Raw genomic sequence first — 72,089 nt, 5'->3', positions numbered from 1 at the left:
CTCGTTGCTAGGCTAATCTTGGTCGCGCGCGAACCCCACACGGCAACGGTTCCAAAACACAAACGTCATTCGGACGAGAAGTAGATTATCCTTTTTCCTTTCTGTTATGTCTACAAAATATGTGCCTCCTTATGAGATTGCATTTCCGTGGTTTTGTTAACTCTAGCCCTGGCGTTGGAAATTTTAAGTAAACTAACTGTAGGCCTATAGATGGTAGCGAATCTACACACAGTCCGACCAGTCGTTAAACAGAGGCTTCCTAGGAAAGGAAGTCCTACAAATTTAAAAAACAAAATATAAACATTTTGTAGTCAGTATATCCGTCATGACTTACTGACTACATCAAATCAATAGTCATGCATAAGCAGTAAGTAACTATCAGGCTGAACCATACACAATGGTTACAACACTGTGTAGGTGCGTGGGTCTCTCTCTCTCCCTATTTTTTCTTTTACCTGAAATCTGTAGCCGCTGTATTCATGATCTTCCGACTGACAATCCCTTTCACTTTTTTGGCTTTCGGTCGTTCTTCTTCTCCTACGCGAAGAAGGCGAGCGCTCTGCTGGTGGTTGCAAGTAAACTATGTTATTTTCCAGAGTACAGTCTAACCTTCCATTTCCCTCTCTCATTCCAAAATAATCCATTAAACAAACATCGAAATCGGCTGGTCGGAAGAGTTCGTTGTGATTCCGTCGGACGTACACAACGGTGCGATTGTATCCTTGCGCCTCGGCGCCCATGATCTGAATGAGCATGTTAGAGCCGCTGCTAAGCTGATTAGGTGGACTCTTAAGCATTGCTCTCTCTCTCTCTCTCTCTCTCTCTCTCTCTCTCTCTCTCTCTCTCTTCTTTAATCGATTTGTCGTGCAAACCCCACCTTTCATATACTGTAAATGTACGAGTTGCCGGAGAAGGTTAAATATGACAATATCAGTTAATCTGGACTGCCGATGTGCGGTCTTTCAAGTACGCCCGGCAGCATTTTATGAAGCCCTAGGTAGACTAAACATGTCAAAACAGTATTGTTGCATTTACGTTTTCACATAAACAAAATAGAAATAAGATAAGTAGTAGAGTACTAAGTAAAGTACTAAAGTTTGATTCTTTACTAAAGCCTGATCCTAACTTAGGCAAACGGGGTACGTTGATGTCATGACAAAGTGCTAAGCAGTACTATAATGTACATATCTTTGTTATTACCTGCCGAAGTTATTTTGAACTGGAAAATTTTTAGATTCCAATGTGTAATGCTATGGATATATAGAAAATATATATAACAAATTCCAGGTGCAAAATAAATCTTACTATTCAGGTTCTCTCATTTTGCATTTTGAAATAATCCTCATCTTTTCCTTATTATTAATGAAAAAGCCTATGAAAACACGTATTTCTAAATTCAAAGTGAATCCGAGCAGTAACAGCAAACGCACAAAATAAGACTGATCAAAACATGATAATGGTGTGCCATTTCAGTATTCAGGTTGCATTCTTACAATATTTATAAACACGAAATCAGCTCTAAAACATTACTAAATTTGAAGCCAATCAGCGCATCATAACAAAATGCATTATTCTCAAATACCCATTTTATAGTCCAGTTCGGAAGAAAACAGGAAAAGGGAGGTAAAATGCGTATTAACCACGAAGAAAGCGACAGATACGCCTCTCAAAGGAAGGAAGGTTATAGTTTTCGGACACTGTAGAGGCAGGGGAGAATTTCAAAGCTTGGCAGTGGAAGGAAAGAAGCAGTCACTGAACCATGTAATCCAAAGAGGACTACTGATTTCCATAGGCTAATTAGACATTCATGAATGCAGACACGGAATACACAGTGTTTAATTTTGTATGTATTTTTTGTCAAGATTGAGTCGTCTCCTCTACCGGGGGTGGCCCCAGAGGAAAACCAACACAGCATGTACGTGTACAGAGAATGCTCATCAGCAGTACATCAACTCCCCTACACACGCTGCACTTCTTGGATATCAAGATTCTTCTTTTCCCTTATCTCCTTTAAAACATCTACCCAACGCTTTCTGGGTCTGTCTCCCCTCCTTCCCCCTAATACTTACAAACTATACTATTCTTTCACAGGCCTACCATCTCCCAGTCTTTCCTCATGACCAAACCATCTCAAAGTGCTGAGATCCATTCTTTCACCTTCATTAACCTTTTTACCTCTTCTTATTTACACATTTCTCACACATATGCAATGCACATAGTTCATCCTAACAGCATCAACTTTTTTCTTTTAATTGTATTCAGCACCAACACTTCACTTCCATAAAGGAGAGTTAGCTCAACAATCATTTTATTCTTTACAACCCTGGCTTCCATCAACAATTAAAATCTCCTAATTTTTTTTCACACACCCTTCTACGTTTCTTACGTCGGTAATTCCTTGTCTCGCCTCATCTCTCATCCTGTCATTCGCCCCCATTTTCTGTCTTTAATGTCGTGATACTCTCAAACACACCGCCTTTCTCTTGCCGACTACTAGTAGTGGGGATTTATCACGTAAATAGAACTTTTTTGTGTGAGGAATATTCCAGCACTCCTTCAGGCGCCAAATTTAATCTCAAGGTTAAATTTATTACCTGAATGAGCACTCCATTCCCCACAGAAAAAAGTAAAATTAAAATCGTCTCTGAACTTTTTGTTACATTTTTGGTGGAAGGGCTTTGTTATAGATCTTTTAACGCTTGCTAACCATAATTGTTTTGAAAGAATATTTTTGATAATGTTATTATACTTATCATTATCAAGCAATAACAGTTTTCTATGCAATTTAACTGACTTTCAAAAAATAAATTGTTTGTCCTGTCTCAGAACGAATCAGCTGCACTTACAACCTCTTAGACTAAGTACTCGGTAGTTCAGCCCAGATTAGAATTATTTATCAGCACTTGTTTTCTACGTTCGCTTTGTTTGTTTGTTTGTTTGTTTTACTTACGAAGTCACTTAGAAATATTATCCTCTGGTATGCTCGTTCCTTCAATGGTAAGTAAACCTGCAAGCTTTCAGAGAGAAAAGTACACATTATCAGTATTGATTCTGTCAAGGGAATGTCAACCCAGGCAAGCGAAGGTAAGGAAAATTCACGACTATTGATGCTTGAGCAGTTCTGTTTTTTTGGTCTATGAAACTTGAGCTCTAGAGCCAAGCACATGGGCACTTTCAGCCACTCAGCCCTTAAGACAGTGAAAAGAGGTCGTTGGAGTAGTTGGACAGCAAGACGGAAGGAAGGAAGCAAGAATGGAGGTAAAGTAAAAGGCTAAAAGTGGGTGCAGCCGGGGGCCGAAGGAACGCTGCAAACAACCTTCAGTAATACCTACAACGCACCACGTGAGGTGCACCGACGGCACTAACCCACTAAGGGGTTAGTCCCATTTGCTGACTCATTTTTTCCCTTAGCAAATTATATATCAGAGGACTGGATGCCATTTGAAAAGGAAGAAGAAATGGAATTCTTGCTTTGTTATTTTTTTTATTTTTATTATATTTCGGGACTGATATCTTACTACGAATTATTCTAACTGATCAATAAAAAATTATTAATGAAATATTCGTAACTTATTCTCCAAAATTGCCAACTACTTAAAACTCGCCAGGAGCAGGTGCATGCACCGAAGAAACATTTGTTAAATAATGAGTAATTATTATTATTATTATTATTATTATTATTATTATTATTATTATTATTATTATTATTATTCAAAGGCGCAGACCCTCTTAAACAGGTCCTGTTGTCAAGGATAGTAGCATCAGTTGAACTGATTTTATTCTGAGTCTTTTCAGTTCTTCTTATTTCTCTCCTTTCTTTCATGTTAATATTTGCTAAAAGCTGACCAATAAACATATTATGGTTAAGAGGAAAGGCAAAAGTTCTAGATTCTGTAAAGTTTTTATTCGTATGCACCCGGGTGGAAGTTAAACACGGCGATGTGATTCCGTAGAGTTTGCGGTGAGAGGCACTCGGTGGGTAGAATCTCTGAGCAGTTTTCGTAGGACATCGGTGTCTCAGTGATGACCTATTTGTCTGGTTGAGGGTCACTGCGTCCCCGCGCCTGTGGTGGTTGGTTGAACCAGCGTCCATCAGGACTAATACAAAGGACAAGGGCCAGAAACTCCACCCACAAAGGCTCTCTGAGAATCCGGAAGTCCGGAAGCTTCCAGCACCACACCATCCGGAGAAGAAAATGGTGTATGTTGAAAGGTTTTCCTCTCTAGAAAGGCTGTTGGAAGAATGGTTGGGCCCCGCCTCCCAGCAAGTCTCCAAGGGAGAATCCCCAGGTGCACGCCCGTCCCTCATCTGACCACCCAGCAGATGCCGTCACCCACACCCACCCATAACTGTGAAAAACTATCGTTCTCCTCTTATGGTTTTAAGCTGTTTTCTGCTTGTGATCTCTCAGTATCATTTACCCATTGTGATTTTAGTTTTTTCCCGTTTCGGATTTTTTGTATCATTTTCGTTTACAGATTACTTGCTTTCTTCTGTCCAAGGTTTTTCAGTATTGCTTCCGTCTCCTTACATTTTTCTGTTTGTGATTTTTCAGCATAATTTTCCATCTGCGATTCTTCAGGTTTTTGTGTTTATTTTTCACTGACATTTCGTTCTTCTGATTATTCAGTTTTCTGTTCCTAACTTTGAATCTTTTTTATTTTTTAGTTTTTTTTATGTTTCTGATTTTACGGCATTGTTTCCCCCTATTCTTTATCTCAGATTAATCCCTGATCGGGCTCGCTGTTTTCAATGAGCCTTTTCCAACAAATCATTTCAATGTTGTTTTAGCACGTATTTTATGGAAGAAGCTGGGTTGGCTTTCGTTAGTGGCAGCCTTGTGCAGGTATACCTGAACGTTAGTGGCGGCCTTGACGATGTAGTTTTTGTAAGCAGCTATCTGTAGCAGCCATGGCGTCAACAGACGATGCTCTGTCAATGAATGGCCTGCTGAGAGCAACGAAAAATAAGAAACGCCTAAAAAAAGACGTTCAGTGAAGGAATGGCTGCTATTCATTGTTAAAATATGACGTTAACAATAGGGTCTACTATTGTTTTATTTGGTTCCATTAGTATGTTGAATATCATTTTGTTCTCATTTTAAAACTGAATCACATACATGATGCATCATCATGAACAGACGCAAATAGGCCTATTCTTGTTTTACATTACTTCGCTGTACTGAATATTTGTTCTCATTTAAAAGTGACTTGCATATGATGTTTACTCATGAATAAATATACTTGGGCACACAAAGATACTGTCTTTGTCAGTTTAAGAATCAATCTCCTTTAGTTTTTCGACTAATTTAAAATATGCAGCTATTTTTTTAATCTGTTATGATAGTCTTTGGATTTTACTCGCTCAGGACAAGGCTCATTCTTATGGATTTCAATGAGATCTTCAAGACATTCAGGAATGATGCTGCCACTTGCAACCTTCGTTATGCATAATTATTTTTTCTGTGGAAAAATTGCAAATTTATATATAATATTCTGACATCTGCATCAGTTATTAAAAAATCAATACATCCCATATATCATTAATTTAGGTATAAATTAAATTCAAACGATCTCAGCACTTTTTTTTTTTTTTGGTTCCTGACTGGAACGTATTCTCCACCCGAGGACGGGAAGAGAACTGAACAAAAAAAAAAGTGGCCTCCCCACACTAATGTTCAGGTGTGCCTGCACAGGTCGAGCTTGAGGGAAGACCTGGGCAGGTATACCTGAACGTTCGTGGCGGCTTTTAGAGCTGACAGCCCGTCCAAAACTCTCGTAATAAAGTATTATCGATACATCCTGTCGGCTTAGTTTTTGGATTATAAATGGAAACGAGTTCCTCTAAAACCCAGTCGGCCAACTCATTGGCCAAAAGTCCAACAACTGCGAACGAAAACGTAATTGCTTCATGTGCAAACGTCTTGGCACAGTACAATTCAAGGTTGCTTGAACGAGTTTTGTTTTTGAAATCTGGAAGAGATAACATGAACAATAGATCTGAAGGAATATGGATCCTTTCAAAAGGCTCCAAGAGCTGCAATAAGCCTCTGAAGAACAGGTTCTAGATAAGCTTCAAATGGGTCCTAGTCTCATTAAATAGTAAAACTACAAAGTTCTAATACTGAAATTATTTGAAGACTTTTTCTTGACTAAAAGATGTTTCCAGGACTTGCAACAAAGTTGGTTACTGTTGTCGCCAGTTTGATTAGTCTTGTGTTTTGTGTTGTCAGAGAGAGAGAGACCTTTAAATGAAAAGGCTCATTGCTCTGAAGAACAGGTCAAAAGAACAGGTCAGCTCAACTCTTTCCTAAAAGGTACAGTTAAAATGAAGCAGCCTACACTCGAGTATGAGAAAGCGTAAATAAAATTTCAACTCACTTATGTTGAACAGCAATGCTTTACTTTGAAGAGTTCGCCTGCGCGGAAGAAGCAAGTTTTTTTTTTTAATGTTTTATGGAGGACGAAGTAAGTAAGGGAAGTTTAAGATGGGCAGGAAAAAGAAGTGAGAGATAAGGGAAGTGAGAATGAGATAGAAAGATAAAAAGGGTTTCCGGCAGTCTTTAAATCTACCGAACTCAGTTCAGGCACAGATAGCTAAAGATGAAACTAAGATACGCCTTTTTCATAGACCGTATCAACGATAGCAAATAAGGTAAAAACAGAGTAAGATTTACTAACGTAAATGATAAACCAGCAGACTAACTCGAGTAAATAGATAACTCCTTCGATCTTCGTTGTACCAATACGAAGATTGGGAATGAAAACAGCAGCTGTGTGCGTAGTTAAATGTTAATATCTACTATTGTGCCATTATATACATGATTACGTATGTAGGTTAAGTAAGAAAGCCTATTATTTTACCATATTTATGTCAATAAGCATGCAGAATAAACAATATTCGTTACATGTGTATGTTTATGTACGTTTCTGAAAGTTTCCGTATTTTATCTGCCTAGTCATTTCTGTCCTGGTGTTTGCGGGAAGGCTAGCTCTCAACTCCATGGAAACGATGATTCATGGCTAGCTAACACCTGCCTTGTATCAAACGTACGATCAGGATTGAGCATAAAAGTATGTATGGATCTTCGCGGTTCAGCTGGCTGCTAATTGATCGAGTGTGACACTGAAAAATAAAGAGCTGAATTCCCAATTTTCGTGGAAGTCATGTTCAAGCTTTTATTAGATGTAGGCACGCTATACACTTGCGTGCAAATCAACATGGAATAGGGAAGAAATCGAGCAAGAAAAAAAAGAGAAAAGTAAACACGCATAAAAGTTCAATACAGTTTTTATGGAAACTAGCACTAGCACAAAAATCGAAAAGTAGATTATAATGAGAGCATTTAGCATTTTTTAATAACAATCACATGATACCCAATGTCACATAATTCCTCACAGAAATTCGTGTTTTATCCACAATACAAGAGAATTCACAACAGCAAGGATTCGGACAAAGAAGTTAAAATGTTTGACAATAGCCTCCGGTTGTAAACAATTACGATGTGGGAAATAAAGTTGCCACTCTGAAAGTTGGTGTTCTTCAGTTCCCAACGTTTTGAAAACGAAAATAGAGAAACAATATTGAAATGAATTCTGTTCCTTTGACCTGCGTTGCATACATTTTATTTACAATACACTGTTTACTTTGTGTGCCATATAATTTAGAATGCCAGCAAATAAAAATCAGTCGTACCAATTTTGACCATTACCATGTATAGAGACAAATTATAAAAAAAAAAACCATTTTATTAATTGTCTCCTCCCAAGGAGCCTTTTATCTAGGCCTAATTTTGGTATTTATTAGAAAATAAAATACAGGAAAAATTAAGCGACTCTCGTTAACTAGGACAATTGTACTTGAAAATGTTCACTAATAACAAACTTATGCCTCATGGAAATGCTATAACTGAAGGAAAACGTCAGCAACCTTAGATACTATGAATAATGATTATTCACCGCTGAGCCTAGCAAGAGTTAACTCAAGACAAAAGACTTTCCTAAAGTTGAATGATAATTAAAAGAATTAAATCTTAATTTTTCTCTGTATTTTGCAGATTTCAAGTTTTTGACAAAGAGAAGAAATGCAATACTCAGAAATATAGCTAATCAGGGAGAGGAAGAACACAATATACGCTAGAAGTCGACAAAAATCAAGTAAGCAAATTATATGTGCTACACGGAAATCTCGCGAAAGCACTCTCACAAAATATTTTGGTGGAAAGGAATCAAATTATTATGAATAAGCTATACTGTGCAAGATAAGTTCACTAAGAGGAAAAAATGCATCCAAAAAATTATCTGAACAAGAATGATAAATTAGGGTGTTCACTTGGTTATATAATCGTTATTACCTTCCGTTCTTGTTTTTTTTTTTAAGCCTCCTTTCGGACGTCAGCGATCCCATCTGGTGGGCCTTATTTTATTCATTAGTTACAGTTTATAGATTTTTCAATAAGTTGCTCTTTCGTGCATATTATTTTCAATGTTGTCGCAAAACCAGGTAAAATTGTGCATTATCAGGGGAAACTTACACGTAATTAATTCAAATTATCACCATCGTGGTAATTCGATGGGTGATATTGTGAAAAATACTGGTCCTTCGGCAAAGCCTTTTGATGCAGATATATAGTTTTCATTTTATTTTCGTTCCGCAAGAGATGTAGTTCACAACTAATCCAGTGTATCATCGTCATCGCTTATCCATTTAAAGTCTTTTATCAAGCGACCCTTTGCTACTGAATTTAACAGCGTACTTCGGTCTATTCAAAATTGTTAATACTGCATTTTCATCATCATCTATATTCTGACACGTCTTTGTCATACAGCACAACACTCTTACAGTGGAGAGATTTTTTTTAAACATAGTCTTTTTAAGATAATCAGACAGCAAGTTTGAGAGCAGACTATTCGATTTTAGAGATTGTTTATCTCCGTTGTTCTTGAAAGAAAAATAAATGGTTTTCAACCATAAAACTTCCTAGTTTACGGTATTTGGAGCAAGATATCTATGTCAGTCTAAATTCATTTAAAACTATTGCATATTTTTCTACTTTTCAATAATGAAATGTGCAAACTTATTTTCAAGGTGTTCATTTTCACATTCGTCGAGTTTTTTTTTTTTTTTTTTAACCATTCTCAAAAAGACAGGTTACTGGCCTTAAGGAAAAGGCTGAACTGCTTCACCGAGCTTTTGAAGCTAAGCTTTCAGCTGAGGATGTCCCTCTCCTGACACTTGTCATCCTGAACTTATTCTTACAAAATTTGCATTTCTCTCCAGGGATGTTAAGAAAATTCTGGATAATCTTGATAGCTGAGGTGGAAAGGATCTTGATGGTTTCTTCTCTTTGTTTTTTACAAAGGGCTCTAATGTGTTGTCTCCCAAGATTAGTGGATTCTATAGATCTTTAGGCCGACGTAGTGTCTTAGCAGATGTGCAAGCTTAGTAATACAGTGTCTGTTCTTAAGAGTGGCGTATCTGCAGACTGGAGTAAATACAGGACAATTTCTATTCTCCCTGTGCTCTCTAAAGTTGCAGAAAAATTTATTTTAAGCCTCTATACAAATATTTGGAATCTAAAGGATTGTTAGCTAATAATCAATATGCATATAGAAATCAGCTAGCTATCTGCGATGCTTTTCAGATTTGACATGCCACTTGCAAAAGAACTTTGACAAGGGTTTTGAGTGTAGAGTAATTCAAATAGATTTTAGTGCTGCTTTCGATTTGGTACATCACAAGGCACTTATTCATAAACTTCAGAATCTTAGGGTGGGTGGATATGTTTAAAGATTACTTCAAGATATCCTTAAAGGTAGGCAGCAGCGAGTTGCTGCTGGTGGGATCTTTAGCGAACCAAAGTCTATTGTGTTTGGTTGCACATGGTAGTGTTCTTGGTCCAATGTCATTTTTAGTGTATACAAGTGATATGGTTGTTGACCTGTAAAACGAGATTGTTCAGTATGCTAATGGGTGTTTAGCAGAGTCTCCACTTATGAGAAGAAGCTGCCCTTAGTCTCAGTCGTGACAATGACCGAATTAGTGAATTGTGTAGTCGATGGGGGTATGAGGCTGTACTCCAATAAAACAAAAACACTGTTGATTAGCAGATCTCGTACAGATTTTCCATCGCCATCCTCACCTTCAGGTGGATGATACTCTGCTGAATGAGTCTGAAACTTTAACTATACTTGGTATACTTTTCACTCACATCTTACTTTTAAGAAACATCTAATGAAAGTGTCAGCAAATGCCGCACGAAAGTTAGGCATTGTACGTAAGACCTCTTATCTATAACAGTGATAAAATCAATGCAACCTGTTTTAGGGTCATTTGTACTTCCTTTGCTAGAATACTATTCCACTGTATGAATGTCTGCTTCTGTCAGTTATCTCTTTTGGGTGAGGTGGTTCGTGGTGGTAGGTTTCTGTTTCCTAACAATAGCAGTTATGACTTGGACCATCAACGGATGGTCTCTTGTTTGTTAGTGTTTCATAAGTTGTATTTTCATTTTCACAAGTGATCCCTGATCCTATATTCCAGCCGAGAGCAACCAGATTTGCTAAACAGCAGCACCAATATGCAGTAAATATGCCTCGCTGTTGAACTTCTCTATTCCAGAGGACCTTTATTCCACACACCGTTGGAGGGTGGAACAGCCTCCCAGAGGATGTGCAATTAGAACTCAGAAGTTCAAGCGAAGGTGCAATGCATTACTGCCCTAATACTATTCTCCTTGCACTTTAATACATTTTTATCTGTGTTAATTTATTTTTTCTTTTTTAAAAAAATAAGTGGGATCTCGTCTTTCTGTGTGTCCCTTTACCTCCTCTTACTTCTTCCTAATGAACCTCATATTCTTTAGAAGCTTGGGTTTCAAGTCAATGCCCCTGTGGGCTTGTTCTGTATGGATAGGTTTCATCTTCTGAATAATAATAATAATAATAATAATAATAATAATAATAATAATAATAATAATAATAATAATACACAAAGCACTACACCTAAGAGCAAATAGCCTACAGACAGACTATACATAACACGAAAGGAAGGAGGGAGAGGTCTACTAAGCATAGAGGGCTGCATCAACATCGAGAGCCGGTCTCCGGGGCAATATCTGAAAACCAGTGAAGACGAGTGGTTGAGGAGTGCATGGGAACAAGGACTGATAAAAGTAGATGAAGACCCAGAAATATAAGACAGGAGAATGAAAAACAGAACAGAGGAATGTCACAACAAACCAGTGCACGGACAGTACATGAGACAGACAAAAGAACTGACCAGCGATGAAACATGGCAATGGCTACAGAAGGGAGAACTCGAGAAGGAAACAGAAGGAATGCTAACAACGGCACAAGATCAGGCACTATGAACCAGATATACCCAAAGAACAACAGATGGAAATAACATCTCACCCATATGCAGGAAGTGCAATATGAAAGACGAGACCATAAACCACATAGCAAACGAGTGTCCGGCGCTTGCACATAACCAGTACAAAAAGAGGCATGAATCAGTAGCAAAAGCCCTCCACTGGAGCCTGTGCAAGAAACACCAGCTAGCTTGCAGTAATAAATGGTACGAACACCAACCTGAGGGAGTGATAGAAAACGATCAGGCAAAGATCCTCTGGGACTATGGTATCAGAACAGAGTAGATGAGAAAGAAAGAGTAAAACTGATAAGTATCAAGACCTGAAAATTTAAATAAGAAGGGTATGGAATATGCCAATGGAAACCGTACCAATAATCATAGGAACACTAGGCACGATCCTAAGAGCCTTGAAAATGAATCTGGAAAAACTAGATGCAGAAGCAGTTCAATGACTCATGCAGAAGTATGCTACTGGAAACACCGCACATAGCGAGGAAAACGATGGACTCCTAAGGAGGCAGAATGCAACCTGGAACCCCACACAATAAAAACCACCCAGTCGAATAGAATGACTGTGATAGACCAAAATAATAATAATAATAATAATAATAATAATAATAATAATAATAATAATAATAATAATAATAATAATAATGTGTTGAGAGTAATCAGTTTATGATCACGCGGAAGGTCACAATCACCATCTAAATTTTTCACCAGATCACTATCCTTGTCCCTGATGAAATGTAATATATGACCTGATCTTGGCGTTGGTTTATCTAAATGGGTTATTATAATCGTTTAAGACGCTTACAATGTCTGTTACTCTTCTGGTTTGTATCACCACTCCTCGAGTGAGTCACAGTAGTGAAGAGGTGGTCTAATTGCATTATTAGATTTGTTTAGACAGTGCTCTATTGTGTTATCAGTTCCTAGTTAATTTCCATCTAGTGATCTTTCAGAAAAGAAGCGCCCTATAAAGAAAAAGTTTCTAATTATTTGCAATCGCAGACGAAAAGTAAACCCCAAGACGAAAAACATGAGCCGTTACATCGCCTAAATATTCACCATGGAAGCTCTGTATGGATGCATCCCATTCCTGGTTCCTGGTTTCTAAGCGCTCACTCCGCGAGTTCGCAAACACAGTTGCGGGCACATTATACGATTCTCATGAAGTGCGAAGCTTTATTCCCTTGAATACAGTTTCACACAATTTTATTTTGACTTTACATTATATATAGCATTTAACCGTTTTTCATTTAATTCAGCACCCTACCACGAAACCTTCCAGATGTTACTTAGTATTTCGAATTTACTTTTATTGCTCCTCCCTTTACGTTACTATTTCTTTTTAACTGGTGCCGTCACTTTCTAGATTGGTGACGTCCTTTATTTTCATGGCTATTCTTATATATTTCGCTAGTTTTCTGTTCGGGGCTTTCAGGGTCTCTATTCCCTACTACTAATAATAATGACTTTTCCTCTTCTAAGTATAGTTTCTGCGACATCAGGCCGCGCTGTGATCGTTTGAGACTTGAGTATCGAGCGTGTATCCAGGCGGGAAATTGCCTTCGAACCTTCCTTCGGCGTTATTCCTTCCAGGTGCTGATGATGTTGCTTCCCAATTTACCACCCGCTACCGAAGGCATTCGTCTACGTCAGGAAAATACGAAAGCGTTCATGAACCAGAGGCCGTTGGGGGACGGAACTCTTTTCATCGCTGAAAGGTACACTGCCTTGGCTTCAGTTTCCTGCTTTTGGTAAACTTGTTGTGATATAACTACCCTGTGCTTGGAAATGCTTTGTGGGTTCCATATAAGAAACATGTTACGCTGCATTGAGCCGAGGTTTGCAAATTCTTCGGATAATTTGGCAAAACAGAAGACAACCAGGGCTAGGGGCCTAGAGCCTACTTCTGCCCTCTGGCTCGGTAGGACTGACTACCAGTCTCCAAGCAAAATTGGGGTCGTGTATAGGCCTAGCAACAGCCCTCAGGGAATGTGCGTAAAAACTTTTAAAAAGGTGACAAATGTCGTAAACATAAGCAAAAGACAAACAGAAACAAAAGTCATAAACAAACAGCAGTAAAAGCCAAGGCTCAGGCCATACAGGTCGGCGACAGGTGGCAACCAGGCTGCTGTACCTAGCCTAGTCTACAGTTTTAGGCTACTTGTGTGTAGCCTAGCCTATGCTAGCTTGGTGTCAGAGTGGTAGTCATTGGTAGTTTGCAGAACAACGAGAGTACCTCTGAATGGAAAATAGGCTAAGTTCATTGTCTCCTTTGTTTAATGCTACTTTGGGGTGGGAGCAAAGTGCCCCCACAGCCAGGGCAGGGCACAGTGCTTTAAATGAGGTCGGGATGGTAAGCTCAGGGCATGGCATTCTAAGCAGTGTTAAGTCTGTTTATGTCTGCAGATCCTGTTCCCATCCTTCTACAATCACCCAGTAGTCATTGCCATAGGATCAACTCTGGTAAAAGTCTAGTCTAGCCTATTCATTGTGTCAAGCTGGCAAATAATGTTGCTAAATAGCCCCGTCTAGTTGTGCGCGTGTTTTTTATGCAGTGGTCACCAAGCTGTGTCTTGTTGAGGGGGTCCAAGAGGGGCAAAGCCTCATTGGCTAGGGTAGGGCTTGGTACCCTAGGTTAAGGATAGGTTATGGGATACATCCTAACCAAACTTACAGTGCTTAATCCTTACCTGACGTAGAGCGCCATAGGTCATGAAAGTGAAATACAGAATCTCGTTTTGGTCTAACCTTGTGCACCAGGTCATAATGGGAAAGGTGTCACCCGTGTCCTTGTTAGCATTGCACAGAGCATATTGCTTACCTTGAGGTTGGAAGGTGCACAGCTAAAAGGCACCCATTGTTTCTGTCCTATTTCGAATCCTGGTTGGTAACTTTCAGCTAAGGCATGTTTATTGGATGAGTGACATTTATTGTGAAGGGATTAACTTGCTTTTAGTTGGATAAAGAGTACATTTTACATCCGTAATAGAAAATGTAGCCTAGGCTATCACTGAGATCCCCATCAAACTTTCTTAATCCAGGGCAGCAATTGTCAAACTGGAGAAACTTTTGTGATAACTGGGAGGAGTCATAAAATATCTGGCCACTGGAGTTTAAGGGTTTATGAAGTTTTAATTGGTTGAAAGCATTAGGTAATTATTACATAAAAGAAAAACAAAAAAAAAGCTCCCAAAATGACCTAGAATAGCTGATGTGCTAAAAGTGCCTGTCATCTCTGAGTTTTGGCCAATGTCCAAGAACACTATAAAGATGATTTGTTCCAACATGATATACAAACCGTCAGTCCTTTATATTAAGAATTACTGTCAGTGTAGGCTGGAAACTACCTCCAGGTAGGTGGGATTACCCGCCTGCCTGGATGTAAACATTCCAGTTTGCTTTCGGCCGTCATGCGTTGCAGACGTGGCTTCGGATCTCATTGCCTGACTGTCGATAAGCTCTTATTATCCCAGTGGGATCTTATTATATTTTGTGTATATATTATGTATGTTTGATATTTATTAATACAAACCCACGATTTGTGATAACCTTGCATAGCCGTTGTTTCCTTGTGCTGTCTTGGGTTGACGGCCAAGGGTGTATGTAAAGGAGCTTAACCGAGTGGTAATGCTTGTTTCTAGTAGCCCTTTATTCAGATAATGAAGGCATTCCCCTGTACAATCAGAAATATTAGATTGGGACGTAATATCTTCGCTCCCCTACATTGATCAGGACGTAAGAGTTTGCTTCCCTTCTTAGGCTCCCGCCCTCCGTGCAGAGGGCATGATTACTTCCGTCCTACTTGTGCTGAGTGTTGTTTTCACCGCTTGCGCTTAGAGAGTTGCGAGGCCGGTGGGAGGTTGCAGGCGTCGTCCGTAAGTTACACTTCCACAGCGCCATTGGTGGCCTCCCCTCCGTCCTTTTCTCTCCCCGTAGGTTCTTCCTTATCTCTCCTTCGGCATAGATCTCTCTCCTTCGCCCTCTTTGCTTGCTCGTCGGACGAAGACCGCGAGGGGGTGGGGGCCAGTAGGATGACCTCTTCTTGGGTACTTCCTCTCTCCAGTTCTTCATTGGAGGGGTGGGTAGAGCTCTTGGCTAGCACGCTATTGGCCCAGCGTTCGATTCTCCAACTGGTCAATGAAGAATTAGAGGAATTTATTTCTGGTGATAGAAACTCATTTCTCGTCATAATGTGGTTCAGATTCCACAATAAGCTGTAGGTCCCGTTGCTAGGTAACCAGTTGGTTCTTAGCCACGTAAAATAAATCTAATCCTTCGGGCCAGCCCTAGGAGAGCTGTTAATCAGCTCAGTGGTCTGGTTAAACTAAGATATACTTAACTTTTAACCTCCTCTCTCTGCGTAGGTTAGTTCCCTTCGTACTGAGAGGAGTTTCCCTCTCTAATCATCAGGTTGACAGTGAGCATCGCAGACACAGCAGTCGTTGGCTGGATATCTCGATGTTCATTAGTGTTGCTTCGGGATCGACCACAATAACTGGCTGGATGACATAGTTCCACGTCGGGATTGTTCCGACTCTGTTCCCACTGATGTGGATCAATCACTGTCATTGCTGACCTTCATGTATGCTGTGGCAATGCCTCTGGCATATCTGTGGTCCATCTGCTCCTGCTGTTCCCTGTGTTACGCTCCTGTTAACTCGATGACAGTCTCTGGGCGGCTCTTCCTGGTCTCCTGTCGCAGCCATCCTGATCGTTCCTGTCGCTGCTGGTGACTTTCATGTGACGTTCCTGGCCGTTGCAGTAGCTCCTGCATCAGCTGTCCTGATCATGCCTGCTGCTTCGCCTGGTGGTCGTGCCCAGGGCCGCTTCCGTTAGTGTTCCTGCCAGCTGCCCTGGAGGTTACGAAGTCCACCATCCTGTAGAAGATGTCGGCATGGAGGTGAAGGAAGTCGCCTTGTGGAAGTGACGTTCCTGGCCGTTGCAGTAGCTCCTGCCTTCCAAACTGCTGCCGTAGCTCCTGCATCAGCTGTCCTGATCATGCCTGCCGCTTCTCCAGGTGGTCAGCCTGGGGCCACTTCCGTTGTGTTCCTGCCAGCTGCCCCGGAGGTTACGATGTCCACCATCCTGATGTCCACCATCCTGGCCATTGCAAGCTCCTGCAAGTCGGCATGAACACTCACCCTGATCTTCGTGAAGATGGAAGCCACGCCACTGTGGAACCAACAACGTAACGTTCCTGGCCATTGCAGTGCCCAAGACTTCCCCAAAAACCGCTCAGACCGACAGACAGAGAGACAGCATCAGCTGTCCTGATCATGCCTGCTGCTTCTCCTGGTGGGAAATGCAAATTAAAACAAATGATCCTGGGCTGCTTCCTGTTGCGTTCCTGCCTGACTGCCCTGGAGGTTACCATGTTTTGTGTCCACCATCCTGTAGAAGATGTCGGAGTGGAGGTGAAGGAAGTCGCCCTGTGGAAGCATCCGCCGTCGTCTTCATCTTAGTTTCGATTTCATCTTCTGCTGCATCTTCCCTTCCTCTCCCGAGGTCCAAGGGGGTCCCTGGAATTGGACAGACCTCCGTCGGTGGAAGGAGAGGAAGGCTGCTTCTTCCCCTCGATGCTCTTGGACATATAAGGACTGCCTCCTCAGAAAGGAGGCAGTGGGTCTCTCGTTGACTCTTCCCGACCTTTGGGCTTGGTCGGATTCCCAGCCTGGTTTCTCGATGCTGGCAGTTCAAACACCAGAAGAAGCAGAGAAGAAATTCCCTTGGAGAGTCCTGCTTGACTTCTAAGGGACTGACTCTCTTCCAGGAGACAAGTTTCTCTCGTTGGTTCTTCCCACCCTCAGGCGGAAGCCAATTCGCATTCTCCTGTAGGGTCTGGCTTTTTGGGGGCCGCAAGAGGCTGCACCCTCATTGCCAGTCTTGGAAGTCTGCGTCTAAGACTGGTTCTGTGCCTGGCTCTTTCGATCTCTTAGGAAACTGAAAGCAGCTGCTCCCTATTTTTAGGAGTTTCGTGGGTAGCTCGAATTCTTGAATCACGAGCGCTGTCCTGATGTTTGGGTGCCGAGATGCCAAGTGTCTCAATACTGCCCGCCAGCTTCTTCGGTTGCTCGGCCAGGTTTCATACTTGTCTTGAACCTTAGAGTTCGAGCATGCAGGATAGCAGACACAGAATTCCCCTTTGAACCTTCTCCAGGGGCCTCAGCCTTGGAGTTTAGAGTTCGGGAAAGTAGCAATAGTTCACAGCAGACGAGTTCCGCCCTGTCCGGTTCAGATTGTGTTCGCACAATCGGCTCGGCTCGGCCCATGGTCGCGTATACAAGACTGGCTCGGCCTGGCTTGCTCACCCGCCCAGCCCTTGGTCACGCTTGTGAGACTGGCTCAGCTCGCCCTGCCTGCCTCCGTCCACCACATACCTCCCAGTCTGGATCACGTTAGCGTGATTGGCTCGGCTTGGCCTAACTCGATTTTTTCCGAATCGGGTTCTCGGCTCTGTTTGAATGAACTTTTTTTGCTCTTTCCAGGAAAACGCCTTGCCACGGCACAAGCGCTCTTCTTCCCTCGTGTAGTAGTAATCTCCTTCGGTTGATTATCGCTCACGGTCCGCCTCTCCTGCTGGTCTTACTGGCAGGACAGGTAGGGGTACTCTTTTTCCTCACCTGTTCTCTTTTCCTCTCGGTTGTTCCGAGAGGCGCAAGACGGACAGAGAGAGAGCACTTCGGAGTTCGGCTTCTTGGCGTGCTTTGGGTGTCGGTCCCCCAATTGTCTCGTTGTACAACCAGGTAGCCAAGGAGGGTTTCATGGGATCTGTCAAAGCTCCCTCCAAGGGCAGAGGTACAGGAGTTTCACACTTTGGAAGCAGCAAGGGTCTTCCTCTTCAAGTTGCGATCGCCCTCATTTTTCGGAGAACTTCGCACCGATTCGTCAGCGCAAGGATCCTTGGGCCATCAAAAGCAGGTCCTTCCCATTGAATGGACCCTGCACCCCCTAGTTTGTCTAGATCTGTGGACATTATGGGGCAAGCCAGTGATAGACTTGTTTGCCACCTCCAGGAACTGTTGTCTTCCTTCGTTTTGGCCGCCAGCTCCAGACCCTCTTGCATGGGCCACGGACGCCATGCTACAGGATTGGTCAAATCTAGACCTGTATGCCTTCCCTCCCTTCAGCATGAACAGGGAGGTGTAGAACAAGTTTCAGATGCACCACAATGCAACCATGATCCTTATAGCTCCGTTTTGGCCTCTGAGAGAGTGGTTTCCCAACCTTCTTCATGTGTTGGTGGACTTCCCAAGACTGCTTCCCCTAAAACTGTCTCTACTCAGACAACCCCACTTCAGAAGACATCAAGGGTTGTCTGCTCCTGCTCTGACAGGCTTCAGACTGTCTGGAAGCTGTTCAGAGTGAAGGGGTTTTCAAGGGAAGCTGCAGAAGTTATTGCAGTGCAGAAGATCTTCTAGCCTCGCCTATCAGGCTAAGTGGTCAGTCTTTCGACAGTAGTGCCACAGAAGAAATATTTCATCTTTTGAGACCACTGTAACTCAGAGTGTGGATTTTCTCCTTTTTCTGAGCTATAGCAGGCACTTGTCTTCCTCTAGCATTAAAGGATATCAGGATATGCTTAGCTCAGTCTTTAAACGTAGAGGGCTGTATGTCTTTGAACTCCGATATCAAGGACATGTTAAAGTCCTTTGATAGGGCAAAACAGAAAAAGGACAATTCTTTGGTCTCCTGGAATCTGGATGTGGTCCTGAAATGGCTGACAGGCCCATCTTTTGTGCCCCTTAAATCTGCTTCTCTTACGAATCTAAGACTCTCTTCCTCTTTGCGTCAGCTACAGCTAAACGCATCAGTGAACTTCAAGCCATTGACAAGAAAGTGGTTTCTCTCAAGGAGATGCAGTTTGCTCTTTCACTCTAGGCTTTCTGGCAAAGAATGAGGACCCATCCAATCCCTGGCCTCATTCTTTTATGCTTAAGAACTTAGCAGATATTTTAGGTCAAGAGGAAGAAGAGAGAGTCCTTTGTCCAGTCAGAGCTTTGAGATTCTACCTGAAAAGGACAGAAAAGATCAGGGATACATATTGTTACCTTTGGTGTTTGGTAAGGAACCCATTTCGTCCTCTGTCAAAGAACACCTTGTCGTTCTTTCTGAGAGATTTAATTAAAGAAGCACATGCCCAGATCCAGGATGACTTTTTACCAAACTTTAATGGAAGAGCGCATGACATCAGAGTGGTGTCTACTTCATTGGCGTTCAGACATAACATGTCCTTGTCTTCTATTACCCAGTGGACTTACTGGAAGTGCAAGTTCATTTTTGCCTCACTATTTAAAGGAGGTAGAAACTGTTCGATGGTTGCAGTACCCTGGGGCCATTATCGGTGGCTGGCATGGTATTAGGTGAAGAATTGTAGGAAGCACTTTTTTTTTTCTCCTACTATCTTTTTGTCGTGGTGTAGGGTTTTTGAGTTTTAGGGAGCCTGGGGGTACAAGGTACCTGGAGTATCCACCAGTTTTAGTGGACAGGTTGTGGTTTTTATCAAGTGTTTTCAGAGTAGTTGACAGCATTGTCTGGTTTTTAATTTCTGTACTGTGCCCAGTGCAAGGGCACTTTGTTGTATGCTTTGTTAGCCATCAGTCATATCTTCCGCTAGAGAGCTCCCACTGAAGTAGAGGCGCCCCACGGCTCAACAGCCACGCCACTACAGGTTAAGATGAGCACCAACCAGAGGCAGTATTCACCTGCAGTAGCTCTCTTACCAGGTAAGGAAGCAACAAGCATTGCATTCAGTGCTGGCAGATTGTTCTATTTCGAAGTCATTATCATGTTGTAATGTTTTGGGGTAGAATATGTCCATGTGTCCCACCTCCATTCACTGTGGGATTCTGCTATGTAATTACTTGGTAAGTTACTCAAATGAAAGTGATATTTTCATAATAAAATTAAGTTTCATATATACTTGCCAATTACTGTAATTACATGCAGTCCAGTCCCCGGTTATCAGCAGGGGTTCCGTTCCAAACGGCGTGACGATAACCGAAAATCACTGATAACCAAAAATCGACAATATACCTGCTTATCGGGTCCAATAACCGAAGATTGGCACCGATAAGCGGAGATCAGTACATACGTATTGTCATAAAAAAATCCAGTTATCGTCATCACTAGGCAAGCACCGTAAAACCAGATCGCCGATAACCAAGGCCACTAATAACTGGGGACTGCCAGTACTAGATTAGAGCCTGCCCTCCTCCCCTGTCATGGACATGAGGGCACAAACAAATTGAGTAATGGCTGCCAGGTTGTTCTTGTGTTCCCTGGTATTGGGCTGGGCTGTTACCTAGGTAAAACAATAAAGAAGCGCTACTGCACAATTCAAAAAGTTGCTGCACAAGGTAGATACATTATCGTTGTAATTACTTGGTGAGTATATATGGAACTTAAATTATGAAAATGTCATTTTCATGACTCTCACTTCTTGATGCCTTGGCATGACGCAACACTTTTTTTCCCTTTTGATATGAATACTAGACGAATATTTCTCTGAAAGTGCACTATAGTTTGTACCTCTACTTAACTTTTTCTACAGAATTTTTGTTGTGTTTGTTACATTAGTATTTTTAAATCGCTTATTGATATAAGTGAAGACATGATATGTTTTTGTCTTATGTCATTTACTAGATTTTTAAGGTAATTTTTGAATGTATATTAATGACAGTTGTGTTTATATATGTCTTGATATTCACTGTATTGCTGGATTGCATGTGTAATTGTCTTGATATTCATTGTTGAAGGCTGTAGGATTTGCAATATTTTTCTCAAAATTTTAATGGTCTTGAGCCCTTTACTTTTATTACAGTCGTGTGACATGGGTTAAGGATGGAGATGATACAGGATTGTCACTGGAATATCCTCATATCGCTATTCATGCTGTTAGTCGGGATCCTGCAAGCTTTTCTTTCCCCTGTCTGTACCTAATGATAGATGTAGAAATGGAACCACGAGAAGGTATGTTAAAGCATGAGGTTACTTAATAGCATTGCTCTAATAAGGATAATAAGCTTAAGTTAGGTGAATGCAGTACCTCCTTTTATAGTACAGTGTTCACATTTGGGATTAAACCCTTTTGAGAGTATTGCCTAGTATCTTTAATAATTAAAGCATACTGTACCCTTTTTGTGTTTAAAATTAGCCTTTTTGTGTTTGTTTGAAATAAGCCTACCTTCATCATTGAATCATGGAGTCCTCATTTTTAGGTCTTTTAGCTTCATAAGCTAATCAGAAATGCATTACACTTGAAATTTGAAGGGATACTGTTAATTAAATCATATTTGTGTATGTCTTGATATAGAATATCATAAGCTGAAATGGGGATATGACATTTTATAGGCTATTCATGTGTTAATTATGCAAGTATTGTAGAAAGATGCAAGTTTTACCTCAGTTGTAAACTTATGTAAAGGCACATCTTGGATGAAAGTTTTCCTGCTTAAGCTGAGCTGCTTGATATTTGAATGAGAAATGGCAACACAAATGTTGAGATTTTCTCTGGTAGACGAATGCTATTAATATGAAAGTACAGTGGCCTCTTATGAATTTTCTCTGACAAACATATTCCTGTTCTTTTTTTGCAAGTGAGAATGAGGCCCAGATATTGAATTTTGCAAGTTAATGGGAGGCTGAGCTATTGACTGCACTGAAGCTACTTAGCTCTTTTGTATTCTCTGAATGGTAGCACTGCAAAATAGTTGTGCACGTGCACATGTGATTCTGCTATGCTCTCTCTCTCTCTCTCTCTCTCTCTCTCTCTCTCTCTCTCTCTCTCTCTCTCTCTCTCTCTCTCTCTCTCTCTCTCTCTCTCTCTTTCAAAAATCTAGAGTTCTCATATACACATGCACTAATATGGTACCATTGATGTATTTTGCCATCACCATAAATAGTTTTTACTGTAGCTTTTCCCTTTTAAGGGGTGAGTCCTCTCCACTTCTCTGTCATACACACTTTCTGCCTGAGCTCCCATCTGATTTAGGTATGCATCTTCTGTGTATCCATGATTTCGTGTGCCTTCCTACTGCTCTTCATCCTGCTACTTCTGTTTCTTCAATTTTTTTTTTTTTTTTTTTTTTTTTGACAAACTGTATATCTGTTCTCACAAACATGTCCCAATCATCCAGTAGAGCGGATAACAAGATAATTGTGCACTTGGTGATACAAGCATGAAATTTGGATCACATATTGCTAGTAGGTCACTTTTCACGATAAAAACGTTAGCCACTTGAAAATCCAAAATGGTGATGGCCGCCATTTTTAGAAATCGATATTAGTAAAATCTTACATTCGTTTTTTTTTTTTTGTGACTTCTTTGGCTGTTGTTTTAATTTAAATGTATAGAATGAATTCCAGAGTATTATATATTAGTATAAAGTGCATATAAAACTATTTTATTGCACTATATTCCATAAGTATATATGATGAATGATACAGTACACTAAAAGATACGTACAAATAACTGACAAATATTATTCCGCTAATTAGTTTTCTTGTTTATTTAGCTATATGTATTAATTAATTCTATGTATACCTTTATGTGATATTACAACACATTTGGAAAATACAACAGTAATATATATTATATATACTTGTCCATTTACATGCATATATAATTATGCTTATATATACACACACAATTCTAGTCGTGGCAGGAATATGCACAGAGAACAATACAGCTCAGTCCGCTGTGGTAACGTTTGCATCTAACATGACAGTCACCCTTACAACCACATTTTGTCAGTTCTTGACAGCTTTTAGCAATTGGTGGAAGTGTTGTCCATGTGATTTTCTATTCTTCGCCGTCTTTTATCCAGCCCCACATAGCTGGACTTGGCACATCAGTCTGACGAACTTCATATGTATCCTGCTTGGAAAGGTGCAAGTTTTGCATGTTCAAGCAAGGCAGACTAACTTAGAGGAATTGAATCATATGCTCTCTGCTTCCTTGCAAACAAGTCTAATCTGGCATCAGTGACACTAGCACATGAACTTGATCTATTGTACATGACAACAACATACCTCTCTAAGACCTTCAGGTCATTAGCATCAACTTCCTGTGGACAGTCACTGAGTTTCTTGAAGACTGAGGTTACCTGACTTTTTAACTTTTCCATGAAAAGCTGATACAACATCACATCCAGTAAATGCACGAAAAAATGGAAGCCCCTTAGCTTTGTCTGTACCAATAAAATTTACAATGTCATGAACTGGGGTGTATCAAAAATGTTTTCCATGTCCATAGGCTAACCACATTTTCTCTAGGCCAAGTGCAGTGAGATTTGATGGAACAGATATTGCTATAGTCAGTATATCAGTGTCTGTAGCTCTGATTATGACAGTTCTGTTTCCTTCGCAAACAGCATTCTTAGCATGGAGAAAGATCCGTGTATCTGTTTCCTCTTGATTGCAAGGAGTTATGTCGACTAATGATGGCATCACTTTGTTGTACAAAGCTTCTGTTCCTTTTGTCAATTACTGTGATGTTAGATTCAATTTCAGAATGTATCTTATCTGAAAGGAAGCTGAACAACTCTGTCTTGTTGTCACTGTCACGAAGAAAATTATGCCAGTTACCAGGTGTTTTACTTGAGAGGTCACCCTCCTCCTTATTGCTTTTCCTCTCTTGGATCTGGTTTTGTGTTTCAAGCTATCTTTAGTGTACACATCTTATGCTATGTCAACTTGATTGTATTTTGTGCAGTATGATCTGACTTTGGGCAGAATAGAATATCTTCATTGGCATAATTTTCAAAGGTTTTAGATCTGTTTGGCTTTGAGCTGTAAACCATTGCTGAACCATCTATGATAATAGCATCGGCCTCTGATTCTGTGTCAGGTAGTGTGATCTCAGCTTCCAGTATATCAGTGAGATGAGACTTCTCACATGTGTGAAGCTTGCCATTGTCACTAAGAGAGGGTGGAAAAGGTTGGTTCCCATACTGAAAAAAACTCGTTCAGGTCATACTGTCTACTTTGACAGGAAATGAACAGATGTGAAAATAAGTGACAATCTTCCTTCACCATCTTTGTTCTTAAACTACTGGGAACAGGGTCATCTTTGAAGAAAAAAATATTATTCCTCATAATAGGCTGATAGAAGACTTGTTCTCCAGAGGACAGACTTTTCATAAATGCCTTGAACTGTTCTTTCCCCGTTTTCAGATATTCCCATACCATGTCAGCTCTGCTTGGCTCAACAATGTCCTTTATGTCTAATACCAGCAAATCTTTGGGGTGTTCTTCAAAGGGATTATCCATGTCATTCAATACTTTTGTCATTTTCAGCAGTTTTTCAAGGAATGATTTTTGCGCTGCCTTTGTTTGCTTATGATGACTAGTTTTTGGTGTTGTTTCCCATACACTAGTAACTTTTTCGTAGTTCATTACAAGATGACTAATTTCAAGTCCTGCTAGCACCCATCTTCTGAGTGCAGATTGGTCTTCGGTTAAGCCAATGGCTCCACCATCCTCTTTGATTATGGCATTATTTTGTTCATGGGCTTGGTCTATCGCCATTGATGAGAAGTCTCTAGCAGATTTATGCACAACAAAATTTCCATTATGAAAATTTGCAGCTAGCTCTGGATGGTGCTTTTCCAGGGACATCATATCTCTCGGGTGAACAGGTAGCCACCGAGCATAATGAGTATTATCATTTGGAAAACAGTAAGGAATAATTTCAGCTGGAACCTTATGGTACATGGTGAAGTCTGCTTCCCGAAATGATCTAATCATTGCTAGAACTGTCAGTTCCATGTTGAGGATTAGATACCAAAACTGGAACTGTGGACTTTCCATTTCACACCTCTCACAGAAGTCTTTGAAATGTATGTTTTCCTCAGGAGATTCACCTATATGGTTCTTGTATGCATCTTTTATGAGCTTGTATAAACTAAGTACAGTTACTTGGTGAGTTTGTCTGGTCTAGGTAATACTTGCTGCTTTCAGGAATGACTGCTGTACCAGGTGATGCCACTCCTGCTTCAATTTGAGCACTACACCAGCCACTACCTTCAAGAGTAGTACCCATCATTTTAAGTGTAGCCTGCTCAATATGCAAACCACCAAACATTATCACAATCTTGTCCTCACCATAAATGTCTGGCCAGTACCACTGAATTTGTTTTGCTACAGCAGATAATGGTTGATCAGCTGCTATAACTGGAGTTTGTCCTGGATTCAGGAAAGCAACAACATCAATTATTTTGTCCATCACATGTTTTATTGTAGCAACTGAATGTACTTGTCCATAAAGTAGTGGCATGAAGGATGTGATGCTAATGTCAAATTTGGGACACCTCTGTTTCGCTGCATGATGGGCTGACCAGGTTATGTAAAACATTATCCACTTTGTCTGTAAGAGTTACTTCTGATAGCCAGGTGTATTCTTGCTGTAGATATCTGTTGATGGAAATTGTGTCACATAGGGACATGTTGGGTGCTGCTGGTGGAAGTGGCTTTCTGGATATAAAAGCTGGTTTTACATTAGTGTACGACTCTGGAAGATGAGGAATTTTTTTTGGCTTTAGTTTCAATCTCTTGTAGGTTTCGTAGTTCTCCCTGAGTTTCTGAGGTAGGGTGCTGAAAAACAGATATACTAGTGCCATGGAAAGAAGAAGCCGCTGTATTTGCTGTTGGGTTATAATCAGTATTGTCTGTAGCAGGAGTTGTAAATAACCCTTTCCGCAGTATTGGTGGACACACAACCCCACCTTCTACATATTGGTTTACTACTGCATCTCCAAGTTGCGATGAGATTTCTAAAACTCGGTCACATGATGTACAGATACCATTTTCATGTAGTATATCAAATCGTTGTCTCTTTCTAGTTTTTGCAAACAGTTTTAATGTTACATACACTGAAATAGAGTTTCACAATTTTTTGAGTGTCTGTGTGTTTTTGCTTCGTCATCTATCCTAGTATAACAATTATACTGAAGCAGTTGTGCAATTGCAAAATCTAATCTCAGTACTTGCTGCTGAAGCTGGGACCTAATATCAGCACCATGTTCCACCATAGACACAAACTGAAGAAGACTGGATGGAACAGACCCCTCAATATGTTCAACACTAAATTTATTTTCAAATTTGATCTTGTGGTCAATCATCTCTTTCTTGATAATTTTGGCTGCTTTAGCAAGGATAATGGCATCACTATAAACACATGCATCAGACAGAGCTGAACTTACATCTTTCTTAAAGGCAATAAGCACATCTCTCCCTTTATGATGAGCCTCCAAATTGGGTATGTGAGTGAAAAGCTGATCTTTGAATCTAGTTGAATGTACATTTGGTGAATCAATTCCCAGTTGTACATGCCTCTGCCTGTAAAGGGAGGTAAGCTATGCAAGTTTGAACACAATTGCTTGTTTCTGTAATATAGGTAACCAGTTCAGAAAAAGCAGTTGAATAGGCATGTTTTTTGTCTCTACTCAATAGTAGCCTCATATTTTTTAGCATTTATATACGCTCTTTCCCTATTGTACAATGTTACAAGACATAGTGGGTGATAATTTAGTTCTTGTGCTACAACATCAGGGCCACTTAGGGCTACCAGCAGCTTGCCATTACCAACTGTCATTGCACACTTTTAATCTATTATTAAGTTTTCCTGTCATTGCTTTTCTAAATTCCTCGGTTTCCAATTTTTTACTACACAAAAATCATACAAGATCATTTGTTTTTTGTTTATTCCTTTTCGCCTTACTTTGCACTTCCTCATTACTTGTGTCTGTGCTTGATTTCCATTTTTGAGCCCTTTTGAGCTTTGTGTTATTAAACATCAGTCTACATGTTTGGTGATACACTGCTTTGTTTTTTCTCAGAGTTTCTTCAATACCATCGCCATCATTAAGTCTAGCTGGATTCAGAGGAATGGGAAGTTCATTTATGGCATGAAAAAGAGGAACATTCTCGGTAGTATTGCAGTAACCATCTTGTTCTGTTTCATAACTTGGAGGCGACTTCAGTTCCTCTTTTTTATCCTGTTAACAGAGACAGCATTTGTTCCAATCAGTTTGTTGGTTTGGATTTGTTGCGGAAGTAGATGGGCAATCTTGTCCTGATTCAGCTATCATATCTTCAATTAAAAAGATAAATCTGGTCCAAATCTGGTCATTTAATCATAAAAAAACTCTACAAATAAAGATACATGAAAAATTTTCAATAACATCTAAAAAACTTGGGTAATTAGTGGATTTTTTTGAGTTTCACATGTGAAAAATGATGGCCATCTTGAAAAATGGTGGCCATCTTGGATTTTTGAGTGGCTAACGATTTTTTCATACTGTGGTGGGTATTGAGGTTATTTGTGCCAATTTTCATCATCAAATGCACGATTCCATGCAAATATCACAGTTAGCCGCCCTACTAATCTTAGTTTTTGAGATCTTGGTCTATTTTCCACTGTTGACACCTACCGTATTTATTGATAGTAATAATTGCATTTCAGGAGCTATCACCTGTTTATGAAATGTGGTATATGCAATAAATGCTATCTTTGGAACTTATTTTGTGTAACTTAATATTCCAGTGGTATCCTAGAAAATTTGTATTTGTGTTCTGAGACTTGATTTCTAGTTATTCCAGATATGCTGTCATAGAATCCTGGGACAACACGGTCTTACTGTACTTTACTTCACAAGTTTTTTCTTAAACTATTTGAACCCAAGATATTAATTATCTGCTTTATGCAGTACAGTATATATAATTGCAGAGTAATTACTACATCTTTGTAGAGGAATACAAACCATCACCTTTAATGCAGGAGTATTCCTCAGCATGAGTTGGAATCAGTTGTTGAAACTTTGTAAGAAGGTCGTTAACTGGTGGTAGAATGGTGGGTAGGGGGAAACCTCCACTTCCTGCCATTGCTGAGCATCTTTTCTATCAACCTCACAGACTGTTTGGTGGTGGAGGTGGGACTTTGATAAAAGACTCTGGTTTGCTTGCCTGTGAAAAATACAAATTACAGTATATTTTTGAGCATAAGACAACCTTTAAATCCTAAAATTCACCCCTAAAAATTGGGGGTCATCTTATACTACCATTCTAAAAATCAAATCTTGAATTCTAAGCGATGTTTATCACTAGGCTAGCTTCGGCCTTGGTGCGATAACCACCGACATACATGAAAAGATTCACATTATGAAATAAACTGATAATAAAGGTAATAAAACCATTTTTTCCTTATATATTATTGGCATATTCTAGGAATAATTCTATCTATGCGAGCCCAGCTGAGAAAATGTTAACATTGAGTTATGGTTGTGCTCACAGCAACCTTTATCTTTCAGTAGCCTTTCAGAAATTTTAATGGTAGGGTAATTATGGCAGTAATAACTTTCAGGATAACAATATTAATTTTTCATTAAAAATTCATTATCTTTTTGGTGGTAAATGACAATTTTGGATTACATACAACTGCTTAGAACTTTTCAGTCATACAAATGATATGGCTGTATTATTTCATTTATTTTGAATTTCTAAGAATACAATAAGTAAAACAGCATTTGTAGAAACACAGATGGTTTTGTAATTTAGCAGTCGTCTTATACTGCAGATATGAGATAAATTCATGAAAATTTGTCATAATTTTTTATCTCGTTTTATCTAAAGGTTGTCTTATACACGGAAATACACACTACTTCAAAATTGGGTGATTTGTTCCTAGTTTGATTAATTGTATGTTGATTGGCTTTCATTAGTAGGATTTCAATTTTTTGCAGAAGACGACGAAGATAGAGAGTCGGACGACGAAGATGAGGCTGGAATGACTGAAATTAGATTTGTACCAGCAGATCACATGGCATTAGAACCTATGTACAAAAGTCTTAGTGATTGTCAGGCACTTCACCCTAATCCAGAAGACGTACAATCTGAGGAAGGTTAGTCTTGAATACCATTGCATTTTATACTGAATTTAGACAGTCATTAGGGTGGTCAGTAAAATGGAGAATTATCCAGGAAACATCTGCTCCTATAGAAATTTTTTTTTTTTACAGTTCATTGTGCTCTCTTACTTTTTATCAGTCAGAAAATCATGGGCACCTGTTAGATTATATAGTACCAATTTAAATTAAAAAATAAAACAAGAAATAGAGTTGGATAAACTTTAGTGGCTATTGGTTGAAATTATTTGCAGCAAGTTTGGCATTAGCTTGATTTATTAAAAAGAATTTTGCAAGTGTAAGCAGGAAGCAGCTCCTCTTAACCCCTTGCATCTAGACATGATCACGTGAGGCATAATAATAGCTCTGGACGTTCAATCTGGAGCACCTCAGGTGAGAATCTATTTTTCACACCATGCAGTTTAAACAAATTTTTAGAGGAAAAATGCTCAAATCACTGGAGTGGATCTTGAATGACTTATGACAAAACTAGCACCTCAGTACAGGATACAGGGAGATCATTGTGACTTGAGATTTCATGAGGGAATGTACTGCACCTCCCCATCCTAGGACATCATGTACAGGCAGTCCCTGTTTAATGGCGGGGGTTCCCTCCCCGGCCGAGCACTGCTAACTGAAAATTGGCAATAATAGCGCCAAAAACCTTGTTTACCAGCTCTGTTGACTGGATATCGACGCTGTTAACCGGAGGTCAGCACTGAAATCCACACTTAACGGTGCTGTTAACCAGAGAGCAGCGTGGAAATCCCACTTACCAGTGCCATTAACCAGAGATTGGCTCAGAAAATCCAGTTAACAACGTCGCTAGCCAATTGCCATTAACCAGTGCCACTGGTAGGCGGGGGTTACTTGTATATGTTTGCTCATAAATATACCCATGGATTTTTGTTGGTTTTAGTTCTTATCTTCTATGATAGTATGACTGTTATAATTGTAATTTTGCAAGCTGAAGTACAAAGAAATATTAGAAAAAACTTGTATAACTCACCAAAAGGTACTACATTTCCCCATCTCGGTACATCTTGTAAATATTTTCCCGTAAATATACTGTACTCAGAATTTGTTACTGATTTTAGTTCTTATCTGTTATGATATCATGTGACCTGTAAGTGTAATTTTACAAAAGAACAGCTTTTGAGATAGGAAAAACCTATTTTTGGTTGCCACTGTGAATCCTCCGAGGAGTTACACTCTTATGGTCTCCCTTTGACAACGAACAGTGGCTGTGCTATCAAAAAACAGGTTTTGATGTAGGAAAAAATTATTTTTGGTAGCTGCTGTGAGTCCTCAAAGGGGGACCATAAAAGTGTAACTCCTTTGAGGACGAACAGCAGCTGCACTATTAAAAAAAAAATTTTTTTAATTATTAGAAAAAACATTTATAACTTGGTAAAATTAGCATATTTTTATGAGTGTCTTGGAAAAGAGGCCCTGCACGGGGTTGGAAATACACTTCCAACTTCCAGTGGAAGGTACAGAAAGTTTTAGAGTATTTTTTCTTATACCATGTGTCTTTGCATAGCCTCCTCTTTCCATTGATATATTTTTAGAAATTGGATGTGTTTAAGTGCTCATAAGAAGTTTTAGAATCATGAATGGTTTTCGTTGTTAATACAAGTCATCTTAGTGTACAGGTAATTATAGTCAGTGTCATCTGATCTGTCCTCGGAATATATCTTTAATAAGCATTTTGTCATAGTAGCACTGCTGATGACATTAGCTGCTGATTGGTTTACTTCTATCTTACTCGTACACAAATAGACTGAATTTCTGCCAGAGCACTTATCTATATATAACACACAGGATTAGAATAAAAATACAAAAACAACTAAAAATAAGTAAATCCTTTTGAGTTATTACAGATACACCAGGGCTATAACAGTATAACGACTAGGTACCAGTAAGAAATACAGGTGAACGCATACGCATTACGAGAGAAAGAGGCAGACCTTGGGAAATTATCTAACTTTGCTTTCGGAATCAGAGCTTCAGCTGAAATTGAACTACTCTCCCTTTTATCCCAGTGGGGTCGTGTGCACTCCTCTAAAGTAAAATTTCTTCTTTTAATAGGCAATACAGGTTGACCATCACTAATCTGGCGTAACTGGGACCTGGAGGGTGCCGGATTAGCCATTTATTAGGCTAGAATACACGAAACCCAGCAGCTAAGCACCTCATCTTAGAATTAAAATATCCCATAAATCAGTACAAGTTGGTTAATAAAGAAAAGACAATTATCAAATACAGGTGGTGCTCGAATTACGATATTTCGAGTTTACGTTGGGGTTAGCAATTAATACCAATATGAAAATGTTTAGGAAATATTTTTAGATTTCGCGCAGGTGCAGGCAGCGAGAGAGACCAACTTACAATAGACCAACTTCTTTTCCTCCAACTCTTTATTCCATCTGCTAGTTAAAAAAGTAAAAGAGAATGATAAAAGTATTGTCAGTAACGTTATACTCTTGCGTAAATGCGTACAGCCATAAACAACCGAACGGGAAACTTGTTTTGCTACTAATCGTATCAGATAACAACTGTTTTGCTTGTATTTCAACTATCGTACGGTCAAACAATTACTGTCATGTTACAAATGACGTTAAGTACTGTACAATAGGACTGATATATTTTTTACACTACTGTATAGATACTTTATTTATTTGGGACAAGGATATTTTTCGTTATATGAAGTGTTTTTAAGTCGAAATATAGCTTAAATACGTCTCGCTGTGAAATTAATATAGCTGTTTTTTTCGTTAATATATGACGTTCGCGGGAATCGCGGCTGGCCGTTTTGGGGACATGTTTGTTTTGTTTAAAAAAAATATCAAGATGCCGTTTGCTATTTTCTCTTGATTTCATCATAATTTGTATTCTTTCATGCCCAGTAGTTTTAAAATACATTCCAATTTTATTTACGGTCGAGTTTCATCCATGTTGCCAATGCACTTATAATTTATAGTCATTAGCAGCTTGAACATTGTTCTCTCAGCTTCAGCTACAACTTGCAGCTTAAAGTTACTGAAGCAGTATATTTCCTTGCCGATCTTTTCTCTAAAGCGAATAAGGGTATACTGTATTTATTAATGTTGTATTTTGCAGATTTGTTGTAATATCACATAAAGGTATACATAGAATTAATTCGTACATATAGCTAAATAAACATGAAAACTACTGTAATTAGTGGAATAATATTTTTCAGTTATTTGTACGTGTCTTTTAGTGCACTGTATCATTCATCATACATATTTATGGAATATGTAGCAATAAAATAGTTTTATAATGCTCTTTATACTATTAAATAATACTCAGGAATTCATTCTATACATTTAAATTAAAACAAAAACTCAAGAAGTCACAAAAAATAACGAATGTAAGATTTTACTAATATCGACTACTAAAAATGGCAGCCATCTTGAAAAATGGCCACCATTTTGGATTTTCAAGTGGCTAACTTTTTTTTTTTTTTTTTTGTGAAAAGTGATCTACTAGCAATATGTGTTTCAAATTTTATGCTTGTATCACCAAGTGCACAATTATAACTGCTCTACTATTATTCTAACTACTTAGCTTTCTAAGGATGTGTTGTATGGGAATCCCCACAAGTCTGTTGACTCACTTTCAGACGAGGCAGGAGAATGATTGTAACTCCTCTTCCCCCACTTCCCAACATTTCCTATTTTCTTTCACTCAGCTGAGTTGCTCTGGTCTGTGTTTCCATGTCTCCCTTCCATCGAGTCTTGGATGCAGTGCAGGTACTCGGCTGCTGTCGCCGCCTTTGCTAGCTCTCTCCTCCTATCTCCTGCTGTCAGCCTCTGGAGGAAGAAGAGTTTGAATTCTTTGGTTTGATCGGCGTTTGCTGGAGCGCTGAGTTTCACTATATCCTCATGTAGTTGAGGAAAGAGACCACTCAGGGAAGAGAATAGAGCGCATTTCATGAGTTTTCTTGTACTGTGGCACACAAAGCTCCCTTTAAGTCTGCCAGGGATGGTCTAATGGTTTTTTATGAAGTCATTGAGCACCACCCATTGTGATACAGGCACTGAATTGGCACATGAATTGTCTTCGGTTGAAGATTTGGTTTTCTTTATCTCTTTTCTGTGAAGAGACGAACTTGAGACTGACAAGTGCTTTGGACATGCTGAAACAGAGTGTCGGTTTAGATTGTTGAAGTTTATCTTTTATTGAACTTATAAGGTCAGTATAAATAATTGCCTCTTCTCTGCACCAGCTTAGAGAATTTGAGGCGCCAATTTAGTGCGTTTGTGGTGCCAGCTTAGGGATTTTGAGAAGCCAGCTTTAAGTGTTTTTGGCATCAGCAGGAGTTAGCGAGGAAGAGTGTTAGTTTTTAATTTGCACAGTCAAATCCATTTCTGGCGCTGCAGGCTAATGTTCTCATGCTTATGCTAACTCAGTTTGGAAGAACTGAGAACACGTGCTCTTTGGAAGAAATGGGAACATTTATGCTCCTATCTGTAGTAAAGGCTTATGCTGCACAGGTTGAGGCAATAAGGGAGGATATATTGGTAAAAGTTTTATTTTATACCTTTGGGGATCAGTTTAGCCCTCAGGTTCTGGGAGATGGCCAATTGCAGTCTTCCTGGCATGCTTGGAGAGACTTAGTAGCAGAACCTTAAGTGGCGTAGGCACTGAAGGAGAGTTATGGTTCCTGTTAGGTTACCCTCCACGGGTTTAGTCTCCTATAGTTGTTCCTTTTATGGCTGTAAATTAGAGGGACTGAAATGGACCAAGTATTAAGGGCCGCGTTGATCGCCGAATTTCGAGGAATTATCGATTTTTAGTTTTTTACAGTTTTGGACTGGTATATGTCTAAATAAACATGTCCTGAAATATTATAGCTAAAAAAAATTTTTAAGTGGGTTTCTTTACATTTTTGTTCACTACATTTACTGGCGTTTGAGCGGCATTGAGCGAAAAATTTTCGCAAACATTCTGTTTGACTTTTTAGATGGAAGTGAGAAATGTACTTTACTTTCCTATGAAAATACCTTTGAGCTTTTCAGTCGAGAAACATGCCAAGTGCCATTTTTAAAATATAATAAATTAGATTAAAAAAATTCTTTGACCCAGGATGGCGCTTGGCATGTTTCTCGACTGATAGCCTCATATTATCTACGTTAAAAACTGGCTCTCTCTCTCTCAAAAAATATAATATCTGAGTAAATATGTATCTTGATATCTCCCCTGTGAGCAACATTGTGCGACAAATTGTCGTACAATGTCTGTATGACTTGCCAATTCTGGATAGAAAGCGAGAAATTTACTTCAGTATCTTACTAAAACTACCCATTTTCTACGATAAGAGCATGTTCATTCTCTAAAAAAATATCAAACAGAATATCAAAAAAGTAAATATATATCTATGTATCTCGATATTTTGAACTCGTTATCACACGTGTACCATGCCAACTAGTATACATATAATATTTTATGCTTCTTGACATATTTTTACTGTGTATTTTCGGAAATATTAAATTATATAAGTAGGTAACAGTTCCAAACAATAAACCATCTCATTTGTGTCTAGTAACTGGTTGTGGTTCAAGCGACATCCCAGTGCTCTGTGACGCATTCCCTTTTCAGGTTTTCTTACTGCGTAGTGCATTCACGCAATCCCATTGCCATAAGCAAGAAAAGTACCATCCTTATGAGGGAGAAATTTGAACGATTGTATCTCATATGTTTGTTACAAGAGCGGGACGAAGCAAACGGGGATTGTCTCGCCTGCTGGGATAGCAACAACACCAGAACGCCCATATCTAAGTAAGGGATATGTTTTCTGGTATTAGTGATATTCTAATTAGTGATTACTATTTTTCATAATATTAATAATTATATAAGAAAACAAAGCTTGATTTTAATGCAGTGAGTTGTCGTCTGACTCGTGACTTGTGTAGGCTTGGTTGTTCAGTGTTTGTTTACTTTATCCTCTCAGTTGTTTGTTTATTTGCTTCCAATATCTGAATGGAACACATCTACAGTGGTAGCATATATAAGTTATTCAGAAAGTTTATATTGATAGCACATACTTTTATAGATTATGAAGAAAACTTTAGGGTGAGTGTAAAACGATGGGAACAAACCTTTCCTAGAATACCATGTCCTGGCCTAATCTTATTAGGGCATTTATTTTTATAATTACAAAAAAAAATTTGCGCTGATACCATATAGCCTATATACTATTTTTTATAGGTAGCATATACTATTTTTTATAGGTTATGGAGGAAACATTATAACATGTATAGTGAATTTTTGTAGAAAATTTGTACTGATAAATTTTTGTTATGAAAAATATTTATATATATATGATAAATATATATATATATATATATATATATATATATATATATATATATATATATATATCTTTTACTGTAATACAACAGTAAAATATGGAGATAAAAAGGTCCATAAAACACTATTTGAACGTTGCAACCATATATATCGAGCACTTCCTTCTGTACCCCTGTTCACTGGTAAAATATGGGGAGATGATGCTTACAAGTGTAAATATACTGCCACGCCTACACACACACACACACACACACATATATATATATATATATATATATATATATATATATATATATATATATATATATATATATATATATATATATATATATATATATATATATATATATATATATATATGTATGTATGTAAATGTACAGTATGAATATAGATAAATATATATATATGTATGTATGTATGTAAATGTTCAGTATATGAATGCAGATTTTAGATAACATAAATCAAGAGAGAGCACATTTCTATTCACTGGATTATATTGAAAATTTCAGGACATATTTCTTATATGACAAAATATTTTTTGTGCAGAAATCAACCTTCTAACTGTCATAGTTTCATAGTTATTACAAAATAACCGTAAATTATTTCTTTTGCCGTTTTCTCAAAGCTTAGTTTTTTCAAAAATGAAAGCTTATAATGCCAAGAAGACTGAACCAAATTCGATGAAACTTTTACAGAGTGTAGTATAACTATATATCTTGATTTAGAGTGAAAAATTTCTTTTTGCATATTATTTTTGAAAAGTTTTGAAATCATCTTGCCAAATGCAAAAAAAATTAACTTAGAAGTTGAATTTCTAAATTTCCCATGTAGGAAATTTTCATTATTAGTTGAAGATTAAGTGGTAAAAATTTAAGCAAATCCCTTCATTCATAAGGAAACTAAAAGCACTTACTTTATAATGGGGCCTTATGGAGTCAGCGCTCCCCTTACGTGGATTTTACCTCTTGACTTTTTCCTAGCCCCATAAGCAACCGGAGATTGGTGCCCAGTGTTGGACGCATCGAGACTGAACAACTTTACATGCCCTTCCACGTGCTTTTGGGTTTTTCCAGCATGGTTTTAGTGACGTGCCAAAAGAATGATCAGATGTTTCAGTTGACGTATGGGAAACATTTTCCTCATACCAGTACATCCTCAGTCACGCAAGTTCCTTCGAGGTGTATTTACAGAGAAGGTATTGCTGTTCAAGGCGCTTTGTTTAGGCTCTTGTACAGTGCCTCTATAAGTATTCACAGGGAATGTCTATAGGTGGATGGTGTCGACTTATAGGAGCAAGAATTCTTCTCTACTGAGTCAGCTGGTTCAAGGTGGCCAACTGTCAACAGTATTCCAAAGGCCAAGGATCTGATGCTTCACCTGGCTCAGTCTCTGTGCATTATGATTTTCAGTCAACTTCCCTAACTACTCTTCATTCTTATCTGGTGATGTGGTGATGATACTTGCAATTTGCAGGCGTGTCTGTCAGAAAACGAGTTTACGTTCAGTATTAATTTATGGCAAATTTCATACAGAGTCTATTGTAGTTCTTACTGTCTTTCTCTTCTGCTTGTCAGCAACGGCTGTCTTGGTACATATGATTAGATGAAAATGCGGTGCAGAAAGCCAAAAAAAATTATATATTGTACAAGCGTGTACTTCTCCAAACAACAGCAGCAGCGTGTGTGGGCTTTAAATGCTTTTAAATACGCGTGGGAAGGACGCCACCGACAACACCAGCTAGCGGCGGCTGACTGAAAAACTTTTGTTTACAAGCATCATATGATTCATCGGGTCAGATTCCAGTTTGTTGTTCGAGCTCCAACGCAAAATTTACTCGACATTTCACGTCGAAATCCGATTATGTCGAGTTCTGGTACGGTCAACGACCGGGGTTCTGCTGTAAATTTTCATAATAAAATTTATTTGGATACCTACCTAGCCTCCCCATAATTTAGTGGACTGTTCAGGAGAATTCTGATGAGCTAAAACATTCAAAACATGCCTGGTGGAGAACAGGTGTACTAGACAGTCATCCAGGCAGCCATTCGATCTTTTGTTTGAATGCTGACTCGCCTATCGGCACAGATATGTAAGCTATCTTTAACAGTAGGTAAGTATCCAAATAATAAATTTTATTATGAAAATTTATACTTTCCAGTGATGCTAAAGGAGAACCTCATTTCTACCGGGTTTTGAAATACGTTTTTGCCTTTTATCACATTCAGCAATTTATTCACTATAAACTCTGAAAACTGTATAACCTTTGTCAGGCTCTGAATTCAAGTACTGTACTATATCAGTCTATTATTTTGTTGACACTAATAGACATTATGAGCGAGCAAGTCTGGTGTGATAATAAATCAACATAGCCTCTGTACTAGAATTCATTCCCCCTTTCAATGTAACTAAATATACAAGATTGCATTCCCCCCTTCAATGTAACTAATATATAAGAATGCATTCCTCCGTCAATGTAACTAAATACAGCTAAAGCTTGTCATCATTAAAAAGTATTTGTAAATCCAAATAAGGATGCCTCTGTACTAGAATTCATTCCCCCTTTCAATGTAACTAAATATACAAGATTGCATTCCCCCCTTCAATGTAACTAATATATAAGAATGCATTCCTCCGTCAATGTAACTAAATACAGCTAAAGCTTATCATCATTAAAAAGTATTTGTAAATCCAAATAAGGATGCCTCTGTACTAGAATTCATTCCCCCTTTCAATGTAACTAAATATACAAGAATGCATTCCCCCCTTCAATGTAACTAATATATAAGAATGCATTCCTCCGTCAATGTAACTAAATACAGCTAAAGCTTATCATCATTAAAAAGTATTTGTAAATCCAAATTTTTCTAAGGTGTGCCAATTTTACCTCGAATCGAGTAACCTTAATGAAGGATAATAAGTGATAAGGAAAAGCTCAGCCTAACTGAAAATCGTACACAATTTCTGATGAGTACTAACCTATAAAAATGTAGGGCATACTGTTTAATGTTACAGCTTTTATACAAAATATTCTCTCTCTCTCTCTCTCTCTCTCTCTCTCTCTCTCTCTCTCTCTCTCTCTCTCTCTCTCTCTCTCTCTCTCTCTCTCTCCCATTAATTTGTTTTTCTCCCCGTCTCTTTCATAAAAGCATTTATTTGTTATTCTCTTCCATGTTGTCCTTCAAGCATTTTTCTTTTTCTTTTATCCTCTGTCTGCACTGCAGGCGAGTATATCCCACAGGTTACCATGACTGACTGTCAGTGGATGTTAATTTTTCAGTGAAACATCAGTTGAAAAAGAGTATATCTTAGTATTGTGTCTTGAATTCATTATCTTGAAGCAGTCAGTATGGGTTCTAGGTAAATTCTCCCATGGAAAATTCCCCCACGGAAAAATCCACCACGGAAAATTCCACCTTAGGTAAATTCCACCATGGAAAATTCCACCATCATAGAGGTAAGACAATTAGATTTATATAAAAAGGTTAAAGAATGAATACATGAATAGTTTTTTTTCACATTTTATTCACAAATAAGAAAAAATAATGGCAATCGTATTAAAAACATTATTTATAAAAATATTCCAAGAACATTTATTTCAAATTGCGAGCAATAGCCCTTAGAAAATCTAGACAATTTTCATGCTCATAATTTTCAACTAAATTTTTCAATCGTGCATCAATAACTTGATAACTCTTCTTTTTGGATTTCGAGTCGCCACGTCGAATATGTGCCATTTTTGTTTGGCATAATCCTTCCTCCTTTTTAAGGGAATTACACAGTTTCCAAAAATTGGGATGGGTTGATGTTATTGAGGATCGCAGTGCATTGTGAAAACCTTCGACTGCATTGTTTGATCTTGGTAAGTCATTTAGAACTCGTTCACGTACATTCCAAAGTTCAATCGGAAACTATGGGGTTTCTCTTCTTTGGCGATGACCCCGTCCCCTCACTGTTCCAATATATGTTGTCTCAAGATAAACTATGAATTCAGTAGGGATGTCTTCATCATCAGATAAATCTAAAAAACCATTGACAACGTCCTCAATGGGCAAAAATGCTAAAGCACAAAAGCACTTTATTTTGACCTGGAAACTGTCATCTGTGTTGTACCTATGACTTTCACCAAGTGCACAGATCTTTCGCCAAATAGATTGCCCAAGATGAAAAACACAGCCAGAAACTTCAGAATGAGGAAAATGGGAAACAAAGGAATTATGGAGAGCTTGTTCAAAATCCATGAGACAAGTTGCCAGCTGCCTATTCCCTCGCAATTTACGAATAGAAGAAAAAAGATGATCATATGAGGATTCTTTTTTGTCAGGAAGTAATGCAAATAGCCTTGGCACACATGATCCTCATATGATTACATGTAGAGTTATTAACTGACACCGCAAACTAGGCGACACTTTGAAAGTTCCATCACAGGCCCAATTTCTAGAACTTTCTAAATCATCCAGGCCTTTTTCTGAAGAAAAAACTAAGATTCTGTCTGGGTCGTTAGTACCACTATCGAAGGCCAAAAACAAAGAACCATTTTCCAAGTCCTTCACCATAGAAGGAATTTCAAATCCTGATCTAGAAGTTGGAAGGACTGGAATTCCTAAAGAATGTTGCCTCCAGTTACGTATGTTACGTGCAAGTCCAGAAATAGTTTGCAACTGTGAATGTGCTTCTTCATCAAGATTTTGTACACCATTAGCTATCACTTCAAGAGTAGACACTGTGGCTGTTCTCATAACCTCGCTCTTCATTGAAGAAACTGCCTTTCGAGTATTGACGCTTGCACCACTTTCTGGGTGATTATGGGATCCAGTTGAAAGAATGACTTCTGGTTCAGTACAATTAAAAGTTGTATGTATTCTGGCCCAGCAACCTTCATAAAAGTGTTCACAACGCCAGTATGTTTTAGTTTTTCTGTTGTTATCTGCATGCTTTTCATAAATATAATTTTCTTCATCACACAGCTTTCGTTTATTTTTCTCTGATGAGATAAAGGTTGCCATGTTGAGGGCTTCCAAAGTTTAACTAAATAAGAAAATTTAGTAGATGCTCAAAGTAAATTTTCTTGAAGTGTTTTGAAATGAACAACTGAATTGACAATTTGAACGAAATGAAAAAGACAAACAATTGGCATTTAAACAAATTACGAAACAATTTAGTTTAAAAGTCGTAAACAAGAAGAAGCTATGTTTAAAAGTCGTAAACAAGAAGAAGCGTGGTGTGTGTGTGTGTATAACCTATCATTCAGGCTTAGTTGTTGTAAAGAACTAAGTCATGTTGATATTCCAATATTCCCCGTGGTGGAACTTACCGTGGTGGAATTTACCTATGGTGGAATTTACCGTGGTGGAATATACCGTGGTGGAATTTACCTTGGTGGAATTTACCGGTCACTGTCAGTATATATCTGTAATTGATACAGTTTCATTGTATCCCTATTCGTTGGTGCAGATTCACTGTATTTCTTTTTCATGTAGTGTATGGATGTTTTGCTGTTATTGGGGAAAAATTAAAATTTAATAAATATTGATTTACAGTAGCCTATGTAGCTTATGTTGATTCTTAAGGCAGAGGAGTGTAGGGAACTACTTATCCAATCCTCTCTATGGCAAATCTAGCATAAAGCATTATTAATGACTAGTTCATTCTTCTGCCTTTTCCAAAATAATAATAATCACTCCAAAGGCAACTCCTTTCAAATGAATCTTCCTCCCGCAGTCCAGTTCACTGAAATTTCTTATCTCTACCTTCAGTGTCTTTGTTGGGATTTTCTTACTCACTTGGTTTTCTCCTTGTTCCTTGGATTAGGTATTCAACTTTATATATTTATTATTATTATTATTATTATTATTATTATTATTATTATTATTATTAGGTAAATGAAACCTGTTCATATGGAACAAACCCACAGGGGTCATTGACTTGAAATTCAAGCTTCCAAACAATATGGTGTTCATTAGGAAGAAATAAGAGGAAGTAAAGAGAAATACAGAAAAATGAGATCCCACTTATTTTTTAAAAAATAAAAAAAAATAAATTAACAAACAGATAAAAAAGTAATAATATACAAGGAGAATAGTATTAGGGTTGTAATGCATCGCATTTTCGCTTGATACACAGAGGATACACAGAACTCAAGAGGAGACTGGCCATGTTGATCTGTGGAGTTTGAATTTAGCCACTCACCGTGCTTTGAATTATGCACAGTACTTGTATCATGCCAGTTTTTTTCATTTCATTCTTTCATAACCTTTTCATCAGTGATTCCTAAGATCCACTGAAAGTATCATTTTTGTTATATCCAGCATTTGTTTATTTCTAATGAAGGTCCACACGTGTGTAAGTTGACTGTTATTCTAAATTGTCTGTTTATCCACATTACACACAACTCATTTCATCCAAGAAGCTCTCATGCTCACCAATATGCACTGTTGTTCCATGTGTTTCTTCTGTCATGACCTTCAGTACTTCCATGTATTTCTTCTGTCTTCAGCCTTCAGTATCCATGTGTTTCTTCTGCCTTTGACCTTCAGTAGTTCCATGTGTTTCTTCTGTTGTTGACCTTCAGTATTACAATGGCTTAATTGTTAGCTGATTATGGTGGGTTCTGACTGTAATATCTGGCCTGGCTGCACTCCATCTTGAACAGAAATCACTGACAAAATTTTGTTAGAATCCTCAGTTTTTTAACTTGTTCAGTTATGAAAATTTTAAGCACTACTCTACTAACATGCTCACATTTTGGGCCAGCCCTGTGGTAGGTGAGAATTTAGTGTCAATAGTTTGGTTAAGTATGTAGAATAGGTTGCTTCAGCAGCTGATGGAAACACTGTTGTGGAGTATCCAAGGACTCTTTAAAAATATTCTATGCCTTAGAAAACTGTTCCAACACCCACATTCATTCTTTTTTCCTGTTGCTCCACCAGTGATAATACTTTTTCCCAGTCTCTTGTTTGTCCTCTTTTTTTGAAGTAGAAAATTTATATGGACTGGACAAATACTTATATAACTCCAAGTTCTGTTGTAATGTTATGCATAGGATTCCCTTGTTTGTTAGTGCCCCTGTTAATGTTATGGAGGAAGATACCATCTTGTGATATTTGTAGCTTATCCTTCAACCCCTTTGCAGTTGAGAGTCACCAGCCATATAATCATCTTGGTTTTCCTTTCCTCTTTAATGCTCAGCTGTCAGATGGTGCTTTTACTTATCTTTTTTTGTATCTTTCACTAGAATTTACCCATTTCTGCTCTAATGGAAGTTGTGGGTATGTAAACATTAATACGCCAGTCACAAGACTCACAATCCCTGAGTCTCATAATTTTACTACTATGGGGCTCAAAATTTTCTGACCTATCTTTGCTGTCTTTATAAATTGTGGCTATACCCCTTTTCAGATATCTCCCTTCTGACATAATCCTTGCAAATATTCCACCCACACAGAAAAATATTCTGCATTGGGGATTTCAGTTTACTCTTCAAGGACTGATCCTTAGGGTTTGGAAGCTTATCAGATTTTGTAGTCTTGGCAATCTTGGATAGAAAATTCAGTGCCATATGTGAGTTGCAGACTGACATGGCTGAAGTACCAGTGCTCTCAAACTTTATTTTTTACTTTAAATGCTGAGACCTATGCCTCTAGTAATTCCTGTAGGTTCTCGTGACTGTAATCTTATTGCAGTCTTTTAGCTTTTGCATCCCCTGTGCTTATTCCCTCTGACTCTTAGAGCTCAGTTTGGTGAGTACTTGATGGATTGTCATTTAACTCCATAAGACCCTATCAGTGAGACTGTGTTGGAGTGTATAGCTGTTCTTTTAAAATGTTTTGTTTTAATTTTGCTGTCTTTATTGCAGTGCAATCTGGACTTCATCAGGCTAAGAACTTGTAAGATGTTGTAGTCTAAAAAAGCACCGTAAGTTGGTGGCGCCATAAGATGGTGACCCACTATTGCTCTACGAAAAAATCCACAAATAGGCGAGTTTTCCACGAGTAATGTAGAGATAGGTTCTTCTGAAAAATCCACAAATCCAGAATTGCAAATGTGGTGGTTGACTGTAGACCTAATTGTCTCAAAAGACATCATTAAAACACAAATTTGAGAAAGGTATGAGAATAGCAGGGCAGGCAGTTGGAATGCTCAGTACCAGGTGGAAGAATATTATTCGATTGTTGCTGTTAAAAGAATTTTAAGTTTGTGATCTCAGTATTTGCAGATTTTTCTGTGGAACATAACTCCAAATTATTCGTGGAAAGTTTTCTATTCGCAGATTTGTTCGTAGCACGTATCTAAAGTATTTGCTAATTAACAGTTGTAGGAGTGTTCACACGTAGCTGTAAGCCATATAATTTTAAGGGCAATGTTGCAAGATGACTTTGAAATGATTTTAAAGTGTTTTAGGATGATAGTTTAAGGTATATTTGGTGTTTGAACTGTTAAAATAGGCAGTTGTAAGCATTTTGAGAGGGGGTCTCAAGTACTCGTGGATTTCAGCTATTCATGGGCGGTTGTGGTCCCTATCCCCCGCGAATGCTTGGGGTCAACTGTATACTAGTTTTGACATTGGATAGTTGGTAGGATTTGAAAATGGTCTTCAAAATGGTATAAAATAACAATTACTGTATAATCAATGTCTAAGTATCATTATGCTATTGAGGATTCATGTTTGGTCTCCACAATAGTGAAGGAAAAGTAAAACTCAGAATGATGATTTTTATTCATGAAACAAAAGATTTTTCTGTTGTTTTTTTATTGTCATATAGATCAAATTTATATTACATTTGCCTTTCAGAAATAGGTGAAGAAAATGACGACGAAGGTGATTACATTGTAAGTGACCCTGGACAAAATGGCTTCCATATGCCAGGAACTTATGAAGACAACATGGAAGGTAGTAAGTTGAAATTATGCTTTCTAATTGTACATTGACACAACTTTCTTAGATTATTAATATCTGCACTATATGTGAATACCCCCTTTCTTGTTTATTCTCTTGATCTCTGTATCGTGTACTGTCCAACCATGACACTGTCATGAGCACTGAATGGCTGAAAGTGCCTTATTGCATATATTAATAGAAGCCAAGGGTGCTAGATGCAAGATTGATTACTTAAATGATATAAGAAGCTTATTATGAATTACTGTATAGTAACATCATTGTATTTTACTTATTTCATTCATACTAGTGAATAAAATTTTTGAAAATCTTAAAGCCATGGAACACTGCTGTAAGGTGAGTTGAAGAGAATAATTCCTCTTGCACTTATTACAACACGCTCTGAACGTACAACAGATGTTCGATTGTTATGCAAATCATACATATCTAGGAATACCGTATGGAATTGTAATATAATTGTCCAGCAGATAAAATACACCTTACATAAATGATACGAAGCTTGTATAAATACTGAACTGTACTGGATCCTCTGTCATGTAGGCATAAGAGGAAACTAAGGGGGCAAATAAAACATTACATTAAAGTAAATATGACTATATCAAACATAAAAATTTTCATAAACAACTATTCAACATTACTGTGGTCCATAATAGCAAGCAATTTGTAGGAACTGTTGAATAATGAAACAGAAAACAAGGAAAGTAGAACTTGTATCCCTTTAGAAAATTATGAGTTTCCATGGCTGGAGATTTTTATATTTTTAGTGGCTGACAGTTCTGTTATGAAATAAAGATTGTTAAACAGTAAGACCAAACTGTTTCTTGCAAGATTTGAGCCATTAGTATAAGTTACATAGTGTAGAATTTCAGGCCTCTCAATTGCCAATTGTTTTATGGACATATTGTAGAGACGTGATCGTTAGCGAGAAGTAAAATTTTCTCATCCTAGCATTGTCCAGGTTGTAAGAGAATTCTGATCAAAGTTCTTCACAATCAAGAGTTCACTTGTTTAAAGCAATTGATTTATGGTAAGTCGACTATAGTTTTCTACCTCTTAGCCTTTCTTTATAACCTGGTAAAGTATATGTTATTTATAATGTTATGCTACCTAGTTTATCCTCTTTGTGATTAAAGAATATTTTCATTTGCAGATTTAGAAAACGATGATGGTGAAGCAATGGAAACAGGACAGTTTGATGATGCAGAAGACATGTGAAATCTTTTTGTTCTCAAGGTATCAGAAGTTTTTAGTTATTCAGAAATTTGTATAATTTAAGTTCAGATTATTTCCTGGTTAGCAAATATCTGCTTTGAATGTATGCATTAGAGTTGCCATGCACCATTGCATATTAAGTATTAAAATCAGTATGATATAGTGACCATAAGTGATCAACAAACCAAAGTTTTTTTTTTTTTCTAAGTATTTAGTGTGATCTGTCGATTTTATGTATGTAATGTGGTCCACTGTTTTTCAATTTTATATTGGGTTACAGAATCTGATTTCATAATTAAATTTAGAGGGATTTGACTGCCCACTGCTGTTGATGAAAGTGCAATATCTAGTAGGCAGAGAGAATCAAGATCTCAAGACATGGCATTATGTTCAGCTTTAAATTTGATGTGACTTTTAATACTGGAAATATAAGTCAGATAACAGTAATAACACTTCTTGAAGAAGGATGAAGTTTTTTCTTATAGAAATTCCCATTTTTGTTATGGAGTCTATTTTTATACAATTTCCTTTTTCTTTGACTGTTGTCTGTTTTTCATAGAAAACATTAAGTAGTTAAGAGCAGTCTCCAGTTTTCTGTAGTGTTTACAGAGACTATTACAGTAAAAAGAGTTGAAATATTTACTTTAGTTTTAATTTCCCAGGGATTCGAAGTGAAGTAAATTATGTCAAAGTGATAATTACATTTATTGTGACATTTAAGGAATTCTATTTTTGAGACCTTTATCCTTGTAAAGCATTACTGCCTACACTGCCAAATTTTTTTTTTTTTTTTTTTTTTTTTATCAAAGCTGTAATGATTGCTTGGATTTTTATCATGTGATTGAACCAGACCACTCAGCTATTTCTGCTGAGTTGGCCAAAATAAAATGGATTTACAGAGTATTGCATAATTTGCAAGATAATGATTAATGACAAACTTAGCACGCAGTTAGGTTATTTTAACATTGTGTTATATGGTTGAGGCAGACAAGAGTGATGTATATCACTGAAAAGCATAAAAAAATACTCATTTGACTCATGGTATAAAAAAAAATCAATGAAATAGTCGGTAATCTGATATTTCAGAAGTCAAGATGGTTAGGTCATGCGATGAGTAGAACAGGTAATCAGAAAAGTTGTTGGACAAGAACCAATAAAGTACCCTAAATCAAAGGTAGACCTAGACCAGAATGGGGATTCAGGCAGATAATGAACAAAATTTGAAGAGTAAAAAAAACTTGTATTACATCTAACCCTGTAAAAGGAAAATATTGTATATATTTCATGATGATGGTAACCAAGCACCATGATATAGTGCTGAAGCACATGTTTGCATCTAATACATTATTACATCATTAGATGTACAATACAATAAAAACTTGGGAATCATTACACAACTGTGCTGTATCCATCAAGTAGTTTATCATAATCCATGAAGTGAAATATGTTACATAAAATAAATTAACCTTTACGTCTTAGTTGTCAATAAAGTAGCTGGAATTAACATAAAGCATTTACGTTGTCCCTGAGGAGTTTTGCAGTAACTGATAATTTCTGTTAAATTATTAAAGCCATTAAAATATCCAGCTATGAACACGAGGAACCTAACAAATCAGCAAGGTTTCACTTAAGTTTTGAATTATTTTTTTAAACTCATGTTTTATTTTCATTAGTTTTTATGCTGTAATGTTGGGCAAAATAAAATCAGCAAACCTAATCTGTTTATAAAACAGTATGTGTGGCTCTCTCTGTTTTGTATTTCATTGGACAATATATTTTTATTATCTAATAAAGTACCAATTTCGTGTTGATGCTCAATGTTAAATCATAATTTATGTAAAGGAAATCCAAAGGTAACTTCATTTGGAAGCCAAATCAAAACCTTGTGTGACTGTAATCAGTTGAACAAGGTTGGTGCAAGTAGTTTAGAAATGTGTAACTGGGAACCGTAGACTTATCCGTCTGAAATTGTAGAGTACAAGTATTTCAGTGAATAACTAATTTTGCATACAAAAATATTGAAACAATGGAAAGAGATGTCATTAAAGTGCTAGGAATAATGATAGCTTAGAAATATACAGAATTTATTTTATTTTTAGTTTACCTATATTTAAAAATGAACTTGTCAGGGGAGTGCTTGGTATCACATCCTTTCAATTTGTTTTGTGACTTGCAGCTATATTATCTGTGTCACATTCAGCTGTACACATGTTGATGACCATACTGCACATTCACTGTCCTCAGGTCTTAGTCTGTGCCAAAGTCTGTATTATGGCCCTTAACAGACTTGCTGTACAGTGTTGCTGGTTAAGGTTACTTTCAGATGTGTTCATTTTCCTTGAATGTTTATCTACTTTTTACTTTTATATTTCTGTTAATAGCTAATTATACCCTACAGTGATTGTTATTGTTATTAGCTGTACAGTATTTGTTTAGTTTGATTTTATCTTTTATTTATATTATGACCATTCAGTTAGGTGTGAGTTTGCTAGGCAATTTTTGGCTTTTTTGCATTTTCCAAATGAATGTATGCTCATTATGCATTATTATGAATAATAATGATTATCATATTAATAGTCATAATAGATATGAAATTGGCAGGACAAAGACAAAAATAATTGATCATAATACATACATATTTATAGACTTGACATATTATACGCACATACACAAGCACCCAAACAAGCTAAAAATAAAATTATTCTCAGTTTAACAGTTGGTTATGTACACTAAAATACAATATTTATAAATTATCTATACAGGAAATGTAAGACAAACAATAAACTAGCATCATATTGTAATTGTGGATTTGAGTGTCATGACTCGTGTTCAATGCTTTAAGGAAGGAGTTGGAGCATCCATCTACCCATTTCAAAGAACTAAAATAAGCTGTCCTTATGAAGTCATTCATGAGGCCCTACTGTGTGTCAGAACCCAATCCAATTGTTGCTTGATGTTTTAATATGCTTATAGTCTATAACAGGTCTCCCTGGAGCACTTGGAGTACATTTTCCGTCTCCATTGCAAAATTTAATATTCTCTTCAGTGAATCCCCTGCGTAACATAGTTTTCTCATTTCCCTATGTATATGTCAGTCATCATGGAAATCAGGTGAAATGGTGACACAAATACAGTAGTTGAAAGAATCAACAATGGCAAGCCTCTCGTTACCCTGGTACAGATGTGGACAGTCATTTAATGGGACACTTCCTGACCACATATACATACATGTTGATGCTTTAACTGTCTGTAATTTTCTTTTTTACTTTCTAAGTTATTTAATACAACAACCTAAAAGGTTCATACAGAGCAAATCATAAACACTGCAAATGCAGAGTACGGAAGTTATATTTGTTCTCAACACCAGTAAAATAAAAGAACATTTAGCAATTATAATGGGTGACATCATTAGTGATGAAAACAGAAACAAGTACATGATTTGCAACTGGTGATATATACAATTTATTAAATAAATCAGAGCTAATATGTATGTTAGGTCAACTACAGTACTTGGGAATTACAATACTGTACTTGGATTACTGGATTTAATTTGCATCTTTGCTCATATTAAGATTATTTGAAATTTTTATGTTGCTGATTTTAGGACAGCTTTTCTAGATGTAATGTCCCTGGTAAAATGTTTTGGACCCCTAAATAATGAATTAGCCTCATCTGATGCCAGTGCTAACCTCAGTTTTCACCTCCATGGGATACCAGAAAAGTAAGACGTTACAGCTCAGCGTGGTGTAGAAGTCACCAAACAGCCAGGGGTATGGGCGTTTAGTACCACACCCTAAAATGATACTGAAAATTCAGGAGGAAGAAGAATGAACCGTCTGGTTTGTAATGTGTGGGTGTTGTATACGACCAGAAATATAGTTGATTTGTGTAGGGATAGAATAATTCATGTTTAGGCACTGGAGTGGGGAAATGGTTCCAGTAGATGTAACTAAGAATCATAGGGATCTAATGTTACTTGGTATGAACTTAGGTGTATGGTAGGATCTTGAATAGGTTCACAGGCCAAGAGCAGTAGAGATTTGGTCCAGGATTGGGGTGTGTATGTCAAGTGTTTAATATGAAAGTGCCTTGTGAGAAATTTTAAACCAGAGTTAAAATGCTCTTAAGTTGCATACATGGGCCTAGAAAAAGTTTGTGATCAATAAGAGGAAATGTGTATGTGTATGGTATTATGGAAAATTTTTATGAGCAATTAAAATTTTTCCAAAGGGAAGCAACACATGCATTAGACACGTAGTGCGCTGTAGGCATTACTTAGGTTCTTTGCAGCTTCCCTTCCCCCCTAGCTGCAGCCTCTTTCATTCCTTTTACTGTAAATCCATTCATATTTTTTCTTCCATCTTACTTTCTACCCTCTTATAATAATTTTTCATAGTGCAACTGCGAGGCTTTCCTCCTGTTACACCTCTGTAACCTTTTACTGTTGATTTTCCTTTCACTGCTGAATGACCTCATAGGTCCCAGCACTTGGTCATGTGGAAAGAATAAGAGCCATGCATAAACAGCGTATAATTCTGAAGAAATAAGGAAGTATGAGACGCAGACTTAAAAATCACTTGATATATGTTGTGAAAGAAGGCTGGACAGGAAGGGCGTTATATTCAGTAGGCGTAACAGTACAAAGCAAGATAGAGGCAAATGTTGCAGTGTGTACAGTGAGTCAGGTGCAGTGCATATGATCATTGTCAATAATAACAATTATTTGGTGTAAGTTTTCACAACTAAAAATTCGTGCACGATTCACCAACTGAAATACGAATGGGTCGGTTTTTTTCTCTCTCTGAGGACCAATGGACTGGGTAGACATAGGATATTGACAGTATTTAACTGGACATTTGTACATTCATTTAGATGGTTCTTTGTTATTATGATACCTTGCAATCTATTCTTCCATTCATCATGTGCATTAGCTTTCCGTTAAATGACTTGTAGTATGCTTTAAGATATTGAATTAGTTTAACATGTAAAATTTTTTAGTTTTCTTTGAATGCCCGTTTGTCTTCTGTCGGCGATTATGTGCAGCATACAGATTTGAACAATTAAGCATGATTCCATAAACAGCACATTTTTGTGTATCCTCTACTTTTACCCACCTGTGACACTGTTCAGACACTTGCTTTACATACGTTAAGTGAAGTACAAGATATCATGGTTAACTTTGTGTTAATGTGAGCATTGGCCTATGAACTCTTCGTTTGTGAAACTTTTTTTTAGTAGTCTATGATTATACCAAATACTGCTACCATCATGAAAGAACCAAAGGGCAAGATTAAACAGCTGGTCAAGGATCAAGGGTCCTTGCTGGCCTAAGGGCAGCTTAGTCTATATCATAAACAAGGGCAGCATAGATGTTCACCCACTGCTTCTCTTACTTACTTTATTCTTTGTAAATAAATGTCACAGCATTATTTTAGGTAAACACAAATCTTTCCACTTGGCTAGAATGATATTTGTATTATCTTACAAAGCCAAAAAGCTGAACAAATGTTCATATCATAAATATCTGATGCATTTCTTATGATGATGGTGGCAGTTTAGTTTTCATTGCAACAAATTCCTGTGGTAGGGCACATAAATGTGTGCAATCCATCTAAAAAAGATAACTATCATTCATTTTTTGAAAAAAAAAATTGTTTTTGCTTTCCATTGCTGTAAGAATGCATTGATGTGTAATTCCCATTACTATTTTACAACTCATTGCATCTACCTGTTGCCAAGTTAGCCGATGCAATGGAGCCCTTTACACAGCGGAGAGAGAGGAAGGTGCTTCAGCGATTTTTAGGTAAGGGGAGTAATTAAATATGCCAGAAGTATTTATGAGCACGAAGGACCTTGAATCTATACGTTGTGTAGTTATACACATGGCCATAGTCATGGAATAGGTTATGGTTTAGAAATAGTTCCAATTGTAAGTATATCAGGTGTGATTTTTATTGGCGGTGTTGTTAGTCTTACTAGGCTAACTATGTATAAAACTAGCAGTCATGATAATTCTAGGTTAATTAGTTTTTCTGTCTAATATTCTTTTGTTTTGCAATACACCTTATTTATTTCAGTATTTAATAGAAATTTTCAACTTGGTCCCCAGAACGAGTGCCCAATACTGTTAAACGATATGCTACCGGATTATAGCATGTCGGTCTTGGTGAGGCTATTTGCAGTAATCGCCAAACAGCCGGACTATTTTGAATAATGCATTTTACCAGAATGTAGGTCTCTTCTGTTGATGTTTTCGGCATATTCCACACAGTACGGTAGGAGAAGTTAGGCAGCTAAGCAGGGGGGACACCAAAAGGAACAGATGAAAAATAAAAGTATGTAAGCAACGCAGGTGAGTTAGTTGGTTTAGATTAAAGTAGCACTATGCCAGCACAGGCCCTTGTCAAAAGGTAGGCTGTAAGTGCTGTGATGTATCAAAGGGAATGGGAGAGAAGCCTACTGTGGACCTCTGAACTTGGGTAACCAACTAATACCCAATGAGTAGTTCAGCTCAGGGTTGCAAGGATGTTATCGAGAACCTTTAGTACCGAATGAAATCACCAGCGTAGACTTCTATAGGTGCGCCACAATAATTTCCTATGTAGAATTTTTTTTCCCTGCCTGTCCCATCACTCACTCTCTCCACTTTATTCGTGTATTCTTTCTCATTCCCGAGACTCTCCGAGTTTCATGCAACGCCATTTTCACAATTCGTACTCTGCCTTATCTTTGTTTAAAAAAGGTGGATAATCACATTAGTCCAGACTGATTACAAGCATATTATGTAATGTTTTATATACTTATTTTATGATGGTGGAAAAAGATACAATAGAAAATATTTATTCATACAATGTTTTCTCAGTTTTCATTTTCATTTTGTGTTTAATATCTCTATCTCTTGCTCTAATGAAATATCGGGATATGAATTTGAAAAATCATGTGTTGACATTGAACATCACTGTTATCGCAAGACTGTAAAGTCCCCGCTTAACGTGTTCTCAGTGGAGAACATCCCGTTTTCTGCGGTGCCTTTCCGCGACCTAAGGTCGAGCGGAATATATATTTATCATCACAATTATAAACTATGTATATGTTGTCTTTCCAAGCAATCATGTATTATGTACAAGTAACAAGTTATTTATTTCATAAGTCAGACATTATTTATCACTATGTTCTCTGTATGAACCTGTCCTGTTTTTTAAGGAGCTAGTTTGACCTCAGGTCACCTGTAAATCTTTGCACCAGCGGTCTCTGCATTACACAGACGTCCGCATCCTGCTTTATAAGCAGCTAATTTTTATCAATAAATCAGCAGTACCTGTCTCCCTGCTCATTATTTCACACCTCTCTCACAGTGGTTATCCCCAGAGTGGTTCCCAGAAGCCATTAACGGACCCAAACGGCGACTAATTCTTGGCCCAATGAACCTAATCCACGCCCCTAACGGACTAACTACGACGCTCTAACAAAGCATTCGGGCATTAACCGAACCGACCCTTGTCGGCAGATCGCCAATGTCATTAGCGGACCCACACGGCACGCTCTCCTAGCATGTATTGGCGTGAGTGTTCCCACACACACTGCAAGTGAGAGCGCGAAGAGAGCATGGATGGAGACATTCCCAACCACATACAAATTACCGCGAACCTCTCGGAGGCAGACACCTCCCACTCGCAACCCCCCTCCCATGCGCACCTCCACACCAGTACTGCCACCCCATGCGATGCCCCTGATGGACCAACCAAAGACAGCCCTTAACATAAGGCTGCCACCATTCACCAGGGAGAACGCAGCGTCTTGGTTCTATGGGGTCAAGGGGCAACTCAGAATAGCAGGCCTGACTGACGAGGTGTTGAAGGTGGACATTGCCATTAACGCCCTCCCAGAGGAGATTTATAAGATCACCCCATGGTTGATGACTACGTCGGTCCCACCACCTTCCAAGAACTGAAATCCACTCTCGTCGAGACCTGCAGGGAGAGAGCTGGCCGGACCCTCAACCTCGCCCTCAACCCCTGGCAGGAGGGAAACCTCTTAGAAGTGTGGCACGCCCTCCAGGACCTCCTCCTCCTCCCTGAGACTGACAGCAGCGGCAGGTGCACAGAAATCAGTCTGTCGAGGGAGATCTTCCTGCGGCAGCTACTGCTGGAGGTCCGTGGACAGATCACGGATGCATACACCCTGCCAGTTGAGGACCTAATCAGGTTGGCACAGCAGCTGACAGACTTCACGAAGGCGGCCAAGCGGACAACCACGCCCGCACACCCTGCCAACTGCCTCCTGCCAGAGGACCCCACCAAGGAGCCCGTCAACTCCATTAAGCAGAAAAGGTTTTCCCACCAGCAGAAGAAGGAAGGGCCTGGGCTATGCTACTTCCACTGGAGGTTCGGGAGAGCCGCCCGGAAGTGCGAAGCCCCCTGCCCTTTCTTCCCTTCAAAAAAAACGGAGGAGGAGGAGGCGGCCAACTCCAAAGGCTGCCATGGCAGCAACAACAAAAATACCCAGGGACCCCTTACCAGTAGGGTTCTACATCCGCGACGCAATCTCTGGCAGGATGATGTTGGTCGACACTGGAGCCATGTGTTCGGTGTTTCCACCTTCAGGAGAGGACCTCAGATGTCCGCCGGACTTGCCTGACGGCTGCAAACAGGTCCCCCATCCTCTCCTACAGCACCAAGCTCCTGTTGATCTCCATCCTTGGCCAGAGGTACAACTGGGAGTTCACCATCGCGGACGTCAGGACTCCACTCCTGGGGGCGGACTTCCTCGCCCACTTCAGTCTGGCAGTTGATGTTGGCCACAAACGCCTGCGAGACACCCAGTCCTGCCACGCCAGGCCCCAGGGAGCCTGTCATCTGTTCCATTGTGCCCCACCAGTATGGTTCCCTCCTGAAGGAGTTCCCGGAGGTCTTCAAACCCGAGCTCCGCCAGATGCCTGGGAGTCCTGCCAAACATGGGATATACCACCATATTAAGACAAAGGGTCCCCTGAAGGCCTTCACAGAGATGGGAAGGGTGGGCATATGCAAAAAGGCTCCCAGCACGTTGGCTTCCCCTCTTCACATAGTGCAGAAAGCAGACGGCACCTGGAGGCCCTGCGGCGACTACAGGTGGCTGAACCTGGCAACAGAGCCGGACCACTACCCCCTGCCGAACATGCAGGACCTGAAGGACTTTTTCCATGGGGCCAGGATACTTTCCAAAATGGACCTACTAAAATCTTATTTTCAGATCCCAGTAGCTCTGGAGGACATCCCCAAGACCGCCATCGTCACACCCTTCGGGTCCTACGTCTTCGCCTTCTCCACCTTCGGCCTGAGGAACACGGGTGCGACCTTCCAGAGATCGATGGACAGCATCTTGGGGAACCTGGACTTCTGCATCTGCTATGTCGACGATATCCTAATCTTTTCCAGATCCTGGGAGGAACACCTACGACACATCCGGAAGGTCCTGCAGCGCCTACAGGAGAATGGCCTCGTCATCAGGTTTGACAAATGCACCTTCGGCACTGAGAAGGTGGAGTTTCTGGGCCACGAGATATCTCCAGAGGCCGTCCTCCCTATGTCGTCGAAGGTCAAAACAGTCAAGAGGTTCCCCACCCCTAACTCCATCAGGGCCGTTCAAGAATTCCTCGGGATGGTCAACTACTACAGAGGATTTATCTCAGGGATCACTCACGCCATGGCCCCACTGACGGAGGTCCTGAAGGGATGTCCAAAGACTTTAATGTGGGGACCCAACCAGCAGAAGGCTTTCCTCCTGACGAAGGCCTCCCTTGCCAAAAGCAACATCTTTGGCCTATCAGGATCCCAGCGCCCCCTCCAGCTGATGAAGGACGCCAGCAACGTCACCTGCGGGGCAGTTCTGGAACAGATCATCAGAGGGACCCCTCAGCCCATTACCTTCTTCAGTAGGAGGCTGAACCGCACCGAGTCCCACTACAGCACCTTCGACCGAGAACTCCTCGCAGCATACCAGGCAGTACGGCACTTCAAGTTCCTCCTGGAGGGGATGCCCTTCACAATATGGACTGACCACCAGCCGCTGGTCCACGCCTTCACGAAACTGGGGGACGCATGGTCCTCTAGGCAGCAGCGGCACCTCACAGCCATCGCAGAGTTCACCTGCACCATCAGGTACCTCCCCGGCAGGAAGAACCCAGTAGCCGACGCCCTCTCAAGGATCGAGATCGATTCCATACAGCTCAGGATCGATTACGAGAACCTTGCCTGCGAACAATCTGCTGACCCTGAGACCCCAGCCTACCGTACAGCTGTCATGTCGCTGAAGTGGAAGGACGGGCCTTTCGGCACAGTAGGATCAACATTGCTGAGCGATACCAGTACCGGATGCCCCCACCCCCTGGTACCCGCCTACAGACGTCGGTTAGTTTTTGACATCATCCACGGCCTATCACACCCCTCTGGAAGGACAACAGCCTGACTGCTGACGGAGAAGTTTGTCTGGCACAGCATACGGAAAAACGCTTCGGCCTGGGCAAGACAATGTATGCAGTGTCAGACAAGCAAAGTGGGGCGGCACCCATGGAAGAAGCCACCTCCATTGCATGCACGGAAGCCCTCCTCTCCAGCTGGATCAGCCGGTTCGGTGTCCCGGATGACATAACGACAGACAGGGGACCCGCTTTCCTGTCCGAGCTGTGGACCACCCTGGCACGTCTAATGGGGACCACTCACCACAGCACCACCGCCTACAATCCTGCAGCCAACGGAATGGTGGAAAGGTTCCACAGGTCTCTGAAGGCGTCCCTCATGGCTCGTTGCTCTTCTGAAAACTGGAAGTACCAGCTACCCTGGGGCCTCCTCGGGTTGAGGACCGCCCCCAGAGCCAATGGCGACCCCTCCTCAGCAGAAAAAGTCTACAGGGAGACTCTGGTAGTCCCAGGGAAACTCGTCACAGAGAACAGGGATGACATAGGAATACAGAGGCTCCGAGACAGAGTTGGAAAGTTCACCCCCTGTCAAAAGACATTCACCGACAGGACGTCCCCCTTCATGCCCCCCGAGATGTCCTTCTCTACCCACATCTTCATCAGGGACAATGCCGTATGCCCACCCTTGACTGGACCCTACAGAGGACCTTTCCTTGTCCTGGAAAGGAACAAGAAGGCATTCCGAATATCCAACCATGGGCGGGAAGACTGGGTGTCAATAAATCATCTCAAACCCACATTCCTGGAGGGGGGCAATGGAGGCGGACCCCAAGGTCTCCTGCAGGATACGGCAGCCCCTCAAACAACCTTGGTCTTAGGAAGGAGGTGAGGGCATCCCCAGAAAACCCAGAAACCTGACAGAAATGCACCACAACAAACCACTGCAGAGGACATCGTGGAAGGCGACCACCCCCTCTCCAGTTGACATCAAGAAAGCGAGGCCCCCTTCGTCGCCCCAGGAGATACCTGGTTTAATCAGACGTTACCTCCGTCTTGGAGGGGGGGGAGTATTGTAAAGTCCCCGCTCAACGCATTCTCTGTGGAGAACATCCCGTTTTCTGCGGTCCCTTTCCACGACCTAAGGTCGAGCGGAATATAAATTTATCATCACAATTATAAACATTATGTATAAGTAACAAGTTGTTTATTTCATATGTCAGAAATTGTTTATCACTGTGTTCTCTGTATGAACCTGTCCTGTTTTTTAAGGGACTAGTTTGACCTCAGGTCACCTGTAAATCTTTGTACCAGCGGTCTCTGCGCATTACACGGACGTCCGCATCCTGCTTTATAAGCAGCTAATTTTTATCAATAAATCAGCAGTACTTGTCTCCCTGCTCATTATTTCGCACCTCTCTCACAGTGGTTACCCCCAGAGTGGTTCCCGGAAGCCATTAACGGACCCAAACGGCGACTAATTCTTGGCCCAATGAACCTAATCCATGCCCCTAACGGACTAACTACGACGCTCTAATAAAGCATTCAGACGTTAACCGACCCTCATCGGCAGATCGCCAATGTCATTAGCGGACCCACACGGCACGCTATCCCAGCATGTATTGGCATGAGTGTTCCCACACACTCCAAGTGAGAGCGCGAAGAGAGCATGGACGGAGACATTCCCAACCACGTACAAATTACCGCAAACCTCTCGGAGGCAGACACCTCCCACTCGCAACCCCCTCCTGTGCGCACCTCCACACCAGTACTGCCGCCCCACGCGACACCCCCCCAACGGACCAACCAAAGACAGCCCTTAACATACGGCTGCCACCACTCACCAGGGAGAATGCAGCGTCTTGGTTCAACGGGGTCAAGGGGCAATTCAGAATAGCAGGCCTGACTGACGAGGTGTTGAAGGCGGACATTGCCATTAACACCCTCCCAGAGGAGATTTATAAGATCACCCCATGGTTGATGACGACGTCATTCCCCACCACCTTCCAAGAACTGAAATCCACTCTCGTCGAGACCTGCAGGGAGAGAGCTGGCCGGACCCTCAACCTCGCCCTCAACCCCTGGCAGGAGGGAAACCTCTTAGAAGTGTGGCACACCCTCCAGGACCTCCTCCTCCTCCCTGACTGAGCAGCAGCAGGTGCAAGGAAATCAGTCTGTCGAGGGAGATCTTCCTGCGGCAGCTACTGCTGGAGGTACGTGGGCAGATCACGGATGCATACACCCTGCCGGTTGAGGACCTAATCAGGTTGGCACAGCAGCTGACGGACTTCATGAAGGCGGCCAAGCGGACGACCACGCCCGCACACCCTGCCAACTGCCTCCTGCCAGAGGACCCCACCAAGGAGCCTGTCAACTCCATTAAGCAGAAAAGGTTGTCCCACCAGCAGAAGAGGGAAGGGCCTGGGCTATGCTACTTCCACTGGAGGTTCGGGAGAGCCGCCCGGAAATGCGAAGCCCCCTGCCCTTTCTTCCCTTCAAAAAAAACGGAGGAGGAGGCGGCCAACTCCAAAGGCCGCCATGGCAGCGACAACAAAAATACCCAGGGGTCCCTTACTAGTAGGGTTCTACATCCGCGACGCAATCTCTGGCAGGATGATGTTGGTCAACACTGGAGCCATGCGTTCGGTGTTTCCACCTTCAGGAGAGGACCTCAGATGTCCGCCGGACCTGCCTGACGGCTGCAAACAGGTCCCCCATCCTCTCCTACAGCACCAAGCTCCTGTCGATCTCCATCCTTGGCCGGAGGTACAACTGGGAGTTCACCATCGCGTACGTCAGGACTCCACTCCTGGGGGCGGACTTCCTCGCCCACTTCAGTCTGGCAGTTGACGTCGGCCGCAAACGCCTGCTAGACACCCAGTCCTGCCAGTCCATGCCCTTGTCGCCAGGCCCCAGGGAGCCTGTCATCTGTTCCATTGTGCCCCACCAGTATGGTTCCCTCCTGAAGGAGTTCCAAGAGGTCTTCAAATCCGAGCTCTGCCAGATGCCCGGGATCCCTGCCAAACACGGGATATACCACCATATTAAGACGAAGGGTCCCCTGATGCACACGAAGTTCCGATGGCTTCCCCCGCAGCGCCTTCAGGGGGCCAAAAAGGCCTTCACAGAGATGGGAAGGGTGGGCATATGCAAAAAGGCTCCCAGCCCGTGGGCTTCCATTCTTCACATGGTGCAGAAAGCAGACGGCACCTGGAGGCCCTGCGGCAACTACAGGTGGCTGAACCTGGCAACAGAGCCGGACCACTACTCCCTGCCGAACATGCAGGACCTGACGACCTTTTTCCATGGGGCCAGGATATTCTCCAAAATGGACCTACTAAAATCTTATTTTCAGATCCCAGTAGCTCTGGAGGACATCCCCAAGACCGCCTTCGTCACACCCTTCGGGTCCTACATCTTCGCCTTCTCCACCTTCGGCCTGAGGAACACGGGTGCGACCTTTCAGAGGTTGATGGACAGCATCCTGGGGGACCTGGACTTCTGCGTCTGCTACGTCGACGATATCCTAATCTTTTCCAGATCCTGGGAGGAACACCTGCGACACATCTGGAAGGTCCTGCAGTGCCTACAGGAAAATGGTCTTGTCGTCAGGTTTGACAAATGCACCTTCGGTATCAAGAAGGTGGAGTTTCTGGGCCACAAGATACCCCCGGAGGGCGTCCTCCCTATGTCGTCGAAGGCCGAAGCCGTCAAGAGGTTCCCCACCCCCTACCTCCATCAGGGCCGTTCAAGAATTCCTCGGGATGGTCAACTACTACAGAAGATTTATCTCAGGGATCACTCACACCATGGCCCCACTGACGGAGGTCCTGAAGGGACGTCCAAAGATCTTAGTGTGGGGACCCGACCAGCAGAAGGCTTTCCTCCTGACGAAGGCCTCCCTTGCCAAAAGCAACATCTTTGGCCTACCAGGATCCCAGCGCACCCCTCCAGCTGACGACGGATGCCAGGAACATCGCCTGCGGGGCAGTTCTGGAACAGATCATCAGAGGGACCCCTCAGCCCATTACCTTCTTCAGTAGGAGGCTAAACCCCACCGAGTCCTACTACAGCACCTTCAACCGAGAACTCCTCGCAGCGTACCAGGCAGTACGGCACTTCAAGTTCCTCCTGGAGGGGACGCCCTTCACAATATGGACCGACCACCAGCCGCTGGTCCACGCCTTCACGAAACTGGGGGACGCATGGTCCTCTAGGCAGCAGCGGCACCTCACAGCCATCGCAGAGTTCACCTGCACCATCAGGTACCTCCCCGGCAGGAAGAACCCAGTAGCCGACGCCCTCTCAAGGATCGAGATCGACTCCTACAGCTCGGGATCGATGACGAGGATCTTGCCCGCGAACAATCTGCTGACCCTGAGACCCCAGCCTACTGTACAGCAATCATGTCGCAGAAGTGGAAGGACGGGCCTTTCGGCTCAGTAGGATCAACATTGCTGAGCGATATCAGTACCGGATGCCCCCACCCCCTGGTACCCGCCTCCAGACGTCAGTTAGTTTTCGACATCATCCACGGCCTATCCCACCCCTCTGGAAGGACAACAGCCAGACTGCTAACGGAGAGGTTCGTCTGGCACGGCATATGGAAAGACACGACGGCCTGGGCAAAACAATGTGTGCAGTGTCAGACAAGCAAAGTGGGGCGGCACACCGAATCGGGGGTGGGCGAATTCCCCAAGCCAAAGAGACTTTTTGGGCACATCCATGTCAACATTGTAGGACCTCTTCCCCCATCAGGAGTAGCCAGATACCTAGTGACAGTCGTTGACCGCTCCACCAGGTGGCCTGAAGCTACACCCGTGGAAGAAGCCACCTCCATTGCATGCGCGGAAGCCCTCCTCTCCAGCTGGATCAGCCGGTTCGGTGTCCTGGACGACATAACGACAGACAGGGGACCCGCTTTCCTGTCCAAGCTGTGGACCACCCTGGCACGTCTAATGGGGACCACTCACCACAGCACCACTGCCTACATCCCTGCAGCCAACAGAATGGTGGAAAGGTTCCACAGGTCTCTGAAAGCGTCCCTCATGGCTCGTTGCTCTTCTGAAAACTGGAAGTATCAGCTACCCTGGGGTCTCCTCGGGTTGAGGACCGCCCCCAGAGCCAATGGCGACCCCTCCTCAGCAGAAAAAGTCTACAGGGAGACTCCGGTAGTCCCAGGGGAACTCGTCACAGAGAACAGGGACGACATAGGAATACAGAGGCTCTGAGACAGAGTTGGAAAGTTCACCCCTGCCAAAAGACATTCACCGACAGGACATCCCCCTTCATGCCCCCCGAGATGTCCTTCTCCACCCACGTCTTCGTCAGGGACGACACCGTACGCCCACCCTTGACTAGACCCTACAGAGGACCTTTCCTTGTCCTGGAAAGGAACAAGAAGGCATTCCAAATATCCAACCATGGGCGGGAAGACTGGGTGTCAATAAATCATCTCAAACCCGTGTTCCTGGAGGGGGGGCAAGGAGGCAGACCCCAAGATCTCCTGCAGGATACAGCAGCCCCTCAAACAACCTTGGTCTCAGGAAGGAGGCGGGGGCATCCCCAAAAAACCCAGAAACCTGACGGAAATGCACCACAACAAACCACTGCAAAGGACATTGGGGAAGGTGACCACCCCCTCTCCAGTTGACATCAAGAAAGCGAGGCCCCCTTCGTCGCCCCAGGAGATACCTGGTTTAAAGAGACGTTACCTCCGTCTTGGAGGGGGGGAGTATTGTAAAGTCCCTGCTCAACACATTCTCTGTGGAGAACATCCCGTTTTCTGTGGTGCCTTTCCGCGACCTAAGGTCAACAGAATATATATTTATCATCATAATTAAAAACTATGTATATGTTGTCTTTCCAAGCAATCATGTATTATGTACAAGTAACAAGTTGTTTATTTCATATGTTAGACATTGTTTATCACTGTGTTCTCTGTATGAACCTGTTCTGTTTTTTAAGGGACTAGTTTGACCTCAGGTCACCTGTAAATCTTTGTACCAGCGGTCTCTGCGCACTACGCAGACGTCCGCATCCCACTTTATAAGCAGCTCATTTTTATCAATAAATCAGCAGTACTTGTCTCCCTGCTCATTATCTCGCACCTCTCTCACAAGACTTCCACATCATGTGCCCGACAACTTCGTCGATTTTTTTATGAATTAAAACATATCACAAACTCTTACGTGCACACCAGCATGTTTCACCACTTAATGTACCAGTCCAGAGATACATACCAAGAGTCTTCTAGCATTTAACACCTTACCATACGTACGGGCCACCCTAAAGCAAGATGTGGACTGGCATAAGGCCACTTAATCTAAAATAACCGACCAATCCGTTATGCAAGGAAAAAATAGGATGTTTTGTCTCGTGAATAACCACACCGAAGGCAGCGGTTTTTCATTAAAAGGACATCTCTTTAAAGTGAGTGGAGTCAGTAGGTCGATGAACCCGGATAAATACCGTTAACAATAGAGATAACCATGATTGAGATGCAGAAATCGTATGTGATTAAGCCAGATACTTCAGGCAACATGAAGGCGCTGAGAAATGACGGGACATTTTAAAAGATCAGATTATGTAGTAAAAATTAAGTTCTCGCTTGTGTCGTTTCTGGCCTCCAGATTAATTATTTGTTTATATTTGTTTTATAGGAGTAGCTAACCACTTTAGTTACCTTATCTTGTCACATCTGAGGCCGCTTATTACCAAATGCTTTCTCTTTTAGAATAAAGTGGGCATCAGTAGTTTAGATTAATATATATATAGTGTGCAAAACGAACACAAAAAGTGTTTCTGTTGGCAATACTTCAACCGTAATGATTGGTAAATAAGAACAAATTTGTTGACTATAGCAATTATATAAGAATAAACAGGTGCCAAATAACCACACTGACAGTTAATGGAAACGGTGATTGGTTCCGTCATAGTCTGGACAGAGTTGAAATAGAACAAATTTATTGACTATATTATTTAAAATTTGAATGCCCAAGATGTCTTGGTAGTTATGTTGGCTCATCAAAGAGAATGTTGCAGGTCCGTTATTATAGCCACTTAGGTCTGAGCTACAGAACTGGCTGATAACTAATCCCGTTTTCTAATGGAAATCATGCCGTTAAATGCAAGGTTAATAGATAAAAACATTTTCCATCATCATAAACAATCGGCTTATTTAACGACCCTGAGTTGTTTGTTAAACGTCATGCAAAACTCCAACGTGTCTTCTTCTCCTCTGCACTTGGCCTAAGTATACTCTGGGCATGCAGCTTGTGGTCTGAATTGAGACTTAGAAAAATCTCCTTTCTTTTACTTTTTATGTATGAATTTTAAAGAATTTAACTGCCGTTTAGCTTTTATTTTAAATTAGAGAATTAATGTGTATTTTCAATTTTACAGACTTGATGTTTTAAGTAACACGAAACGTATAAATATGCAACTGTATATATATATATATATATATATATATATATATATATATATATATATATATATATGTATGTATGAAATGTATAACGTGGTGTCTAGTGGTCATGATACTCATTTAACTATTGAGAGTCAGGGTCTGATTTTTTAGCGAGTTATTATTATTATTTCAGTAGATGAAACCTTTTTACGTGGAGCAAGCACACAGGTGCCATTAACTTGAAATTCAAGCGTCCAAAGACCCCACACTGCATCAGTAACTACTCATGATACAGAGCCAGTGATTTTTCATCGACCTTGGGGAGACGCAAACCCGCGACATCTGAGTGGCATTTCATGACACCACCCACTATACCAGCGACCATCAGTAATTTGGTGATTGTGGCACATTCTGTTGAATCCCATATTGCATCAGTGGACGGTAGCAGTAAATTACATACACGGTAGTAAGTCAGTTGGTGGTCACAGCCAGGTAGAGAAAGGCTGGAGCTAAAGTATACCTTAGTTTAACCAGACCACTGAGCTGATTAACAGCTCTCCTAGGGCTGGCCCGAAGGATTAGGTTTATTTTACATGGCTAAGAACCAATTGGTTACCTAGCAACGGGACCTACAGCTTATTGTGGAATCTGAACCACATATAACGAGAAATGAATTTCTATCACCAGGAATAGATTCCTCTAATTCTTCATTGGCCAGTCGGAGAATCGAACGCAGGACCAGCAGAGTGCTACCTGAGAATGATACCCACCCATCTTATGGGGAACTAAGGCTGGAGCTAGCAGCCTCATTCCAATATACCTCCTGGAAACCGAAAAGGTGGCAACCTCAAGGACAATCCACTTTCAGTATTTTTGGAGGCGGTTACTAAACTGATCCACTCCACTTTTACAACATCTTTGCATCCCACCACAGGTTACTAATTATGAGGGCTTAAATCACTGCCAGGGTGACAAATGTATATATTGGATTCAAAAAAGGAAACAGACCGAAGCCATTCCACCGTCTGGGCTTGATCTTAGGACTTGACCAGAGAGACAAGGCTGATACTAGACCACATTTTTTTTATTTTGAGTAGATACCCCTTTTCGGATCTCTCCTAAATAGTGACCCCCCAGCAAATTTCGGGGGTTGTTATCTTGGACTAATATTTCCTTGGGGTCATAATCTTTATGATATTTACAGTCTTTTGTTTATGTTTTTTATGGTCATACCCAATGGGCTATTACTAAGCACGCCGCAAAGGTGGATACATAATGGGTGAAAACCCTTGAGGGTCACTATTCAGGAAAGATCCCCCTCTTTTGCATATGTATATATTAATTCTTTTTACTGTACCTCTGTTCATATTCTCTTTCTTCCATCTTACTTTCCACCCTCCCCTAAAAGTGGTTTCATAGTGTACTGCGAGGGTTTCCTCCTATTGCACCTTTAAAAACTTTTTTACTCTGTTTCCCATTCAGAGCTGAATGACCTCATAGGCCCAGCGATTGGGTTTTGTCCTAAATTCTGTATTCCATTCCATTTCCTATAGCCTAATCTTATATTCGCTTGGCTAGAAATAAAACACATTAAACGCCTACTTTCTAGCTACAACGTCCCTGTTAAGAAAGAAAGGATTCATTACTTGAGCGTTATGCAATCACCATAGGACTATTAACAAGAGCTCTTTCCGTAGCACGAACAGGATGACGTGTTTACCATACATTCGCTTGACAATTTAAAATTCGTGTAGAGAAGAAGGTAAACTGAAGAAAGACCTGACAAAAAATGAAATGCCAGTATTTAATGCGATACATGAACTCCCTCTATCTGCAATGCCTGACTTCACGTGAACGCGAAATGCGGCAGGTGATGCGGAATGTACTGTATATACTTTTTGAACCATCTATTCTACTCACTGTAGGACTTTTTTGTACTTTTATCAGAATTGATTCGTCATCCACAAGGTAGATTAGTGGTTAAACAAAGGCAATTTTTAGAAATTCTTTTTCAATACAAGCAATTCATTCGTCATGTCACTTTTGAGTCGATTTCAATTTTTATTATTACATAAAAAATAAAAAGGCAATAGTTACACAATAACTAGGACCATGAGAACGGTATCGGTAACTACCCTCACGGTTGGAAAGGCAGTAACATGTCCTCAGATACTTCAAGATATAGACCTTCCAAAATAAACTAGCACAGTAAAAATCCAACATTTGATATTTTTGTTGTCTAAATGGTGAATGAGAAATTTTGTCTGCCCGTGTGAGAATAAATATTCAAGATAAAAAAGTGAAAATAAATACTGGTCGATTAGCCACATGTTACTAAAATTTGCATTTACGGTCACAATATCAGTTAAGTGTAGCAAGAATAGCTTTGCCTTGGAAATTTCCTGAACCTCCCATCTCCGGCATGTCACGTAGGCAGTCTTCTGTAGAAACACCTGATTATGCACAAAACGGTCACTTGACAGTGGCAGTAACGTGATTACTTTGCATTTGCCCATTGAATGTGATAACAGTACACATATTTACGTTGTAAATAAGCTCAGGGCTTTTGTTTGCCACAAATTTAGTTTTCTTCCTTGTTCGTCGGATGGAATAACGGTGCAGCAGCACTTAAAAAAATCCCCCAAATTTAGTTCCTGGCAACTGTGGGTCAGTGTTCCTAACATCACTGTCGTTGTGTTTGTGACCGACGGCGGCCGTGCTTTCAGTTATTTCGTTTTCTAGTGAAGAACAAGTGCAATTTTATCTGGAGCCATGAGCTTCATCGTCAGGTTTGTTCCTCGCTTGATCAGGTATGTTAAATATGAATTAAGTTGCTGTAAGACGAGACGCACTGGCTGTGTTACCATTTTTCAGTGCAATCGCTCCATCCGTCACGCTATCCCCCAAAACAGTTACCCTTGGCCTTGTAGTTTTCGAACCCTGCTTTCCACCCCAAAAAAGGACCTGTGGTAAGTCTTCGGTAGTCGGTTTGCATCTCGCGAGTAGTTTTAGGGCAATGGAATAAAATCATTGATATGTCCTATACTTGTGATCAGTGTCATTTTACAACAATATTATGGATAACAAGCTATGCCAAGCTAGCCGCAATTTACGGATAGTTTACATACCGTATGTAATTAATCAGTTAAGAATTAGACTGTACAGAAGTAAAATCAGTCGGTTGGTTAGCCTAGGCCCTAGGGGCTAGGCGGTGGGCATGGGCTTTGGATTGACTCCCAATAAAGGAAAGACGTTTCAGTTAATTTGGGAAACCTGTTTAATTTATACCTATGCTAAAGAGGTCTCGCAGCTGTTAGCCTAGTATGAAAAAGCCTTCGTTTCGCGTAACGTTTGCCGTCACTGAAGTAAGCTCATGAATTTTGATTTGAAGTGGGCTATACCGGTTGACATGAACCCGTCACATGATGTTGGGTGAGAAAAGAATGCTGTGCCATTGTGTCTGGATCAGTTATGGAAAAGGCTAATTGGACAATGTATTTTCTGTTGTAGCGTAGGCTTTCATTTTTAGTTTTCTGTAAAAGAAACCTATTGAGATGAGGCTTTGTCAGTCCCTCAGCAGATCTTAAAAACAACTGAGGCTAGAGGGGTGCAAATTGGTATGTTGATCATCCACCTATCAATCACCAAACCTACTCCGTGACAGAAAGTTTCATGGGTCTCGGCTGAGAGTTTCATACAGCATTATACACTGTACAGAACACTCGATTACGCCGAAGTTCGGCACATTTTTTGCTTATTACCAGTACATCGAATCTTACTACCACTACTGGCGGAGTCTCATTTTTCTTTTTTTAAACTCATGTTAATGACTTTTTCTGTTAAGAGAAAGCTTAGGATTATTGGATTCGAGAACATAAATGACCTTGTTTATAAAATCAGTTGACCGTTTTCTTTATTTTTTCTCTATTTTATACATTATATATATATATATATATATATATATATATATATATATATATATATATATATATATATATATATATATATATATATATATATATATATATATATATGATTATCTGATATTAAAGGCCCTGTTTAGTCTTCATATTTTATGGATCACCATTACTAGCAATATTTTATTTTGATTTACTCAAGTCCATTGTTCATTTACTCTTGTGTTCTTGCAAGTATCACGTATGCACGTGTAGGTTCCTGTAACAGCTGGATCCCAGGTCCAGCCCCGCTTAGGGCTTGAAAGATTTTCACTGGCAGTGCAACCTGACACCTCTGCACTGGGACTGGTAGAGCCAACAGGTCCAACTTTTGAGTTATCAGTTGCCACCTCCCAGGTCTAAACGTGGATAGAGAGGGTGTCTAGGTGATTAGCATGTGTGTGTATGTATGATTCGTCGCTTCGTTTTGCTTCTTATTAGCGACCTTTAACGCTTTAAACACCTTTTTATTATTTTTCACGACATGTTTTACGTAGAGGGGATTGGCTTGGCTCTGGATTTACGGACTGGTATAACAAGTATTTTCTGGTGCTGTGTTAATTGTTTGGTTGCCTCCAAGTGACAAAGAAGCTTGCTTATGTTTATCATAATGAATTCGATCATCTGTCAGCAAATGTTTTTCTCATAGGTGTACAGTGTCTGTAATTGTATTGGTAACTTTTACCTTGTGTTATGAAGCAGTGAACGTTTTATTTAATTTTAAAATTCCCAGTTCGGCAGTTCCACAAATAAAAAACAAGTCTAAAATCTCATGCCAACTGCGGAACGATAGAATGTGACCCGAACCCAACAAAGAAACTATCACACATTTTAGTTTGTTTCGACCCAAAGAAAACTTATCAAAATTTAGACCAAATGTTAACCTTGGATTGACTTTTGATGTAGATGTGCATACCATGATAAACAAACAAATACTGCCAAACTATCGAAACTGTTGAAAATAAACAGGAGTTAAAATCCAAGATAAATTTTATCAGTTATTAAAAACTGACAATTATGAAAAATAGCTCTTAAGCTTTGGTAGTGCAAGCTAAAATCGCCTGATCTTTGGATGATGAAGCAGTTTAACCAACCCTTACTTACGAGTGAGTGATAGGAGACGTAACGTATCCTAACGATAAACTTTCGCTATTTCATATACTGAACGGTATTCCCATGAGACACTTCTTCATGATGTGGCATCCTAAAACACTTTTCGCATACCATTTTCAGCAGCAGTGGTTAAGTTACCTTCCCCAACCCAGGTTTTTAAATAAGTTGTATAGGAACTTTCTCGTTGCCAAAGTAATAATTTTTTCGGTATACAGGTATTGTCGTATTGTGATCTTTCCAAATCTTTTCAGATTTCTTAGGGCAACCATTACAAACCAAAAGATCTTCGTAGTTATATTAGGCTCTTGAAAAGGTTGATTTGAAATCACGGTGTTGCTTTTTGACAGTATTTTTGATGCCCTCTCAGATTTAGCAAAAACTTTAGTTACTGCAAAGAAAAGCCTTGATTTTAGTGCTTATTAGACTAGCTAAGCAGTTGGCTCTTAAATATATGCTTTACAATATAAATAAGTGCTGTAGACAGTAGTTACCGTTCTCTTGGAGATAATTGGCAGTAGTTTCTGATGGTATTGTAAGGAATATTAACCATAAAATATTGTAGTTTAACGTTTTGTTGTACTGGAAACTTGGTTTTCGGTCGTTACTACCGACTTCAGACAGTTATCCTCTTCCTCCTTAGCACAAGTTGAAGTAGCAGCTTTCTATTAAATTTTGGAACAGATACAGAGAGTGGCAGGGCACGAAACTAAACAACAGCAAAACAAAGGGTATTAAAAAATAAAACTGAACAAATGCACAGCTTCGACATCCAATCATTTGTTTACATAACAGTTTGGTGGTTTACCAGATCCGAGGTCCTTGTATCAACCTTGACCAGATCAAAGAGAGGCGTGGAATCAGTTTGACCAAGAGGTTATCAAACCCCACTGGCAAGGGTGTCGTTGATATAACTGGTTAGGTCCGGAAGACAGAATATGAACTTAGGTTAGTGGTTTTTTGTAACCTCATATACTTTCAATACATAAGAAACAAACCAGCACTATACTTTTCTCTTTAATTGCTGCTTTGTTGCCCATTTTTAGTGAAGTCTCTCTCTCTCTCTCTCTCTCTCTCTCTCTCTCTCTCTCTCTCTCTCTCTCTCTCTCTCTCTCTCTCTCTCTCTCTCTCTCTCTCTCGTATCGAGTCATCATAGGCAGAACAAGAATTGGCTATTAAAAATGATAATGAATGGATTTGCTATTAGATCATGGAGATCTGCTTTTTAGGTTAATTAACTTATCAGATTTTTCTGTAATGAATCTGGTTGTAGAAGTCAAGCTGACTTTCGAGAATGATTAGTTTTTATGTGTATATATATATATATATATATATATATATACAGTATATATATATATTTGCTCAAGGTGTAAATTAGGCTCTAGGTAGTTGGCAGGCTGTGGCGAGTATCAGCCAGGGTGGAGAGGGGCATGCAATTAGCAACTTCATCTCGAAATTCTTCTTGAAAATTGAAAGATTTAACATCAGGAGTCACGCCCTGGCCAGAGAATAGGCATGTAGGCTAGGTGAATATATATATATATATATATATATATATATATATATATATATATAATATATATATATAATATAATATATATATATATATATATATATATATATATATATATATATATATATATATATATATATATATATATATATATATATTATGAAAGAAGGGTTGATAAGGGAAGAACAGGGTGTGTTTAAACAAGGTTGAGAGTACATGGATCAATTATTATGAAGCAAATATTTCAAAAGTTTGAAAGTAAAGAGAAAAAGCTGTACGTGGTGTTCATGAATCTAGAAAGCTTTTGATAGAATCTCTAGAGAGGCAGTGGAGGCGGGGTTGAGGATATGTGATATGAAGGGTAATTATTTGAGAGCGATTGGAAGTTTTAATGATGGAAGGGAAGCTTGTGGTAGAATACGTGGACAAGAGAGTTTTTTTTAATTAGTGTAAAAGTGGTTCAAAGACAGGAATGTTTTATTTCTCCTTGGGTGTTTAAGTATCTTTATGGATAGAGTTTGCTTAAGTTAAATTAGAAACGGGTGAAAGTCCCGGGATGGATAGTTGATTTGTGAGCAGAGTAGAGAATGGTTGATGTTTAGAGATGATAAAATGAAGAGAAACTCTTGAAAGTAGAGAAAAGGTTTTAAAGCTTTTGCTTGAGGATAAAGATGAGAGTAAATATTAGCAAGAGCAAGACTGATAAAGATGAGAGTAAATATTAGCAAGAGCAAGACTGTGAGGGTGAAAAGGAAATCACAAAGATGTTAATAGTGTGTAGGCTGGAAAAATAGCAGCTGATTTATGAAGGTATCAAGGGGTAAGAAAGACCGGTCCTGGTCGTTTCGGCCGTAAGTCACTTAGGCCGTAACATCCAAAACAATGTAAGACGTTATGTTTATGGTATTTACCGTTATGTTTATGATATTTTCCGTTATGTTTATGGTATTTATCATTATTATTTCATGTTTTACGTACATCCCCAAGGGGCTGGTACTAAACACGGCGCCCATTTTGCACGTAAACGTGCTTACGGCCTAAATGACTTACGGCCGAAACGACCCGAATGCAGTAAGACAGGTGTTGTACGAGAAAATTTGAAGTGAAGCAAGGAAGGTAACAGCGTCTGTACATATGATGAAGAGATTTGAGTGGTCACAAAAGCCAAGGTTGGAATGTATGAAGGGACTATATAGCCAGGAGCTCTTTAGTAAAGTGAAGTGTTGATGCTGAATGAGAATGCAAGTAAAAAAAAGTTTTAAGCTCTTGAGATTACTTTTTGCATAGGTTGTATAGCATGAGAGAAAGAGAAAAGCTGAGAAACGTGGAGATAAGTAGAAGTGGTAAAAAAAAATTGCATATGACATGGCGTGGACGTGTGAAAGAATAGAGGAAGACAGTTGGTGAAAAACTTATAAATTCAGAAGGGTTAGAAGAGATTAGGAGAGAAAGATCTAGAAAGTGCTGGACAGACTTGGGTGAAAGAGGTGATGGAAAGGAAAGTATGTAATAATATTCAGGATGCGTGAGAGTGCTTGTCAGAAGTAGGTAAATACGTGGTATGAGATAATCGGTTCATGTTGCTGATAAGCCTTCTTTGTAGTGTATAAAGAATGATATTGTGGATGTTGATTTATTTGTTTATTTTGCTCAGTGGGTCCATCCTCAATGCGTCGATTGATTCGTAACGTGAATTTTCCATTCGCTTTTATATTTTTCCTCTGTATATTAAATAATCCTTTTCTTTCCAGTACTTCTTTCTTAACCCATCCAACCCTGTAGACCTTACTCTCCTTGTCCTGAAATTATATATATATATATATATATATATATATATATATATATATATATATATATATATATATATATATATATATAATATATATATATATATATATATATATATATATATATATATATATATATATATATAGATATATATATATATATATATATATATATATATATATTATATATATATA

At 39.9% G+C, this 72,089-nt stretch overlaps 3 protein-coding genes across 5 annotated transcripts in view; 2 read left to right on the top strand and 1 right to left on the bottom strand.

The window, feature by feature from the left end:
* Nucleotides 1-743, bottom strand: part of LOC136832593 (nucleoside diphosphate-linked moiety X motif 17-like) — a 19,542-nt gene extending 18,799 nt beyond the window's left edge. Inside the window, exon 1 of the mRNA XM_067093750.1 lies at nt 456-743. Coding sequence (XP_066949851.1) covers nt 456-740 — 285 coding nt within the window. The 5' untranslated portion in view covers nt 741-743. The remainder of the gene's footprint in view (nt 1-455) is intronic.
* Nucleotides 744-12,870: 12,127 nt separating this feature from the next.
* Nucleotides 12,871-46,364, top strand: icln (chloride nucleotide-sensitive channel icln). 3 transcript variants are annotated; one of them, XM_067093723.1, is made up of 5 exons: nt 12,871-13,101; nt 21,204-21,352; nt 29,122-29,280; nt 44,408-44,506; nt 45,663-46,364. In XM_067093723.1, exons 1-5 carry the CDS (start codon nt 12,983-12,985, stop codon nt 45,725-45,727), a joined length of 591 nt encoding a protein of 196 aa, XP_066949824.1. In that variant the 5' UTR covers nt 12,871-12,982; the 3' UTR covers nt 45,728-46,364. The 3 variants fall into 3 exon arrangements, with proteins under 3 accessions (XP_066949824.1, XP_066949815.1, XP_066949835.1); XM_067093714.1 differs by having other exon boundaries at nt 44,408-44,509; XM_067093734.1 differs by lacking the exon at nt 12,871-13,101 and adding an exon at nt 13,184-13,374 and having other exon boundaries at nt 44,408-44,509.
* Nucleotides 46,365-65,891: 19,527 nt separating this feature from the next.
* Nucleotides 65,892-72,089, top strand: part of LOC136832588 (phosphoenolpyruvate carboxykinase, cytosolic [GTP]-like) — a 171,138-nt gene continuing 164,940 nt past the window's right edge. Inside the window, exon 1 of the mRNA XM_067093698.1 lies at nt 65,892-66,338. Within this exon, the coding sequence (XP_066949799.1) occupies nt 66,301-66,338 (38 nt within the window). The 5' untranslated portion in view covers nt 65,892-66,300. The remainder of the gene's footprint in view (nt 66,339-72,089) is intronic.

Source organism: Macrobrachium rosenbergii, chromosome 4 (assembly GCF_040412425.1).
Source record: "Macrobrachium rosenbergii isolate ZJJX-2024 chromosome 4, ASM4041242v1, whole genome shotgun sequence".
Taxonomy (NCBI): domain Eukaryota; kingdom Metazoa; phylum Arthropoda; class Malacostraca; order Decapoda; family Palaemonidae; genus Macrobrachium; species Macrobrachium rosenbergii.
Note: the sequence above shows the minus strand (reverse complement) of the source record. Positions and strands in the feature narration are given on the sequence as shown.

Coding starts and splice junctions, on each gene's coding strand:
- icln (XM_067093734.1), top strand. CDS start 13,199: ATGTTACGCTGCATTGAGCCGAGGTTTGCAAATTCTTCGGATAATTTG. Junction 29,281..44,407: donor AGACGTACAATCTGAGGAAG/GTTAGTCTTGAA, acceptor TTTGCCTTTCAG/AAATAGGTGAAGAAAATGAC. Junction 44,510..45,662: donor TGAAGACAACATGGAAGGTA/GTAAGTTGAAAT, acceptor TTTCATTTGCAG/ATTTAGAAAACGATGATGGT.